General features: G+C 35.3%; 5 protein-coding genes and 2 pseudogenes across 22 annotated transcripts; 4 read left to right on the forward strand and 3 right to left on the reverse strand.

Annotated features, from left to right (window-relative positions):
* Nucleotides 1–12,122: 12,122 nt before the first annotated feature.
* LOC112764314 (heme oxygenase 1, chloroplastic-like) lies at nt 12,123–14,364 on the forward strand (annotated as a pseudogene).
* A 240-nt stretch (nt 14,365–14,604) lies between these two features.
* Nucleotides 14,605–17,219, reverse strand: LOC112764317 (protein BUNDLE SHEATH DEFECTIVE 2, chloroplastic-like; annotated as a pseudogene).
* A 120-nt stretch (nt 17,220–17,339) lies between these two features.
* LOC112764316 (uncharacterized) lies at nt 17,340–19,832 on the forward strand. The gene is made up of 9 exons (XM_025809881.3): nt 17,340–17,565; nt 17,640–17,773; nt 17,887–17,965; nt 18,195–18,277; nt 18,479–18,517; nt 18,711–18,781; nt 18,866–18,980; nt 19,099–19,201; nt 19,516–19,832. Exons 1-8 carry the CDS (start codon nt 17,520–17,522, stop codon nt 19,171–19,173), a joined length of 642 nt encoding a protein of 213 aa, XP_025665666.1. The 5' UTR covers nt 17,340–17,519; the 3' UTR covers nt 19,174–19,201; nt 19,516–19,832.
* Nucleotides 19,833–19,898: 66 nt separating this feature from the next.
* On the reverse strand, nt 19,899–25,677 carry LOC112764313 (uncharacterized). 18 transcript variants are annotated; one of them, XM_072223301.1, is made up of 9 exons: nt 25,384–25,605; nt 25,203–25,260; nt 25,017–25,119; nt 24,764–24,937; nt 23,697–23,734; nt 23,240–23,347; nt 22,768–22,848; nt 21,152–21,849; nt 19,899–20,642 (listed from the first exon to the last, which is right to left on the reverse strand). In XM_072223301.1, the coding sequence occupies exons 8-9, from the start codon at nt 21,758–21,760 to the stop codon at nt 20,274–20,276; spliced, it is 978 nt and encodes a 325-aa protein (XP_072079402.1). In that variant the 5' UTR covers nt 21,761–21,849; nt 22,768–22,848; nt 23,240–23,347; nt 23,697–23,734; nt 24,764–24,937; nt 25,017–25,119; nt 25,203–25,260; nt 25,384–25,605; the 3' UTR covers nt 19,899–20,273. The 18 variants fall into 18 exon arrangements, with proteins under 18 accessions (XP_072079402.1, XP_029150321.1, XP_072079394.1 ...); XM_029294488.2 differs by having other exon boundaries at nt 25,203–25,266; nt 25,384–25,592; XM_072223293.1 differs by having other exon boundaries at nt 23,697–23,790; nt 25,203–25,266; nt 25,384–25,592.
* A 26,649-nt stretch (nt 25,678–52,326) lies between these two features.
* Nucleotides 52,327–54,047, forward strand: LOC114925653 (uncharacterized). The gene is made up of 3 exons (XM_029294294.1): nt 52,327–52,755; nt 52,834–53,254; nt 54,007–54,047. The coding sequence occupies exons 1-3, from the start codon at nt 52,327–52,329 to the stop codon at nt 54,045–54,047; spliced, it is 891 nt and encodes a 296-aa protein (XP_029150127.1).
* Nucleotides 54,048–58,504: 4,457 nt separating this feature from the next.
* On the forward strand, nt 58,505–62,478 carry LOC112764801 (cytokinin dehydrogenase 5). Its single transcript, XM_025810591.3, has 5 exons — nt 58,505–59,084; nt 59,167–59,294; nt 59,684–59,959; nt 60,545–60,807; nt 61,909–62,478. Exons 1-5 carry the CDS (start codon nt 58,505–58,507, stop codon nt 62,231–62,233), a joined length of 1,572 nt encoding a protein of 523 aa, XP_025666376.1. The 3' UTR covers nt 62,234–62,478.
* Nucleotides 62,479–62,511: 33 nt separating this feature from the next.
* Nucleotides 62,512–66,622, reverse strand: LOC112763671 (uncharacterized). Its single transcript, XM_072221961.1, has 8 exons — nt 66,222–66,622; nt 66,032–66,128; nt 65,811–65,939; nt 65,623–65,731; nt 65,376–65,520; nt 65,127–65,169; nt 63,445–63,618; nt 62,512–63,023 (listed from the first exon to the last, which is right to left on the reverse strand). Exons 1-8 carry the CDS (start codon nt 66,620–66,622, stop codon nt 62,916–62,918), a joined length of 1,206 nt encoding a protein of 401 aa, XP_072078062.1. The 3' UTR covers nt 62,512–62,915.
* Between the last annotated feature and the right edge of the window lie 5,467 nt (nt 66,623–72,089).

Below are 72,089 nucleotides of genomic sequence, written 5' to 3' on the forward strand. Positions count from 1 at the left end.
ATGCTTAGGGTCATGGCCAAGACTCATAAAGAAGCTGTGTTCAAGAATCAACATACTGAACTAGGAGAATCAATAATACTATCTGAATTCTGAGTTCCTATGGATGCCAATCATTCTGAACTTCAAAGGATAAAGTGAGATGCCAAAACTGTTCAGAATTGCAGTTGTAAACCACACTATAAGAGAAGACATGGGCTTAATCGAACTCTCATCCTCATGGAAATTCACATCCTAAGCTTATATTAGTTTTGGTTGCTTGAGGACAAGCAACAGTTTAAGTTTGGTGTTGTGATGCGTGAGCATCTTTCCTATCTTTTCCTAGTGAATTTGCATCTAATTTGTTGAGTTTAATTAAGAATTAATTATATTTTAGCCACTATGGATGCTATTTTGAGTTTTGTGCAATTTTATTTATTTTAGGTAGCATTCGGATGGATTTGATGAAGTTTCTGCAGAGAAAGAGAATAAACCAAGGAGATGACCAGCAAATACCGACGCGGACGCATGGCTCACGCGACCGCGCGGAATGGAGGAGATCGCAATGACGCAATCGCGTGCCTGACGCGAACGCGTGGACTGGAATCTGCACAAATGACGCGAACGCATGGATGACGCGGACGCGTCACATGCGCCACGTGCAGAAAAACGCTGGGGGCGATTTCTGGGCTATTTTGACCCAGTTTCCAGCCCAGAAAATACAGATTAGAAGCTGCAGCATGGACAATTCAAGTGGTCCCCATCCATCCATTGAAGATTTGATTATTCAAATTAATTCAAATTTAAATTCAAATTTTAATTCTAGGAAAAGATATTATTTTAATTTTTAGTTTTAGATATTAGATTTTAAATTTATTATGATTAGTTATAAAAGGAGGAAGCTTTCCTTCTTTTGGGGAGGTCCTGGGGAGATTCCACCTCATCCCATCAGGGGAACATAATTGACAATCCTAATTTTCTCTCTTTTCTATGAGCAACTAAACCTCCACTGTTAAGGTTAGGAGCTCTGTCTATTTCTATGGATTAATTTTATTGCTTTTTCTATTTTAATTTATGTATGGATTTATAATTTAAGAATTATTTTTGCTCTTTATTTTATGAATTTGGGTGGAACAAAAGTATGACCCTCTTTCTAATTGAATTCTTGTAAAACTTAGAAAAGCTCTTTACTTGAACAACAGCTTGAAAACATATTCTCCTAAATTTTAATTATTTGGACTTAACGGGATATGTGACATATAATCCTTTTATTTTTGGATAATTAGAATTTCTGTGGCATATAACTAGAATTTGATTATCACCCTCTAATTGGAATTAATTGACCAAGGAATTGGCTGTTGATGAATTTTAGAGGAGACTAGGAAGGTCTAAGGAATTAGGGTCTAGTCACATATAGTTTGCCATAAATTAAATCCTACATGTTTAAAATAGTTAGTAAGAAAAGTTAATCCGGAAAAATAGATAACTCTGAAGCCTTAACTATTTTCTCCATATTTTATTCTTCACCTATTCACCTGTCTGTCTTCAAACTCTTCTTTATTGTTTAATGCTTTTGAACTCTCAATTACTCTTTTCTGTTTGTCTAACTAAGCCTATCAAACACTATTGTTGCTTAATCCATCAATCCTCGTGGGATCGACCCTTACTCACGTAAGGTATTACTTGGTACGACCCGGTGCACTTGCCGGTTAGTTTGTGGGTTATAAATTCCGCACCAAGGTGCTTGCTGAGCCTCTTCCTCGGCTTGTCCTCTTGGAACCCTTGCATATTCTCGTGCATACTCCATGGTCTTCCTTGAGATCAGCCGCTAAACATGAGAAAGAAGTATAACGAGGTGCAAAAGTTACAAGATAGGTTTCTGTTAAAACGATGCGATTGGCATTCACCTACTCTCGCTCCCTTAACAACTTAGATATACATAGCACTTTTCAGTTAGTTTATCAATCTCCTCAAAATACACTTTTACTTCATAATCTCTTGGTTCTATTGTACATCTCCTTGGTAGTAACCAGACCCACGTCAAGCCTTAGAATCATAACTTTCTGAACTTCAACATCGATAAGTTGTTTTTTAATGAACTAACGTATCGTTTGCTATCTGAAAGTTGCACGTGACACCGAAACAAGCACGAGTTTACTCAAAAGGATTCAAAATCTAGGAAGAGAAGAGCAAACATCACAGATGGTATTCACACGAACGTAGAAGGATGCATTAACATTTCAATTAAACAATGATGTACAGAATGAATGAAGTATGCCAGAAAGAGTCAATTGAATGTTAACGAGAAAATCTGAATCAAGAAATTTTGATAGAAATAATAAATGAAAAGATAGTGCATTAGGTCAAAACAAGTTTAAGTTGAATCAAAGAAGTACAAAGTTCACCAAAAGAAGGTAACCAAAGTCAATGGCAGTTTTTTTTTTCAGAAAGATTTAAGTGGATGATTAGGGACACAATAAGGCAAGAAAAGAATCAAATCAAAAACCTTTTCAAAGAAGATCTGGAATAAGAATTCGAGGAGAATACTAGAAGATATGATGTAACATAATAAAGCAAGTTCAGATTACATCAAGGAGTTATATAATTCACGTAAAGGAATGCAACGTCAGCACCTAGTTGTCGAGAATCTATGGGATAGCCAAAAGCACGATAACATCTAGATATGCGCAAGATGTAGGACATGAAACAAAATAATCAAATTTCATTTCAACAAGAATTAAAACAAGGAACTCCCGATATGAAATATAGCGGAATGAACGATACATCAAATTACGCAGCACGATTATAGCGCATACTTCAACACAAACCATCCCAAGAAGAACATTTAACGTTCCCAAACCTAACGATTACCATTACTTAAATAAAAGAAATGAAAGAGTTTAGAAGAACTATTTCTCGCAGGTTATAATTTCTATCTCTCCGTATGCACCATGCTCAACAATCATACCATAAGATGTGACAGTGCTAGATAGAATATAGATTTATTTTTCAACAAAACTAGAAAGTGAACAAAACAAAATAAAGACCATCAAAACAATATCATCATAGCATAAGAGGCTTTAGGGCATAAGTAAATGTTGAAATCACCGAAAAAGCTTCACCATATTCCTTATTCCATAACCATTCCTCATCAACATCATCATCATGACTCTAAAAAGGCCAAAAATAATGAGAATATTGCAAATAATTGAGAGTAAATTAGGAGAAGGACATAGATGTTGCATCCAAAATTAAAAGCTAGCATATATAAAAAAAATAGTATCACTTGAAAATTTCTACTTCTAAACATCAACAACCATAATAAAACGAAATATTCAAACACAATCAATCAAATCATACTGATAAAGGAAAGATTCAAAACAAGCAAATGCAACATATGATAAAATCCGAAATAAATGAACTAATTAAAAATAGAAAACTCATAAAAAGAAAAAAAATAATGATAAATTTTACATCTTCAAGATCAAACTATAATCAATCCATACCCATTATTTCCTAGGTTAACAAGTAATGGTGGAACAACTCAAGATCAAACCCAAAGACTAAAAAAGAACTCAGTACAAAAATTCATTCATCAATTTATTTAGAGTTTAGACATCCCCAATTTTCATACATTACAAACAAGAAATTTTTCAATCTCCATCGCCCACAATTTCAGTGCAAGGTGTCAAATACAGATGGGCTGACAATTTAAAATATTTCTGACTAATTCTATAATTATAAAAGAAAACATATGTAACATATAGGAGTTTATGCCTCAATATAGTATTTGTTGTACAAGCACATGGTTCTCAAGTGAGCATTACCATACTAATCATATGAATTTAAAAGGAAAAATTCTTCCTTGATATCTTAAAAGCGAAATATCTAAAGGAAATAGCATCAACTAATCGAGAGTCATCACTATATCATAAAGCCAATGACGTATAAGTTGAGCAATTAGAACTTAGTTCTTTCACTCTTTGTTCATGGAAGAATAACAACAAAAATAAATAAATAAATAATTGCATAAGTATGAAAGTCAAGTTTAAACCATAAACACTTTATGAACAAGATAAGATATGAAAATCTCCTAGCTCACTATTAACTAATTTTAGCAATTTTTAACCAAGATTCATCAAGTTACAACCATATCAATCATCAATTCAGTAATAATTACATATTATTGAACAACTTTATAGCAGCAACCAATAACCTCATGCATCCCTCAAAAGCAATTAACTCAGATTACTTATTTGTTATGTTAGTTACTATAATAATCATTAATCAAGCAACATATATCAGCAAGCAACTATCTAAATTAGTGGCTAACACTCACATGCAAGCTACAATTTAACACATATTCAAGATAATCATCATATGTTTTATAATCATTAGTTGAATATAACAAGGGAAAAAAACTTGTATATAAAATTTGTTCTGCTCTGAGGATTTAGATATTTAGTCTTTTCCGTCGAAAATCAGTAGAAATTCTTTTTAATATGTAAGATCTATAATTCCAATCTCACAAAGCACTACAAACTAAGAAAACTAATCTCTCTAAACCTCTGAGAATAAAAACTAGTTGAGAGCAAGGAAATTTTCAAAAAAACTAAGGTCGAAAAAATTCTCAAATTTTATATCTTAGCCAAGAGCAAAATTCATCATCTAATCACCAACAAAAAGCAAGCGTTCATAATCTAGATATCACCTGAACAATCAGAAAAATAGTTCCATAACAGAAAATCCATATTTGACAACATAGTACCATAATAGAACTAGATCAGTAAATTAGAAAAGCTCAACCGAACTTCTAGATTGAAAAACATTTTCAATCCAGCCAATTAATCACCTAAATAATTCACTACACCTAAGCAAAGAAAATCATCAATTTAACAAACAACAATAACACTTCATTCATATATTTATCGTATAATTCTTCTCCTTGAGCAATTGAATAACAATTTTCAAAATTATTGATTCGAAAGAAAGACAGAATTACAAACAAATCAAACCTCATAACTTCAAAGATTATTAATATAAGAAGAACAAACTCTAATATCCAGAACAAAGCATCTCGATCAACAACTGAGCAAATTTATGCAATTCGTAAATTCAAATAAAGTTCTATAAAGGAATTAGATAATGAAGCACATCAAACACCAATCGAATCTTCTAAATAATGCATAAAACCTTGTCATCAGGAATCGTAAAGAACACGAAGATGAAGAAGATTAAAGCATGCATTTACAAAAGCGAGAAAAATTAGAACTGGCTACAAGAGAAATTGTGAACCGGAGCCGAAACCGAAGCCATTGAAAAAAATGTTAAAGAAACCTACCAAAGGATAACTGAAGATTGGGTAGATGAAAAGGATAGGAGTAGCAAAAGCGGCAGATGACACATGATCACAATAATCAGAAGACAATAATGACACAGAGGACAACGATGACATTTCTATAGGCCTCTGATAGTACCACAATTTGTACAAATAGGCGTGCTTCTATTTATACAATTGCGATCCTACCATAGGACACTTGCTCCATATTACACAGATTAAACCTAAGCTCTGATACCACTTTGTCACGACCCAAAATGAGTCATAACCGGCGCTCAGGAAAATAATCCTATAGTAAGCCTAACATACTCAAATATAAATTGACTAAGCAAGTTACAAATATTTTACAAGTTCTAAAATAAATAGTTATATATTTTTAACAAAAAAAAATTAAAATAACTAAGAATGGTTGGATCCTGCCTGTGACATATGGAGCATATACTTCTAGAAATTCGGCAAAGAATAGGTACTCTAGGGCTGGCAATTCATACCCTACCCGCGGGTACCCAATCCGGTCCAACCCGTTCGGGTAGGGTAGGGTATGGTCCGGGTATTCCTGCGGGTAGGGTAGGGTACAGGTTTAGGGTGTATCCTACCTTACCCTACCCGCACCTTATATATAACACGTATTTTTTAAAAATTAAGTATATAGTGAAGGAAGTAAAAGTTGAACCCACAATCTCCCTTATATAATGACTTACAATAAGTGAACAACCACTAAACTAGTTAGTTAATTTAGTAATTTAAGGCATTAGTTTTTTATATTTTATGTTATTAATATGTATAAAATTCGAAATGATTGAATTTTATATTTACTTTGAAAAATTTTGATATTTCTGCGGGTAGGGTTAGGGTTGAGAGATTCACAACCCGCGGGTAGGGTAGGGTAGAGTTTTAATAAAATTTTCAACCCGCAGGTAGGGTCCAAACCCTACCCTACCCTACCCATTGCCAGCCCTAAGGTACTCATTGCAGACCATTACTCTTAAATAGAAAGTCTCACAAAGTCAAATATTTGTTCCTGAAAATAAAAAAAAAAGGGTGAATTTTGCAACTCAGTGACTACACAATACGTCTATAATTAACATAAGACTATACAAACATAATCATCAAAGTAATTTTAATTAGAAAATAATAGTTGATAATAATAAGTGAATCAATAAGGGAGTTCTCATACAGAAATCAAATAAAAAATCCACACTTGGGCGGCTCCACCTCTATGGGTAGCCCTTTCCTCTAGTGTGTCCGTACGGAATAACAGATCCAACGTGTGGCTTACACGTTAGGCTAGCAATGCCCCTGCTAGATGAGGTCTGAGCCAGATGCATCTAGATTAACGTCATAACTGCCGTTAAGTACGGTTTTCTAATACGAGCCTCCCAAACCAATTCAAAACATATAATTTCAAATACAACAAATCTTTGATCTTTCAAATATATAAGGTATCGAATCAAATCAAATCAGATAATACTTTCTTATCCAAATCATATTCAATCATATTTTCTCAATCTTAAGGCATTTCAAACATTTTTCACAATTCCAAAATAAGTGAGTACCAACCAAATTTCAATACTTCAAAAATACATATTTGAGTAAAATCAATGCTTTAAAATAATATAAAACTTAACAAATATACATATAGTCTCATAAAAATATATAGTCTCATGTGCATATTAAAATGAGCTTAACAAGGATAAATATTTAGTTCTAATAAATCAATTAGTAAAACCAATTTAAAATCCTTTGATAATAATCTTTGTGAGTATAACTAAGTTCAAAGCACCGTATATCAAAATAATTATAGACGTATAGCCAAACAATTATAAATGTAAAGTTTACTCACAATGTGGTCCCAAGGGACCGAAGATACCAAACCCGGAGTGCCAAATTCAAGATGAGGAGGATTGAAGTCGAACAAAATGAATGAGTGTAGAATTTGGACCGGAGTAGCGACAAGATGGAGCTGGCGATAGTCCTGGAAATCGGGATAATGACAGGAACGGTTTAGCTCCAGCAGCACCAACAACTCCGGCGGCAACGACGATGGCTTGGTTCAGGTACATCCGAACGGCGACAAGAACAGCGCAGCAGCGGATGGTCCCTCCTCCTTGGCGTTTCTCTCTCTCTGGGAACTCCTCTCTCTTCGAAGCTCCAAATCTGCAACTACGACAACGACGGCGAGGCTGGCTTCGACGGCGGCGGCTAGGCGTTTCTTGGTGGCAGAGGCGCGGCGGCCATGGCAGCAGCAACAGAGTTCCAACGGCCACGGAACCTCCCTGCGACCCCTTCTTTCTCCACGCACGTTTTATTTCTCTCTCGGTGACAGATCTGGCAGCGCAAAACGGAGGCACAAATGGCGGCGATGGTGGCTGGGCTTGACAACGACGACCCTTCCTGCGACAGCTCTGGGTAGAACAGTGCATCTTCCCTCTGTTTGCGAACCTCCATGGATGGCGACGATGAAGGCCTCGACAGTGACGACGGCAACGCGGGCTCCACGAGATGCTGACGCCTCCTTCTCCTCGCACAGCTCTCTTTCTCTGTCGTTTCTAGCCTTCCTCGCGACGACATGACGGTGGCGACGGTGGCAGTGACGCCCACCGGCGCCACCTCCCTTCCTTCCTCTTCTCTTCCCTCTCCGGTTCTCCCCCTCTTCTCTTTTCCCTTTCTGTTCTTTTGTTCTGCTATTGGGTAAGGGGTAAGAGTGGCTAGGGTTTTGGTGAGTGTGTGTGAGGGAGTGTGTTGTGTCAAAATTAGGGTTAGGATTTTGGTTTGGAAAAAAGAGAAGTAAGAGTATTTTAGGGATCTTACAAAAGGCTTCTACTTATTATAGTTATATATAGAAGTGGTCGTAATATCCTCACTATCAGAGTGGCGCAGTCAGAAGCGTGACATTCTGGTAATAAAGGTGTTACAGGGGTATGTTGCTAATTGCAATGGCACAAGACGGTAACATTAACATCCTTCTTATGGCCTTTGCAATTGTTGAGTCTGAGAATATGGAGTCCTAGTCGTTCTTTCTTACCAACTTGAGATGACATGTGAAGGGCTTTTGATTATTTCTGATAGATCGCAAGCGATCAAGGCCGCACTTAGAGCCGATCAATGAGAGCGGGTGGCTGTCTCCTAGTGCATTCCATGCGTATTGCATGAGGCACATGGCGGCGAACTTCATGTCTCGTTTCAAATCTATCGAGGGAAAGTGATATCTAATGAATGCTGCTTATGGTCCAAGTAAGGCTAGGTACGAGTGGTACATGGGTGCTTTGAGGACACTGTCGTGAGAGATGGAAGACTGGGCTGGTAGAGTCAACAAGAAAATATGGTTACAACATTGCGATAGTGGTCGACGATTTAGGCACATCACCACCAACTTGTCTGAGTGCATTAATGCAATTCTGAAAGGTACACAATATTTACCAATTTTAGCCATCATCAGATGCACTTACGAGAGACTGCAGCAGTTGTTTGTCAGAAATGGTTGGGAGGCACAGGCCCAAATGGCGGCTAATAATCGATTTTCATAGTAGCTACTGGCAGCTATTAAGAAGAATAGGGAGGGAATCTCGAAGATGCGTGCTACACACTGCAACAGGAGGGCCTTAGTCTTTGCGGTGGATGAGTTAGAGCCTTTTGAGGGTTGGAGCAAGGGTTATTCCATGTGGAGTTGAGTGAGGGGACATGTGACTGTGGTCTTTTCCAGTCACTTCATTTCCCCTGTCATCATGCACTTGCTGCTTGTGCCGCCACAAATGTCGAGTGGGGGACATATGTGGATCTAGTGTACACACAGGAGGCCGTGTTCAAGTTGTACGAGGTTGAGTTCCCCGATCCTGGACAAGAAACTATGGCCGGAGTGTTACGGGACACATTTACGTCCTAATCCCGTCATGCGCAGGAAAGCAATTGGCCAACCAGTCTCCACGGAGTTTCCTAATGATATGGATGAGGTTAAGCACCAAGAGAAACGGTGTGGGCTCTGCAGGTAAACCAAACATACCCGTAGAGGTTGTCCCAACCAACCAACAGAGGATAATTAGAAGTGTGTTTTTTGTTGGCTTATAATGTTTGTTCTAGTTGTGTCTTGTAGTCATATAGTTTAGTTATACCATTTGTGTTGTTGATTTCGTTTATTATAAATCGAATGCAATGTTTATTTCGTTCTTTATATTATACTTGAAATGAGGTACTGTACTAAGTAAACAACATCACACAATCTAAATAAAGTTCGGTACACAAACTACATAAAGTTCATGAAGCTAGTAAGTAACATACAAAAAACATCCTAAATAAACAAAATTCATTACTCAATTTAAATAAAGTACAAGTAACTGGTAAATAAAATATAAAATACAAACTGAATAATATGAAAAGCATCTGAAATACATCATCGGTGCTGGTCGTGCAAGTAATGCAACCGATGCCTAATGCCACAACCTGGAGGTTGTGCCCGACGAGGTAGTCTGACAGGTCATGGAGTCGGTGGAGCCCGTGTGTGCGATGGTACTGGTAGCAGTGGTACTGGCGGCGATGGTGGTGGAGGATGTGAGTACACCTGAGAAGGATCGTATGGGCCAAGAGCATATGGTTGTGTTTGGTACCGAAGCTCTACGGGTGGATACTATGGTGGTACAGGTCCAAGGGCATGCAGTCATCAATCGCTCGTAATTGATTGATGGGGGTGTCACACAATGAGAACCTGGGGGGAGATTGGTACCATACGAGGTGCTGGACCCCGGTGACTAGGAAGGAACCCACAATGAGGTAGATGTAGGAGCTAATGAAAAATGAGACTCCTGGGCGATACTCCGCTCTTTGCCTGTGCAGAACTGCTTCGCAAGACAATGCATGGTCTGCTGGTCTGTCGTGTGAATCTGGAATACCTTGTCAAACTGGATCTCCTCTATCATGGATCTATCATGACCACTCGTCGATGCACCTAGATCCACCCAACCAGGTGGGGAGGTAAAATGATCATTTCGAACCTGATGCGTCTGTGAGACTGTAGGTGGTGGTGGTAGTGGTGGTGAGTCCTCCCTTCGACTGGCATGTCACCATGGTCCTCCTATCTCGCATACTTTGCCTCCTCCTCAAACTCGACATCTAGTCACTCTCTATAAGGCTTGACCCGCTCCCTCCGAGGATCCACCGCTGCTCCACGGTCCCTCACACCATTCTCCCTCCTAGTTGGCCTCCGAGTGTCTGCTCGAACCTCTCTGGCACGTCTACGACGATTAGGAACATCCTGGGGAAGGTCAAGCATGTCCTTGGGCTAACTAGCGGTAGACTGAACACCATCCGGTAGTGTCGAAAGCTTGGGATCATCAAGTACGTCCTCGCCAGAGAGATGTCTAACGTGGCAATCATGCTGATACCAGGCCCAGTACTCCTACATAGGCTGATAATCTGTGAAGCGCTGAATAGAGATCCTGTGACCCTCTCGCAATGTGCCAAGTCACATTCAAGTGGTTGATGCCTCCGTTTTGTGTGTCCGTGCGTGCCATAAAATCCGAGTATCTTATAAATATCAAGAAAAGCGTTCGAGAAAGGGAGAAATGAAGGTAATGGACAAAGAAAGTGACAAAAAGGGCGTTGTGAACGAGTTACTTATATAGGCGCGTTTAAGTTTTATCTCATTTACAGTATAACCGAAATAAGGTTGTGCATATTTCGTTTATATTGGCACGTTTATTGTTGCATGTATCACGTTTGCAAACATGTAAAAGAGATATGCACAACCTTATTTTATTTATACTATAAACGAGATAAGGCAATATAAATCGATAAAAACACTACAAATTATTTATTTTATAATTAAAATATTTAATTTATTTATTTAAAAAATTTACTTATTTAGTGACTAATTTTTGTATACCAATAATATTTTTAAATGATTAATGAATACTTAAAAGTCAAGAAGAATGTTTTAAGAGTAGAGACTAACGAGAGAAAAAAAACTCATTTTAATTTATATTAATAAACATACTAAAGGGATGTAAATTATGGTAAATGAAGAAAAGTAAAAAAAAGCATTAAAGATGAAAATATTAAACTAAAAGTAAAAAATCATTAAATTTGTTGGGATGAAAAGTTTGCCTACTAATTTTATAAGAAAGAATAAGTAGTTTAAAAAAATCAAAATGTGTATTTAAAAGGAGTAGGAATTACAATTAGTAAGTTTGATATTTTTTTTCTTAAATATCTCTTAATTCAGTAGATTAAAAATTAATTTATTATAAATTAAAATTTTATTTAAAATTTTTTATTAATTAATATATTATTACATATACAAAATAATATTTAAACCTTTAGCACTTAGTTAAATAAGCGAATGAGTAAACTATTCCACAAGTTTGATAATTATACTTTTGCGCAAAAGTATAAAACAATTTTCAGCACAAAAAGATCTAACAAAGTTGTAAACGTCATTAAGGCCTCAGCCCTCAAGGGAGGGGGAAAATAAAATAAAAAAGAAAAGGACTTTTGTCCCAATTCCCAAATAAATATTCTTACCTAAACATGCAACAAGCCAACAAGTACCTAAACCTTTTAATCCCCCAGATTTTCATGAAGTTAATTAAGGAAAAGAAATTCTAGGAAATAAATTTAAAATAAAACAAATAAGCGGATAAATTTAAAGCTCAAGGATGATAGAGAGCAGAAAAACCCGATAACTTGATAAGGATGAAGTTAAAGATATAAAATATAGAATATAAAATATGATCCTCCAATCATAGATACCAATATAGATTGCACAAAATTAAAAGAAATTATATCCAACATAGTCGCAAAAATATCAAATAAAAAACTTCTATTCATATTTGATTAAAAAAATTCTTTGCTAATATACATACCCATTAGTCAGAACAATTTCAACGTCACGCAGTTTTATATTACATGGTTTACAATACATTTATATTATTAGTAATGTTATTATTATTATATAATTAGTTGAAGATTAAAACTGTTACTTGTGCAACATTCCATTCCTTGGCTTATTTAAAGGTTCCGTGCACTCATTCTTTCATTTCATTGCAACTTCAACAAGAGTTGAAAATCAAATATCCTTTAAGTTTTGTGATTGTTAAGGATGTCTATGGAGTTTGTTTGTGTGTCTGAAGCTCCACCCAGGAAGATGTTTGTGGAGGAACTGAAGTCTGTGTCTATGAAGATGCATACAAGGGAGCAGGCTAGGGATGGTGAGAAGCAACCTAAGCAACCTGAGGAGCGATCAGTTTCCAAATGGGACCCTACCATTGATGGATACCTCAAGTTTCTTGTGGATAGCATGGTTGTTTTTGACACTCTTGAGAAGATCATCAACATGCTTTTTACCCTTCATGTTAGTTACAATCGTTATGATTCAAATTAAAAAATCATTCTTATTGTTTCCTTAGCAGGACCGATTATGATTATTACATGATTGAATCTCTTGATGTCCTTGTGCAGATGATGAATTCAGGAACACAGGGTTGGAAAGGTGTGCAAATTTGGCAAAAGATTTGAAGTGGTTCAAGGAAGAAGGTCATGCCATCCCAGAACCTTCTTCACCAGGTCTTAACTATGCCAAGTATCTCAAGGAGTTGTCGGAGAGCGACGAGCAAGCCTTTATCTGCCACTTTTACAACATCTACTTCGCACATTCAGCCGGTGGAAGAATGATTGGGAAAAAGGTAACAGATCAGATACATGTAAAACTCCATTTATGTCAAAGTTGCAGATATCTCTGCATAGTTCTGTTATATTCTATGCTATATTCTTGGTAATTAATCAATAGTACTGATGTAATGTTGTTTCACTTAGCCTTTGAAATTCAACCCAACCATGCTAGGTATACACAAAAAATAGCCACTAAATCAGTCACTCGTAATCATATGAAATACATATTGGAATACAAAATACAAATTAAAAATGAGTGAAACTATACATGTAATTATACACATATATACTGATTGATTTGGTGGATGATTTTTTATGTATATATAACATTTTTTATTTCACCTGTTGGCAAAGGTTCAAATGATGTCACTTCCAATTAATGACCAAACTAAAAGAAAAATGCTATTTATACACCAAATATTCTTGATATTCGTATAAAAATATGATTGCTACTAATTTATTTTGTATTTAAATTATTTTTTAATTAACAAAACAAAGAGAATATATGTTTGATTGTTAAGAAAATATTAGTGTCAAAAGAGTGTATATTATAAAGGATGTAGACGTAGCAGACTAAAACTAAAATAAGGAAGAATAGACTAAACAAAATTCTGCATGTGTGTGGTATCCCACCACTGCAGGGTTGATCCTTTTCATAACAGCAGCATATAAAGCTTTAGCGGGTGTAATATTTCTATACATTTTAAATCTATCTCAAACTATAAACATCTGGCAGAAAAACTGAAAAAATATATGATAGTTTACCTGTTCTGTACTCAAGATTTTCTTGCATCTTAATCTTCACTAATGCAGGTAGCTGAAAAGTTGCTTAACAAGAAAGAGTTAAGAGTTTTATAAATGGGATGGCAACCTTTCCCAGTTGTTACAGAACGTGAGGGACAAGCTGAACAAAGTTACTGAAGTAAGTTTCTTTAACTCTCATAATCCTTTTACTACATTGCCGTGCAGTTTTTCTGATAGATTCCTTTGTGATTTTCTCAGGGATGGACTGAAGAAGAGAAGAATCGTTGTCTTGCTGAAACGGAGAAAACATTCAAGATGTCAGGCAAGGTTCTCCGTTTGATACTGTCACGATCATAGGCGCTGCTGCCATGATACCTCTGTAAATAATGTGTTCATTTATAACCTTTATGCACTCTCAGAATAACAATGAAGGACACATCAGTGCACGCGGCTTCCATCTGGTGCGATTTGCAGAAAGTAAATACATGCAATGACTATCTTAAGGATTTAAATTCATAATATTGGCTGAGATCCATCTTCACCTGTAATAATATACCAATGAAATCAAAAAGCAACATGTAACTCAGATATTGGAGTTGTACTGTCATTATAATTATATAATTAAATATTGTCTGTCTGGTGCATTACTTTGAGAATGAGCATTCATTGCCCTGCAAGCTAAGAACATTTTATGAAATGTATCTAACAACAATATCCTTTATATTATGATGATTGTGAAGTATATGCTATTAAATTTTCAATTCAAGCAGAGATAGGTTTGCTAACTATGCACATGAGGTTCTTTTTTATGATTAACTGAGTATCCCTTTGGTTGGAACCAACCAAACTGAAACTTGCTTAAAAATTCATTTAAAAGAAAAATAAACTTCTTCAAACTATTAGTCTGACATTGAAAAGTGATTATCAAATATCAATTGAACATCTTCCAAATTGCATATACTAATTATACAGAACCTGAAGATTATTTAATCGACCAAGGAACAATCATGAACTCAAACAAAATCTTATTGTCACAGCTGCAGAGTACTATAACATTGATCACACATACAACAAAAAAGAAAATGAACAAACGGATTCCAACTTGCTTTTCTCTTCCTTTAGCCATGGGGAATCTTCAAAAATTCAATGTAGGCAATCTTCTAATCATCAAATGTGCTCATGAATCCACCAATGAAGCCAGCCCCATTACAATTTCCACACAAAATGTCCTTTTTACCCCTGCAAGAAACATGTATGTTTGATAGGATTCCATTGTAGCTAATCACAAACAAAGAAGAGATTTGCCATTATGTTTAATAGACTTGAACAAAGTATTATATTCTGAGTGCTTTTCGTACCCAAATTTTCAACAATGTTATGAAGAGGGGAAGAGAAGTCATACAAATACGAGAAGTATATTAGTCATGTCGGACAGGCAATCCATACCAACACAATTAGGTAGCATTTGGAAGAGAGACTGAGACTAAAGTAGCGTTTGTTTTGAGGTACTGGGACGGAGACTGGAAGACTGAGACTCAGTATCATGTTTGTTGGCCCAGAAACTGATACTAAAATTTCAGTCTCTGTCTCCAAAATTTCAGTGGGGACACAGGAGACTAAAATTTTTTGGGACGGAGACTGAAACTTTAATAACATTTTATATCTAAAATACCTCCATTTCAATTAATTAATTCAAACTTTACCCTTTGTACAAATTAAATTAGAGTTTCATTCTTATTTCAGTCTCTGTCTCCCACTTTACACCAAACACAATACTGAAACTTATTTCAGTCTGTCTCTCAGTCTCCGACTCTTATTACAGTATTGCTGAAATCGCATGATGCAAGCAAGATGTGGCAGCGACAATGATGTTTATACATACACTCAATATTTCTATTGGAAATTGATACATACAAGTACATAATGGCATAGCAAAAAAACAAATACCACAGAAAAAATAGCTCAGAACACATGCTCATACTTGAACATTTTGATCTAATTACCTGCATAGCCAACATAATCCACCAGCTTTGAATTGTCCATTGAAGTGGTCTACCGAGTTAACTCCAGTGCCTTTGCATTGAGTGCATAAGATTGCACCTGATAGTAGAACAAAAGCATAATAAACCAGTGCAAAAGATTTATACATGAATGAAGATATTTCTAATGGAACGCTATCAAGAACAAACTTAAACATCTGCCAGCTCATCCTATCAAGAAATTAGAACTATCTGTTCTAATTGTGACCAACATATATATATATAAAATTAAAAATAAAAAGTAAAAGAAAGAGAAGCTGGCATCAAGTAAGCATTGTGAGAAACCATGATTTATCATCAAGAATGATAAATATTCTGCACTAATACAAAAAGGAGAGGACTATCATTGGCAATGGATTACCAATACTATGTGAAGGTATGTCCAGGCTAATTAATTGCTTTGTCACATGGAGAATGAAATGATAAAGGCTGAGCCACTACCACATTTCCAAATGTACAAGATCCCTAATAGAACTAGCATACCATTGTCATTGTAAGGTAATATCATTATTTGGTGCAGATTTCCATCACTATTGCCAAACACTTGTCGAGGAAAAGGGATGATAAATGAAACTAGCAATTGCTATATGAAACCAGATAAAGGTACTCATTAAGAAAAGTATAAAAAAGTGGAAAACCAACATAGAAAGGCAATTAATCCAACATTTCCACTTACCATTTCCGTCACAGTCAGGACAAACAATGGTCTTTGTTTTTGTGGTGGTTTGACTGTTGTCTTCCGCAGCCTGTATTCAATCAAGCTCAGAAAGGAATTCAAGGTGCTTGCATTGCAATACACAATAAATAGAAAACTAGCGACGTTTGATACATGCTCTACCACATCAAATTTTTCAAGAAAAACTAAATATATACTCATGTCCTGAAGAATCAATTTATGAAATTCAAATGACCAAAATCCTTTCATAGAAATTCAACCCTTCACAATTAACGAATTTCCACTATTTTGACAAAGAATGGAAATTGATCGCCCAATGTCATGAAGGTCCCTAACAACAAAGTTCAATGCTGAATAAGTTTTCTTTCTCCCAGCCAGTTAAATTTAATTATCACAAGATTGAATACTGAACACAAATAACTGATAAGCTCAGCTCCAATGGTCTCTCTCTGCTGCGAACAAATTATCATTTATGATATAAAACAAATGAAAAGACAAAGCATCATACTTTATAAATGGGACACTGAATTCAATCTCACCTTAACCTCCAAAGACTGAAATTTTCGAGCTTTAGCATTCTGGCATGCTTCTGTTATCGGAAAAGCTTTTCGACCGAATTTCCAGTAACTACTCCTATTTCAAGTAAAACGAAGTCGCATTCAATTACATAAACACTGCAACAACCAGCAAAACACGAGAAAGCACACTCACAGAGAAAGTTAAAGGTACCTGGTCGGTTCGAGGACTTTAAGGAACAAATAGGAGCAAAACAAAGAGAGTGCGCCATTCAAAATCTCAAGGTCGAAGAAGGAGAGTGAGTTCTTCTCAGTTCTCAACTTCTTGGTGGCAACGAAAGAACAGAGTTGAAGCAGATAACTGAGATAAGGCCCTCAAGTTCGTGGGGTAAGGTAAAAGTTTATTCCTTTATTCCTTCAATGCCCTTGGGCATGTTCCAATTACCTGATTTACCTCCAAAGACGACAACTTTGATGACACAAAATGGTTGGCATAACGGTAATCACACTTCACCCCCACTTTATACACACTCCTCTTGTTGCTACACTTCGGTTTTGAGAAACATAAACAAATGGCGAGCACTCTGTTGTCTCTACACAGCTTTTTTCCGATCCATAGTAAGCATAATCCCTGGTTTGTTTTCAAGATTTCATTTCCCTTTTCAGTTAAATGTCTTATGTGTTTGTTTCAGGGAGGAGGGAAGAGATTGGAAAGTTGAGTGCTTTCAGGACTTCATTTGGCGGACAAGTTTTGTGTAATCCAAGTTTCTGTGGGACACAAATAGCTATTAACAACCATGGAAACCGTTTAGTTGTTAACTCACTGGTTACTGCTTCACCCTTCTATGGCTCTTATGTTAATTTTCTTGCATGTAATTGAGATAACATGAACTATTGAATTCTAGCTGTGGTCTGTGGTGAATTTTCTTTCGTTGACAGCTTGGAAGGAGGGTGAAGAGTAGGACCAGAGAAACAGTGGTTCCAGAACCAGATTATAGGATTCCAATTGTGCTACTTGGTAGATACTTGTTACTTCTTCTCATTCTTTATTTGTATGTGTTTTAAGCACATAATTTTATGGTGGATGGCATAACGAGTTGAATGTGCATATGTTCTTGGAAGCAAGGTGGATTAAAATCTAGAGGAATGAAAGGGAAGCATATCTTGCAAACTACTTTTACCATTACTTAAATGAGCCAATTCAATTTCTCCCTAGATTACTGTTTGACTCAAAATTGTACTATCAGGAGTTGCTGGTGGGTTGGCCTATACAGAGAATTTGGTACCTGCAGTTCCTGTTGGCCTTCTTGGATTGCTTCTCTTGGTTCAGGTAACTATTATTTATCAGTAAATGGTGGTGTAATAAAGAGGGTCTCACAAACTTGCATAACGATATAAGTACTTTGTTTCAAAGAAGCTGTATCATTTTCTTAGCTGCTTTTTTACCACTCTGATTACTACAATATGTATCATCTTTTCCATTCCATTTTTGGCAGCTGACTTTTTCTTTTATTATTTGTCTTTCCCTCAGGCCACTAGAGTGAGATTCGTCTTTGGTGATGAGGCTCTGGTTTGTTGCCTTCTCGCCTCTCGCTTCTGTCAAAATCAAATAGCCATTCATTTTTAGTCAATATAATCATAATGTATAACTTAATCTGCATATTATTTCTGTGATCTTGTCTTCATCTAAATGTATTGTTGATGCTTTTTGATTTTGTAGTTTTAATTATGTATATATGAGTGAGAGAAAATTTATGGTTTAGGAAGTAAGGATAGGTGACCAGCTTGAGGAATCAGGAGAAAATGCATTTGTGGGAGGAAAAAACCGCTGGAAGTAAGAATCAAATTTATTGTATATACCAATTGGAGTTTCAGAGCAGTAGCATGAATGAAAACCCTGCTTTTATTTGCTGTTCAGGTACTCAACATTTGTTAATTGGGAATTCTGGTGGCCTAACTTCCCTATTTTAGTCTACTTCAAGGAGACACAAACAAAGCCTGAGCGACAAATTCATTTCTTCCCAATAATCTTTGTAAGTATAATAAATATAGGAAATCATTTCCAGCTACTTAAATTTTATATTTATTTTCAGATTCAACATTTTCTTCATGTTTACTGTTTCTTGATGATTTATTGTGTATGACAAGCAGAATGGGAAGCAGCTTTATGATGTTATGGTGGAAAGAGCAGGACCTTCAAAAAGTAGTGGTCCAAAAGAATCCTAAAGAGCTAGCTGTGTGATTAGATCCTCAGGTATCAATCCCATATTCTGTATTTATTACCACAAAGCTGTAGTTACCAAATTGGTTTGCCACAACCCACAAGTTACATGGCACTTGTGAAAATGTAAAACATGTTATTTATCAACAGAATTTTTGTATATGTAGCATCTATGCCTGCACAAAATGGTATTTGATCATGACACCATAGAACAAAAGGGTTCTAAAATTTCCTAAGTGTAAATGTTTTTAAAATTAGGATGCCTCGGAAACCATAGAAATCTTATGGTGAGTATGGTCCTTGTAAAAAGGCTTCTGAAGATAAGAATATTGGTGTTTGTATTGCAGATATTAAGAGTTCCTGTTACTCCTGCACATTGCTCTCTGTTGATTCAAATTGCACACAAATTGAAGCTAAAGAATTCATTCAATGTTGACCAAGAAGATAAAATTCGTTCAATAATATTCTGGAGTCTTGTTGGAACATATGTGGATACTTTCGGTTTCCATTGATATTGATCAATTGTATTTGGCTATTTGCCATCATAGAAGGTGTATCGAATAACGTACACAATACCTATGTATAGATTCTGTTCTGTTGGCTGCTACAGATGATAGGTTCACTCTATAATTTATACGTCCATATTGTTTTATGACACCAAAAATGATATCATGAATTTTAATTTTTAAATCCTTTTCATAGACTGATGTATGAACCTGTTATAAATAGATTTCAATGAAAATTTGAATTTCTATTTAAAAAAAATTGTAGCTGGAAATCACTGCTCAGTGCTCACATTTAAAATCTAGGATACAAGCCTCAAAGACACCCACAGATATATTAATGTACACAAGAATCACGAGAATTTCATGTCTAGAACATATTCCCTCCCAATTTCTACAGAGAGATATACTTTCGTGTGATATCAAGTAACTACCGAGTTTGCCGTTGGCGGCGTAGTTTTGCCTCCCATCTTAACTTCTTTCCATCAGCATCTCTAATCAAATTCACCATTCAAGAAGTAGCTTTTCCAGAAAAAGAGCAATGACTTGGTTTTCCATCAAGGTGCTGCTGCAAATCTGAAAACTAAAAATTACACAATCAATCATCTTACATCCTTCTTGGTGCAGTGTGCATCCGTGCCATGCTTGGTGCAATCATTATAACCCACACTACTTAGGAAGTCTCGGATCTCTTTGGAAGTGCTATTGCTGGCCTCTAACAAACGCTCGTCTTCCTCATATATGAGATATGGTGCTTGGCTTCCCTTTCTTGAGAGCAACTTTGTTGCTCCTTTGAGGACATGATATTCCCAGCCTTGGACATCTATTTTAAGCAGAAGCACTCGCTCCGATTCCGGAATCACTTCATCAAGAGGAACAGTCCTTACTTGAATTGCAACCTCTTCATTAGACTTGAATGCCAACTTTGCACCTGTGGCAGAGATAGCACTGTTGTCCAGCCTACCAACCAACTGATGAATCAAGTAAAAGAAAATTTGATCTCATCAGAACTCGCAATCTATTTCAACATAAACTAATGACTATAACTGAAATATCACTCATTGCTTCCTATGACTAAACTAGAAGCAACCCTGAGACATCACCATTAATTATGATTACATAAGACATAGGATTAACATGTAAAACTTCACAGTTGCATTTTCAATTTCCATTAGTAATTAGTGTAGTTACTAAGCTCAAACTAACTCCTGATATACATTAACCACTCTAATTACTTTACACTTTTAGAGAGTAAATGCGACACAATTGAGCTCTTCAATTATCCTCATTAGCTGCAATTTCCTACTCTACTCTCCAAAATTCACCCTACACCTAAAGGATTATTTTCTGAGCTATTATATTAGTATCAGCCTTCAACAATTATAGCTCAAGTAAACAACTAAACAAATAAATCAACGCCAAATACAGGAACCAAAATTGAATTCAAGCAACAAAATTACATTTAAAAATAAAATAGCACCTTGTGAACCGTAACGTTACCAAGCCGATCAGAAGCGGCAGCCTCAAACAACGTAACCAAATTGGTCACCCTGTTGAAGAAAATCCCTTCACAGATCTTCTGCAAGTTCTCAAAGATGGGCTCAAAGGCCAAGACCGGGAAGCCCATAGCCGAAGCGGCGAAGGTGGCCATGCCGACATTGGCACCCACGTCGACGAAAAAGCCATCTCTCCCTTCGGTATTGGCCTTCTCCAGAATGTCCTGAACCGTCACGGATATGTCGGGCTTCCGAAAGGGCTTACCTTTGAGGATCCTGACGATGTTCTTGTGGGGCTTATCGGGAAGGGTTCCAAAATCGGAGAGTGAGAAGAGGAATGGGTAGCGAACCCCTTCGACGGTGCTAGCGATAACAGGGTGGGCCTGTGGGGAATTGAAGCAGTCAAAGGGGGAGATTGCATGAAACGAGAGGCGATTGTTGAGGGCGAAGTAGTTAGGGTTAGGGTTAGGGCTGGAGGGGCGAGAAGAGGAGAGGAAGATGAAGATGAGGATGAGTGTGGAGGAGAAGAGTAAAAAGAGGAACTTTGGGGAGAGTAGCCTCGTGGGTTTGTCTCTTTTCCAGGCATTTGGCATTGGAAACGAGAATGGATATAATTCAGGTTCGTGAAAGATGGGATCTTTTAGATTTCGATCTGCGAACGGGAGAATGTGATAGTTTCAACCTGATCAATGATGACTCGGTGAGTAGTGAAGAAGAACAAGAGTGTCAGCAAAATACAGGATCCAAATCTTTTTTTTTTTTTTGGGTATTAAGTAAGTAAATGACAATTAGGCTCTGTTTATTTCAGGAGATAGAGATAGGGATACGGAAACATAAAATTGTGTTTGACAGATGAAATATAGATAGATATATTATATCTAAATATATTTAACTTAATTTAGATAATTAGTATATTGATGCACATATATTTGTGGTTTGAAATAAGGATTTACACTTTTACCAATGCTAAAATGGGGTAGGTAGACATAAATAAGTGAACAAAGGACTTATAGCGAAACGGCATACCTATAAGGACTTCTCATAAAGTACAATTTAAACAAGACATAAACTAAATCCACAATCTTTTATTTTTTGGTGTTGTATTTGGCTAAATATCTCTATTTCTCTTAGCCCAATTTGAATGAAATTTAGTAATGCTTTGAAGAGAGTCCACGATTGAATTTTCAGATTGTTTGGATTGGGCCCAACATGTTATGTGATTCATTTTTTGGGTTAAAAAGGAAACTGGCAAAAGAAATCTCCACTCCAATAACAAAAAAAAAAGTTTTTAATGTTAGGTACTACATACTAAAATGGCAGATGCACGCTTGTTTCTACACCCACTAGGTGAGATACCAATAATTATCTGAAAATCTTAACTACTATTACTCTTAATTAGACAGATGCTTTAAGATCACATCATCAAAATTGCTTATAGGCCACATAAAAAGAACGGGATAGCCCTTTTTTTATGGGATGAAAAAAATAACATCCTAACATATAATCCCTCAAAAGGTTTCTGAAAACCATTCTTATGTTTTCATATCAACAACATTGACTCCTGCATCCTTCCATATAAATATAAACATGAAATACATACAGATGTTTGTGAGGCAGATGCTGATGCTGATTGTGATGCTGAAACAGCCAAAGTATTCTTCAAGCTGAGACTAGGAGTAGCCTACCAGAAAACAAAACAAATCAGGAGTTCCAAAAGGAATTGTTCTTACAAGTTAAAGAGAATGTTATAGGAACCTAGGGTCAAAATAACCAATAAAAACAGGATAACTCAGTGCATTAGACTCCCACAATTAAGAGGTTCATGGAGGGTATCTTGTAAAGAGTTAACCACTTCCGAAATTAAAATCCGCATCACCCATCAATTAAATGTTAGACTTCTATAATACATTACCATCATAAACTGCATAGCCCAGCAAGGAATCCAGCAAAATTTGCCGTGAAAAATTAATCAATGACCCAATGTGGTAAATTGAATCTACATATGCTTCAATATGTATTACTAAATGATCCCTTGTATACTTGCAACAAAACAATCGTGAGCAAACAAATACCTTAGATAGGCCAGGGGGGATTGTAACAAGATCTTCAAGAGTCTCCACCTTATCTAAAGGCAATGAGCTGTATAGTTCATCAACATCGCTGAATTCATCAAAGTCCTCCTGCAGAAAAATGAAAAATAGAACAAACAGAAAAGTTGCAATAAGTCGTTCACTATTGCAAATTGTCAAGCATTATGGTATGATATGTTCAGGTGGTTAAGTTTGAAGGGAAACAGAAGGTTAGGTTTTCATTGATACAGCAACAAACACAACAAACAACTACTAGAAATGATAACCATCTGTGTGTGTATGTATGTATATGAGTGTCTTTCCTCAAACAAGTTCAAAATTAAACACCAGGAAGTAAAACACAGCACAAAAAGAAAAGATATTTGATTACCCTTTAAGGTCAAGAGTCAAGACAGAGAAGCATACTCAGAATAATTTAGCAGAGGAAAAAGAAAGTTACCTAATAATGAAGAAGATATGAACCTTGAGTGCAGAATTCTACAAAATTGAGTTAAATATAGTTGGATATCACAAACTGCAACATACTACACAAACTGCAACATAATCACTCATATTTCAACAACGCATGACAAAATTGAGTAGCAAAACATATCAACTTCAGAAGAAAAAACACACACAATTTGAATAACACCTTTACACTACTTGAGTTGCTTCCTTTTGCTTGAGAAATAAAGAGAACTAAATAGAAGTAAGCAAAACAAAGCAAACATAGTTCAGTTATTGCCTCATAAACTAGTTCCCAAACTGCAAAACAAAATGGTTCTAAGTGCCTAAGAAGCAAGTCCAAAATCAAAGAAACAGCTCAACCAGTGTCCAATACACACATCAAAATAACAAAAAAGTGGTGAATTTTTTCTCAAAGAAAAAATCTTCTTTTACATATAAACCACGACCATCCATAATCAATTTTGTTCTAACTCTTACCAAGTTTTCATTTTCCAGAACCACAGTCCACGTATTAATAGAAGCAATAGCAAAAGGAAAAAAGAGTAAGTCACATAAAAAAATTTTGGATGACTAGACTAATACTTTTTCTTTGTTTTTACTTTACATTTGAATTAATATTAGCCAATTATCTTCTATTTTACACTAAAACTATTATCTCCTAACATTTTTTGAAATGATTAATCAATTTGAGCCATTGAACATGCAGGCAACTTGGTTGTAATTGTAGTTCTACTACTATAGATAATTATTATATGCTAAATAAAGTAACTATTTAACTAGGCAAAAGAGGCGGATAAACTAATAGTTTGAATAATGAGATGCCAGCCTTACAAGGCACACAAACATCAATCAATAATAATGAATAAAAGTTCAGTGAGCTCTCTGTCTGTATTAGCACACAAATAATTCAAATCACTTCCACACTAAAAACACCCTCTTTCCTTATCCATTATAGGTCTGTATTATAACTTAGAAGAACTTTTTTTCCCTTTTTTAAGGGAATATGAAGATAGGTTAGCCAATAATTTTGATATTTGTGAAAAGGAAATACGGGCATACACTGAACTTTCAAACACAGTATCGAAATGAAGCTAAATTTCATGTGTTGCATGAGCGTGATCCACACAAGTTGCTTGCTTGCCCTGTAACTGAAGGCAAGGCCGCAACCGGTAAGCAAGAGTCTAATCCCAGTCAACAACACATCGATGGCAAGGTTTTTCTGAGATCTGAGATCTGAGATCAGAGATCAAAGAAACACCTTAATAGAAGTAAGCAATAGAAGATCTGAGTTCAGAGAGAGAGAGAGAAACACCTTAATAGAAGTAAGCGAAAGAAGACCTGAGATCGTCGTCAATCACCCCCGCACCAACGTCAATCCAATGCTTCATCGGAAGAGCCAAAAATCCCTAACAGAGCTGCAGAGAAACAAAAACCCCAAAAATCAGCACCAAAAGCAATTTTGAAATCCTAACCCAAACAAAAACAAAGAAATCGGTGCCTTCTGGAATCGAAATGCTGAGGTCAGTAGCCACCAGAGCCTTGCCTCTCGCCGGAATCTTCGTCTCCACAGCACAAAAGAAAAAACAAAATAAAACAGCATCAGTTTCGATTTCGGCTTCTCTATGTACGAAAACAGCATTTCGGTTTCGGTTTCGGTTTAACTTGAGAAGGAGAGGTACCTGGAGAGATCGCAACCGGCGAAGAGAGGAGAAGCCCTAGAAGGAAGAAGGCGTTGTCAGAGAGCTTCTTTACATTGAGGAAATGAGAGTGTTGTATGTTCAGAGAGGATAGAAGCCCTAGCTAAAAGGAAGAACGGCGTTGAATGAGCCAGGGATTGCAATTTTTCTCTTTTTATATGTGCGTGAAAACGGCGGTTCAAAATCGCCATAATCATCAGAACCGCCAAAATATATAAAACCATCTAAGGCAGTAGGAAAAATTGCCATAATGACTCGATAATATGGCGGTTCTTTAAAACCGCCTTAATCTCCATGCCATTTTAACTTTTTTATTTTGTAGTGATTTTTTTTTTTTTGTGACTTAAAAGAAAAATAAACAAAAACTAAGAAAGAAAAAAAAAAAAAAAAAAAAAATAAGAAACTGCTTAAGAAAAGTAGTCCCGCTGAATACTACTCTTAAACTCCTTCCAAGGCAATGGAAGCTCCACTTGGGGAGAAATAGTCCTCATTGCAGTCTTTGCCATGATGTCTGCTACTGTATTTACATCTCTCAAGATCAACCGAAGATCAGCACGCCATTTCCAAGACATGATATCTCGGATTTTTAACACCAAAGGATCAGTAAACCCAGAGCAATCTTGTAAATTATTGACAATAGTGAAAGCCTCCACACAGTCTGTCTCACATATAATGTCTCTTTGTCCCGAGTCCCATGCTAAAAGAAAGCCTCTCCAAATAGCAAACAACTCTCCTTGCAAAATGCTACGACTCTCAATTGTTCCCAGACAGCCTCGTTGCCACCTTCCCTTCCAATCTCTGCTAACACAAGCAAAACCAACTTGAGCACCACTGCCAGGATAGCTAGCATCACAATTAATCTTAAAGGTACCCACTGAGGGGGGAATCCAAGAGCCACTAATGGTTGAGGGGATAGATAGTCGTTGCAACTCAAAAATATTTCGGAGCTCCTTTTCTAAGGACAAAGCCATACCAATCACCTTATCTGTGGTCCAATGCTCGTGAGGATGAAAGATCTCGTTGTTTCTCGAACACCAAATCCACCAGAGACCAGAAAAGAATCTAAAGGGGCGCTGTTTGCTATTATGTAAGAACCAACTCATCAAATCCACTGGTTGAGCGGAGATCCCTAAAGCTTGCCAAACAAGTTGGGCTTTTGGACAATCCCGAATACAATGTAAAACCGACTCCTGACTTGAGAAACATCGTGGACAGCTATCCGTGTGCGAAATGCCCCTTCTAAAACGAAATGCAGCAGTAGGAAGAACCTCCCGAAGACATAGCCAGGCCAAAAAATTTGTGCTTTTCTGGAACATGTTGACGCCAAAGCCAAAGCCAATTACCCCTATCCTCCCAACTAAACATCTTCTTACTGAGCCATAAATAACCACTATGAGCATCATAAACCTTTGAGGCCGCACCAGTCCAACACCAACCGACCTCTGAACCAGCTTGAACATCTGGGTTGTAAGAATTAATGTTGCTCTGCAGAGACTGATTCAGAGGAGAATAGATATTCTCAAGGTTCCACTGTCCAGATGACCAAAGGTCCAAGATCCTGAGATCCGAATCAGAAATGTGAATATAATCCATCTCCTGACACAGTCGCCCCTCTCTTCTCCATTTAGAAAACCAAAAGTTCTGTTCCAAATCCCCAATGCACCAACTAAAACCTTCCTTTAGGATATCCCAAGCTCGACATATACTCTTCCAAACATAAGATCCACTTCCTCGAGACCGACTAAAATAATCATCCTTAGAAGAATGGTATTTCTCCGTCAACAGTTGAACCCATAGCTTGTTGGGATGGTGAAAAAGTTGCCAAACTAGTTTTCCAAGGAGAGCAATATTGGCACGGCACAAAAGGGATCTCTAATTCCCAGACCTCCAAACTTCTTAGGAGTGACCAACACTTTCCAGTTAACTAGATTCAGGCCTCTACCATCAGCTTGACCCTTCCATAGAAAGTTTCGCATCATGGATTCTATCTTATTAGTTACCCCTTTAGGGAAGAGAGATACTTGCATGCGATAAGTAGGAATCGCAGTCACTATCGAGTTGAGCAAACAGAGTCTGCCTGCCTTATTAAGCAATCTTCCTTTCCAGCTGGCTAGCCTTCCCCGAATCTTGTCCAAAACATCGTTGAAAGTTGCGCGTGTCACCCGAGAGTGATTAAGGTTCACCCCTAAATACTTGCCCAAGTTCTGAACGAATCTGATGGAGGAGACTCCAGTGAAAATCTCTTTTCTTGGAGCATAGCGCTTTAGATTTTTCCACATTAACCTTCATCCCAGAGGCTCTGCAGAAATTTTCCAAAGCTACCATTACAGTTTGAACTTGCTGTTTTTCAGCTTTACAGAAAAGAAGCAAATCATCGGCAAACATCAAATGAGAAATTCTTGGACCCCCTCTAGAAACCGCAACTGGCTTCCACACGCCCTTATCAACTTGCTGATTAATAGAACAGGACAATCTCTCCATACACAACACAAACAGATACGGTGATATAGGATCTCCTTGCCTAAGACCCCTGCTCGGAGTAAAGCTATTTAATCTATCCCCATTCCAGAGGATAGACAGTGAGGAAGCAGTGACACAACGCATAATCAGATTGACTGTCGGAGGAGAAAAGCCAAAACTCACCAGGGTTTGTTTCAGAAATCCCCAATCCACTCTATCGTACGCTTTCTCCAAATCAATCTTAAAGGCCAGGGTGCCTTTCTTTGACTTTGTCTTCTTCATGAAATGGAGAACCTCTTGTGCTACAATGATGTTGTCAGGGGTTCCTCTCCCCGGGATAAACCCTCCTTGAAGGGGCCCAATAATTTCTTTGAGATGGGGACGAAGTCTATTGACCAGGACCTTCGTTATAACTTTGTAAACCACATTACAGAGACTAATTGGTCGGAAATCCTTCATGGAAACCGGGTTTTCTACCTTCGGAATAAGAACCACAAGAGTTTCCATCATCCTTGGATCCATATCCAAACCAGAGAACGCATGACGAACCATAGTCCAAATATCAAAACCAACAATCTTCCAGTATTCTTTAAAGAAGAAAGCCTGAAACCCATCAGGGCCCGGCGCCTTAAAAGAATGCATACTGAAAACAGCCGACTTAACTTCTTCCAGAGTAACTGGCGCTGTGAGGCTACAACAGGCTTCATCATTCAGGGAAGGCAGTGGCACATCACCAAGACAACCTAAGTCTACATCCTCCGACTGGCAGAATAGGCGTTTATAGAAGGATTCAGCTTCTCTTCTAAGGACATCCGGGTCCGTTTCCCACACCCCATCTTGAAGAAAGAGACCATGAATCTTATTATGCTTTCTCCGCACAAGAGTCTGGACATGAAAGAACTTGGTATTTCTATCCCCAAATTTTACCCACTGCTCTCTGGATTTTTGAAACCATAGAAGTTCCTCCTGCACAAGCGTGTTATTAAATTCCTCAATCAGCTATTTTTCTTTTTGCCGCATAGACAAATCTTCCATTACTTCAAGTCGCTTCTGAAGGAAATTAATCTGTCTCTCCAATTTGCATTTCCTAACGAAAATATTGCCGAACACTTTAGAATTAAACTCCAAAGAGTTCTTCTGCACTTCTGAAAGCTTGCCGTGCATCTCTCTGTAGCCAGCCTGCCATGACTGGTTCACAATATTTCTGTACCCCGGATGAGTTGCCCAAGCTGCAATAAACCGAAAAGGTCTATTCTTTTTCGGTTGGGGATGACCTGTACAGCGTACTAGGATAGGACAATGATCAGATTGAAGCCTATTTAAAATTTCTGCGTAAGCCTCTGGAAATAGAGATAGCCAGCCACTATTGATACAAACCCGGTCAAGTTTTTTCGCCACCTCAACACCATTTTTAACCCTTCTGTACCAAGAAAATTGTCTTCCAATAGTCTTCAAGTCAAACAGATTACTATCCCCTAGAGAGGCAGCAAGCCGATCTGCATGATGACTCGAGAAGAGGCAACCCTTAGATTCATGAGAGAATAGTACTTCATTAAAATCACCAAGAACAATCCATGGCCCGCAGAAAGACGAAGACTGAGTAACAAGATAATCCCATAGCAAAACTCTGGTATTAAATTGAGGACTACCATAGATACCACTGCACCTCCAAATCACATTATTTACCTGAACCTCAACTGTAACACACTGATCGAAAGCATCAACCCATTTGCAGTGAACACCCTGTATTGTAGTGATTGATCTTACTGTTTTCGATCTTTTTATTTTTGTTTTCTTGAATTGTTCTTTATCTTTTTATGACTTGATAATTTAAAAAAAAAATAAAGAAAAGAAAAAAAGATAGCCAAAAACAAAGGTTAGAAGTCTAAAACAACAACATCATTTCTCAGCATTATTATTATTAATATGAATTTTATTATTTTTTTTCTAATATTCTTTAATACAAGCTTGTTTCTTTTTTTTAATTATTATTAATACTTTTATTCTTTTATTCTTTTCTTCTCTAATTATAAATCTCTTTATAATAATTTTTTGATAGGATATTTTTTTGGTCTAATAATTTTTTTTCTCTATTTTTTGTCAAAAATAATTTATATTAGAAAAAAAAGATACAAATTAAATTTTAAAATTCAAATTTAAATAAGATGTGCAAATGATAACTATTGAATTCATTTGGTCGATTTAAACACTTTGCATTATCGTCGTTGAAAATTTTAAATACTATTATAAAATTCTAGAAATTTTTATTTTATTGTTCTTAAATTATATATTATACCGTGTATTTGAAGAGTTTCATCTTTTTTTAAAATAAGTGTGACATTATATACTTTTTTAGATACAATAAATGAATAATAAAGTTAAAGTGAGTAACAAAATTGATTATATAATAAGATACAAATTTTTAGAATTTCTAGCACAATTAACAAATTTTTAGTTTCAAAATAAATGTTTACTCTATTTTTTATCTTTTATTTGATTTTTTTTAATAATTTTTTATTGTTTTAATTAATTATAATTGTAATGATTCATCATAAATTTATATTTTGTAGAAAAAATTTATCAATCATAAATTACAGAAGACTTAACCAAAAAATTTAAAAAATATTAATTAATCACAAAATAAAAAATTATGAATTGTGTTTTAATTATGTTGTAAAATACAATTTGGGACTATCTAAAATTATTTTTTTACCATTAATGTTAACTTCAATCATAATAAGGTAAAAGGTAAAAATTGTATATAATAATTTAATTTTATTATTTATACTACCAAAATTATTCTTTAATGTATTATATCCTATTTATTTTTATTCATTGGTGATCTTTAATTATCTATTTTCAATAAAAATTTGAATTGATTAAATTAATTTTTTTCAATTAGTAATATAATTATTGTGACATTTACTTTATTTAGTAATATTTTTTTAATTTATTTAATCTGATTAATCATCTCTTTCTTATTTTATGCTAATTTAACTAATTAAAGTTAATAAGTTTTAGTTATTTTAATTCTTGCAACTTTTTATTATAATAATGTATTTCTATTAATGTATTAATATAATTTTAATATTTATATGTCATTAATAATAATAATTTTATTTTAAAGTGATATTTTATTCCCAAAATATATATATATATATATATATATATATATATATATATATATGTCTAATTATAGAAAATTCACTTTTTTTTATACGATTAGATTAGACATATTTATATTCAATTTATTTGATTATTTAATTAAAACTAATTATATTAAAAGATTAGATTAAGATTATGGTAGACAAATTATATTGTTATTAATTAATTATATTAAAAGATTAAGATTATGATAGATTATCATTATTTTATTTTATTTTATTTTTTTATATTAATTCAGATGTTTAGCTTCTTTTTGTTATTATTTTTTATTCTCTTATTCTATGTATTTATTTTCATAAATCTTGCTAAATTAAATAAGTTATTGTATATCTTCTTTTTATTCTTCTTTTATATACACATAAAATTTATTAAATTATTTCTCTTCTGTCTAATAATTTTGTTTCTCTTCTATTTATATTTTTTTCCTTCAATATTTTATTGGTTCTTATTTTTCTAAATTTTATTTTAATTTATGTATTTGTTCTGACTATACCTAATTTTTTTTATTTATGCGTAATATACATTCTTATATATGTTATAGAAATATGATTTGATTCCATTGACTTGCCAAATTTTTTTAAAAAATGTAAAGCTAAAGCACAAAAATATATTTATAAATATTTTACTTTAATTTTTTAACTAAAAAATATAATATTTTTTGTCATATTTGTTGGAATTCTAAGTTAAATATGAATATTAATTTTTGAAATAGAATAAATATATTTTAAATTTTTGCATTTAAAAATAATATTCTATCAATGTTAAAATTATTTAGATGGATAAGTAATAGTGAATATAGAATTATTTAGGATGGATAGCACTAAGTACATCTTTTTATTGAAAATACAAATTTAAAAATATTATATTCAATTCTCAATAGTCAACCTCTCATTGAACGAGTTAATAGTCAAAATCGTCCCTGAAAGATACCCCGATCTCCATTTTAGTTCTCGAAAGATAAAATTAATCAAAGTCGTCCCCGAAAGTTAATCACGTTGGTCGAGTTTGTCCTTCCGTCATGTGAGGTAGTGACGTGGCTAACGTTTGGTGAGGTGGAACGTTAAGTGCCAGCGTGGAGAGGTGCAAAACGACGTAGTTTCATATCCTCAGCCCCAAATCAGTGGAACGACGTCGTTTATGAGCCACATGTGGATATTCAAACGTTCTGCCCTTCTCTTCTCTCGTAACAAACCTCTTCCACTTTCGCTCCAAAATCCCTCGTCTTCTCTCTACCCTGGTACTCTGCACAAAGATCCTTTGATCAGAACTTGGTGGCGTTATCGAGCATTCGTGTGTGCGAGGCTTGTAGAAGAGTAGGCCCTGCTACGTTGGAGGAGGTCGCTGAGGAGTTTCGTAGTTGGAGGAAGGAACAGTAATTGCCATAGGTAAGGCTTAATTTTTTTCACAGTTTCTGTTGATTTTGCAATGTTGGTGTCCGTTGGTTTTGGGTGTCTTAGTTCTAAGAACCATCTAGTGAGGCTAGGGTTTGGACTAGCTACACAATATTCTGTATGCGTTTGTTAGGGGTTTCCTGGTCCTTATGTGGTGGGTTTTTCTGGGAGTTGAGGGTTTGCGATGGTTATGATTTTGTAGTTTGCTGTGTGTTTACATGCAGTTGTAAGAGAGGAGTTATTTTAGATTTTGATGTTGACTACATTTATTTGCACTTGTAGATGGAGGGTCCTCCGATGACTTTTGTATTTCACCATGGGGGAAGTTTAAAAAGGATGAGGGTGGATATCTGTACTATGAACCGGATCACACAGAGGTGTTAATGGGAGTTGAAGCTGACACACTTGACGTGTTCTTTGTGAGGGGGTACTATGTCGAACTGGGATATGCTGAGGCTAGGGAGTGCTGGTGGAAATCTCCAGGAGTTCCCCTTGAATATGGGCTGAGGAGGCTGGCCACAGATGATGATTTGGTTGCAATGGTGAAGGATTGCAGGAGGAACTTCAACTTGATCAACCTGTATTTCGAGCATGGTGTTTCAGAGCCATGTGTGGTTGATGAGCAGGAAGGAGATGTGCCTAAAATTAACCCAACCCAGACCAAGAGACATCAGTCTCAACCCACCAAGTTACCATCCCACCAAAAAGCAAGCTCTGAGTCCACGAAGGCATCAGCTGAAGGAAGCAGATTATCTCAGCCTTCAAAGTTGCCTTCTCAGTCCAAAAAATTTTCTACCAAATCCACAAAGGAACCAAGTCAGCCCAGTAAACTGCCTACCCAGCCCACTAAGCAACCAATGCAGCCCACTAAGGAGCCCACTAAGCCCACTGGACCATCATTGAAGCCCACAGGTCCATCAACTAAGCCCACTAGACCAACCACTAAGCCCAGCAGACCATCATCTCAGCCCACCAAGAAGTCACATGAACCCATGCAAACTTCATCACAGCAGAGAAAGGCCTATAGTCAGCCTACCAAACCTACCCCTGCTACAACTCAGCCTAAAGGTAAGGCCAAGGTCACTACCACCACAAGGGCAGGCAGGCATGTGAAGGCAATAGAGGTTGAGGAAGACAGTGACTCTCATGACTCCTATGAGAGTGCTGAAGACAGCCTTTACAAACCTCCAAGGGTGCTAGGAGATGATGAATCTAGCAGTGACAGTGATGATGGTGTCAACTCTACAAGGCTGAACAAAAAAAGGGAAGTTAAGGAGAAGCACAAGCCTGCTAAGACCAGATTGGCAGAGAAAGAAATAGAGACTGACGATTCAAGCTATGAAGCTTCTGAGAGTGAGGATGAAAGTGACTCAGGTATTTGGTTAAATCAATTGGTTTGTAGATGTTGATTTAATTTTGGTCACATGATTGATTACTTAATTTGTGGTTTCCATTTGGCAGACCTAGAGGATAATCCCCTTGAGGACAATGATTCGGATCTCAACTCATGGCACTCGGAGGACTCGGGCCAGGAACTAGACTCTGATGAGGAATCACCAACTGTCTATCCCCAGTATAATGACAAGGCAAAGTTCGGGGACCTCAAGTTTGAGGTTAGTATGATATTCAAATCAAAGGAACATTTTATGCATGCAACTAGGGACTACACAATCCAATTAGGTAGAAACATATTGTTTACAAAGAATGACAATGTTAGGGTTAGGGCTGTGTGTAAGGCTGAGGGTTGTCCTTGGGTAGTTTACTGTGCACGAAGTAAGCAAGACGGGTCGTGGCAGATTAAAACCCTGGTTGACAACCATATCTGTCCTAGAAGGCGAAAAAACAGGGCAGCCACCCAACAGTGGACACTAAGCAAACTTGTTCCAAAACTTAGGAAGCATCCTACAATGAGACATCGTGAAGTGTATGAGTGGTTTGTGAGGAAGTGTAACGTAAACCTGAACAGCACCTGCATCACTAGAGCATTGAAAGCTGCTAGGAAAGTGGTAGAGGGTGATGAAGTTGCTCAGTATGGACTTATCTGGGACTATGCAAATGAGTTGCTTACAAGTAACCCTGGGTCTACAGTTCAAGTTGGTGTAATCCCAATGCCACAGGGTCCTCCTCAGTTTGAGAGGTTCTATGTGTGTCTTGATGCCTGTAAAAAAGGATTTAAGGCTGGGTGTAGACCGATGATAGGATTGGATGGGGCTTTTCTTAAGACTCTGCATGGTGGACAAATATTGACGGCGTGTGCTCAGGATGCCAATAACCACATATTTGTTGTTGCCTATGCAATTGTGGATGTGGAAAACAAGGACAACTGGAAATGGTTTCTGGAGCTCCTGCAATCAGACCTTAGCAACTTCCTTGGCAAAAACTTGTGCCTCATTTCAGACATGCAGAAGGTCAGGACTAAATTGATTTAATTAGTTATACTTCTGGGACTAAATTGATTTAATGATCATGATTGAGGGATTCTTTTGACTAACAATCTTTTTGGGTTTCTTTGTATCTGGCAGGGACTCATCCCAACAGTAAAGGAAGTCATGCCCATGGCCCAGCATAGGTTCTGTGTGTGGCATCTGTGGCGGAATTTTTCAAAACAATGGGGTAGCACGGAGTTGAAAGACCTGGTTTGGGAGTGTGCTCGATCAAGGACACGTAATGAGTTTGAGAGGAACATGAAGAGAGTAAAAGTGATTAACGAACAGGCTTGGCAGTATCTTGAAAAGTGGCCGAAGGAGGCTTGGACTAAGGCTTACTTCAGTGAGGACCCTAAGAATGACAATATTTGCAACAATGCTTGCGAATCATTCAATGCTAAGATAAAGCATGAGAGGACCAAGCCGATTTTAACTTTGGCTGAAGAGGTGAGGAGAATAATCATGAAGAGCATGGTCGATAACAAACTGAAGTTGAGCACTTATCAAGGAATTTTACCCCCGGTTCAGCAAAGCAGACTAGAAGCCATGACAAAGTTATCTAGTCATTGGGCTCCCCAATGGTGCGGGGATGAAAAAGAGGAGCTGTTTGAAGTACATGGCTGGCCCACAAACATGGTGGTCGACCTGGGAAAGCACACTTGCACCTGTCGATTCTGGCAACTCACAGGTAATTCATTCGGACCCTATAGATGCTTCCCTTAGCATGAATTAGTCAGAGTTGCTTTTGGTTTTCTCATTAACTTTGTCTGTCTACACTTGGCACAGGGATGCCATGTATGCATGCAATTTCAGCAATTCAAGACAAAAATGGTAAGAGAATTGAGGAGTATTGCCATGAGTTGTTGACAATGGAGGCGTATAAAAGGACATACTGTTTCAATGTTAACCCGGTTAAAGGACAAGATTTGTGGGAGAAAACATCTTCACCTGCCCCTGTCCCACCCCCAATCAAGCCTAAACCTGGGAGGCCTACCAAGAAGAGGAGAAAGGACAAAGGAGAGCAGCCAGTTGGGTCAAGCACCAAGATGAAGAGGAAGTACAACCCAATTAGGTGCATGTTTTGTGGTGAAGTTGGACACAACAAGAGAAGCTGTGCAAAGAAGAAAAAGGAGGATGCTGAGGATCAAGCTAGGCAAATGCAACTTCAGGTTGCCCTTCCTAATGGGCCTGCTCCCCTTACAGATGACCCAAACACCAACAATGAAGTTCAATCACATTCTTTTCCTCCTCCCCCAGTCCAGCCAGAACCTGCTGTGGAAGTCAACCAACCAGTGCAAGATACCCAACTGCCTGTTCAAGACATTCAGGTTATTTATTTGCTGCTTTTTATTCTGCCCAATTGCATTTGTTTTATTTACTTGAAATTAATTGGTCTGCAACTGGCCTATGCAGGGTGAAAAGAGAGGCAGGCCACCCAAACTGCATGTAATAAAAAAAAAGGCAAGATCAAATGCCTCCACCCAGTCACCTGTGGCCATATCTGCTGAGACATTGAAAGGAACAACTTCTGCCACTGCAAAGAAGATGCAAACCTTCATGACATTCGTGCCTACTCCAGGGTTCAAGCGTCCAAGAAAGAAAGATTAATATGTTTAACTAGGAAATATATTTTGTATGTAGTTGAAAAGTTTGCTTTTTGGGAACATGGCTCTGTAAACAGCCTCTGTGTTCAGGATCATTTAAATTAGGCCTAGTATGTTTTTTTGTTTACATGAACAATGTTGTCTCAACAGTGTTGTCTGGATCCTTTCTCACCTTTGTGGTGTGTCTACTAAGACATTATGATATCAATATAATTATGATGTTTGTTATGGATTACAATTACTTTGTCTACTGTTATATATGATTATATTTGGTGAAAAGATACTTATAATAGTTCACACATCACCATCATGTATTCTCAGTGAAACCCATCAAGCTTAAACAACAAGTTTATGTTAAATTAAAGACAATTAAACCATACTTTCATTCATAATTAACATCATCATTACATATCAACTAATTCAATTTCTCTGATATAACAACACCTCTAACACACAAGAACATAACACTCCAATTGTGGCTTTACTTGGAGATTAATGTGACCAACAGTGATACACACAATACAGTAGCCACCACCACTGCAACTGACAGCAACATTATCAGCATCTTCATTGCTCTAACCTCACCCTCCAAGCTACCCAATCTCCATGACACATTCAGTCTCCATTCATCATAGTCCCCACCAACCTCTGCATCAGTTTCCGCCCCTGCTACATACCCATCTTCCTCAACCCACCTAAAGAAGTTGCAGTGACTTTCCTTCTGAATTTTTCCAAAAAAAATAAAATCAATTTCAACAACCCAGCATACTAGACAAAGGAATATTGAAAACAAGCTTAATATATCATAACCTAACTCACCGGGTATCTGGCACAAGTGTGGAACAACCTATCCGGATTCTCTCTTGTGCCGGATTTCTTGATTGTCGTCTTCAACCCACAAAAGCAAGTCTGGTCCTTCATCTTCCTCCTCCGTCGCATGGCAGAGTTCGACTCATGGCTACCGATAGACTGCGACGGCAGGTCACCACTCCGGCTTCCACTCATCATAGCAGCGACTCCTCAAAGATACATCGCCACCTGAGAATCGCGCACATATATGCTTCAGATTGGGGGTTAGGGTTGTAACATTAGGACTAATTTGATCTAACTAATCAAACATATCTTATCAGCATTAACGGTTGCCATGCTGGACCTCTCCACGCTGGCACTTAACGTTCCACCTCACCAAACGTTAGCCACGTCACTACCTCACATGACGGAAGGACAAACTCGACCAACGTGATTAACTTTCGGGGACGACTTTGATTAATTTTATCTTTCGAGGACTAAAATGGAGATCGGGGTATCTTTCAGGGACGATTTTGACTATTAACTCCTCATTGAACCATTGTATTTTCAAAAGATTTTTGAAAAAATGAAATAGTTTTAGGTGTATAATTTTGTAAAAATTTAATTAATTTAAGATATTTATTATCGTTGATTAAAAAAGTAAATTGAAATGACAATTTAATATTTCTACTCTTAAAATATTATTTATTTATTTTTCTAGCATTCTTTATCATCCAATAATCACATTAATATAAGTTAATTCAATAAAATTATTTATTATCATTTGATTGAATAAAATTTCTATTTTAGCAGAAAATTTTAGGATTTCTCAATCTCAAGATCATCCATGTTAAAGCATAAAAAAATATAACTAAGAACGTAGAAGCGTCTCTTCATTCGAGAGTATGATTGAAATCAGAGAGCTTGCCTCTTGTGGTTCTTTGATCTTCGTCAACCAAAATCTTATGTATTTCTGATAGGTCTGAATCACAATTTTACTGTGGGAAAAGAGCTACCAAGGCGAGTTTGATGTCTTGGAGACCAAAATCCTGAAGTCATTATTTATATTTGAGTGTGACACTCATTAAACCCTAAAACTCAAATAAAATAGTACCTATGATTTTAATCTCATTTATCCAAATCAAAAGTAATAATGACTTATTTAATTCAACATTTATGACAATAAATGAGATCACTGTTATATAAGTCATTTAATGTGAAATTACTTAATTTGCGATTATAATTAATATATGTATTATCCATATATATATTAAGAAATAATAATTTCCTAACAATCTTCTACTTCGGTTATAAATATATATTTTCCTGAGATAATCACCTCTTATAAATTTTACGCGCAAATCTGAATGTTATTTCTCTATTACTTTAATAATATGGTCTATCTCATATATTAGTTATGAAATTATTGAAACTTTTATTACATTAGTGTCGCAACAAAACTACGATAATCCCATACTAAAATACTCAATCACATAGATCAAATTTGGATGAGAAAATTTAGAAATTACATGCAAAAATGATCTCATGCATGTCTATTTTTAACTTGAATAAAATTTCTATTTTATTCGGTGACAGACTCAGATGAAACTGCAACGGCAACGTCCGAGCTCATAGCGACGGGGACTAAGTGATGAGTTTGTGGAAGAAGAGAAGAACTTAATAGACTCACAATGAGAGAAAGAGAGAGAGAAAGAGAGAGAGAGAGAGAGAGAGAGAGAGAGAGAGAGAGAGAGAGAGAGAGAGAGTGAAATTTACCTAGAGAAAAAGGACTCGGCAGGAGAAAGGTGGCGACGGGCTCAACAGCGATGGTAACGAGATGAGCAGCAATGATGACATGAGCTGTGAACAGTGACGGACCCAGAAAAATTTAGTAATGGGGGCAAAAATATAATAAAATTTAGGTATAGATATTTTTTTTTTTGCTTCCCACGACACTCAACAAGTTAAGGACTAATCCGTCATGAATTTGAATTTCATTTAAGAATCTATAATTGGCCGGCAACGAGTTGCTATCACTACAAGAAAATGGAGCATTTGTAACAAAAAATTTGTATCAAATTTAAAATTATTATAAATTATGATTTTTTCGTAACAATAATTAGTTATTGTTACAAAATTTGTTTAGATATATTCAAAATTTAAAATTAGAACTATCTAATACATAATGATAAAAACTAGAAATATACACACAATCATTATTATAATATTTAAAATAATAAAAATATAATTTCATACACATAGTATACTATTTAAAATAACAAAAAAAATATTTATAAGGATTTTTTTTTGTTTTTAACATGACTAAATATTATTTTTTTTTATATATTTTTAAACAATTATTTTACTTTTTATTATCTCATATTTAATTGTCAAATCTACTTATTATAATTTTTATAGTATAAATAAATTTTTTACCAAAATAATTACAATATATTAATATATAGAAATTTTTAAAAAATCACTAATAATTTAAGTTGTATTTAATTAGAAAACTAAGTTTTAATTTAATTATTAATTAATTAACTAATATAATAAAATTAATTATCACTATTTTTTGAGTTTATTTATTTATTTTTCATACTAAATCAAATTTAACAATATAATTATTATTATGTGTTAAGTTTAACAAAATATTTTTTAACATCAAATACAAAAGAACTATTTATATTTTATTTTGAGACAAATAAAGTGGTATATATGTATATAAGTATTTATTTTTTTTAAAAAAAAATTTGTGGGGGCAAATGCCCCCTCTATATTAAACGTGGGTCCGTCCCTGGTTGTGAAGGAAGATGGGAGTTGTGAAGGGGTAGGCGGCGATGGACTCAGCAACAACGATGACGGGAGCTATGCGGTTTTTTGTGAAGAAGAAGATTTTGGATGAGGATGACTAAGTTTATCTTGCATAGCTATAGAGTATAGACTGAAGCTATGAATCACTACATCTGTGATGTGAGGCAAATCCTAATTTCTAAAAAGTGTTTATATGTATATATTCAGGGCGGGTATACCCTCCTGTCATGAGCAAAATCTACCCCAACTGGAGTGAAGTTATTACCCTCTTCATCCGGGTATGGATGGGTCGGGTACCCACGTATTTGGAAACTCCTGCTAAGTCTAACCACGCATTGATACTCCATTTATTAAGGGTTTATCGCTAGCCAATGAATTGCTATATACACAAGACGAGATTCTAACTCCTAATAATTATTTAAGTGGACGAGTAAAATGATCACTTAACAAACTCAAATTGATTAAGACAAATATTAATTATTTTTAATATTTTAATATTAAAAATTCTCAGAGTTTGATTTTAATTATAACTTTATAAAATATTTATAATAATTACTATATATATTATTTAATTTTTTAATAAATTTTTTATATAATTTTATGTATTATTCCGTACAGGGTACGGAAACATACACTAGTAATAATAATAATAATATATGATAATGATAATTACCCGTTATATCATTTATTGAAAAAAATATAACATAAAAAAATCATTTATTTAAAATATCATTTATTGTATATAATTCATAAAAAAATATATTTCACTTTTATTATTGATTAGAAGATAACCTATTTATATTTTGATTAATTTCATTTATTATTATTATTATTATATTTAATTTACAGAAAGATAAATTAATAACCATATTATTATTTATCAATATATTAATATTGATAATGATTACATACAAATTATTTAATATTTAATATTTTTATATTATTTTTTATATATTTTTATATATTTATAAATATTTTTTATTATTTTTATATGCTATATGTTTACCCCCGCTATTTAAAATTTATGGATTCGTTACTACTTTTGAGCGTGTTTCTTAATTTATTTTTTATAATTCATTGAATATAATTTATTACAGTAAATTAATTATATCAACTAATTGATTTGATTAGATATTTAAATATCACACGATTTATTATAATTCATATCAATCAAATAATTATAATTTATTATATCAATTATTTTAATTCATTAATTTATAAGGTACATATATAATAGCATAAATGATTTGTTATTTATAATGATTAAATACAATAAATACAGATTAATTTAGTTAAAAAAATTATTGTCTCATATGTTTTCTTATTATTTTTTTAATTTATTAAATCCAATCAATTATAATAAATTAATTATATCAATTAATTAATTCAATCAATTATTTTTTAATTTATTTTTTTGAATTCAATAAATCAAATAAAATCAATTATACTAATTATTTGTATCAACTAACTGATTTGATTAATTCTTAAAAATATTTTTATTTAATTTATTTTATTTATTTAAATACATGAATTATAATTAATTAGTTATTTAATTTTATTACGATAAATATCAAATTCTATTCTGAATATAAAAATATAAAATTTTATTCCTTCCATTTTTATTTGACTACTATAAAAGACCATATTAGCTTTTACAACAATTCTTTTTCTTCCTATAAGGCGTCGTCGCAAGAAGTCAACTATCGTGGACACAAACCACCACACACTCTTCAACTCCCGTGCTCATCATTCAGAGCAATATATGATATATTATCCATATGAAGCATTTATAGACCATGGTGTTATCATGTATGCATAAATAAAAAAAATTTTGTAATTAAGTTTAAGTCATTTACCTGTTTGTGTGGTATATTATAGTGTGAAATTACTTTTAATTTGTGTTGTGCAATGATATTATGGTTTAATTTAAGCTTTTGTTTTAGAACTGTGTTATGATTTTATCTCATCATTTTCTCTTAGATATCAAGTTGATGTATTTTTATTTATTATTATTAAAACGGATGTGATATAAAATTTGTAAAAAAAAAAATAAAACTCTCACACTCAATTTATTTTATTGTAGTCTTTTATCTCTTCTATTTCTTTTTATTTTCTTCTTATTCATTTTATTTTTTTTAAATATCATATAATTTATTATAATTTATACCAATTAATTAATTATAATTCATTATATCAGTTAGTTTAATTCATTAATTTATAATATGCATGATAAAATAGATTATTTGTTACTTATACGTTTATTCTTCTACAATCTAAATCTGAATAATTATATTTTTAGTTTTAGTTATGAACAAAATATTTACTTCTACGGTCCCGTTTGAATAGGTTCATAAGTGACTTTTTTTTTATTTTAACTTATGAAAAGTGTAGTATTAATGTTTTAATTTATTATCTTAATATTTTAATTCTATTTATTTAGAAATTAGGTTTTTATCAAAGAGAAGCTTATTTTTTTATAGCCCAGGAAAATAACAAGCCCAACAAAAAATATACCACTAATTAACATGAAATTACAACAACTAATTATCATTGAAAAAGACAAAATCTGTCACCTATCTTTATTATCACGGAGCCTGCTGTTTCAACTGAAAAATTTCAGACACGACAGAAAATATATGTCGCTTAGACAAGATAGACACATAGAATTCACACATGTAGATATTTTTCTTCATCCACACCATAGAACTTCCCTTTAAGAATTTGTTATCATATATTATTGTGATGTAGTTGTAGTAATATTGATATTTGAATGTAAACAAATATATACCGACTAACTTATGATATCATAATATGTACAGGAATATATGATATATTTACGAAGTTTACTAGGTAAATATTAAAAATAAATAAAACTCATAATAGTATCATATATCTTTTAAAATTTATATTTGTTAGTTGGAGTTAAACTTTAAAATGATTCTTGAGATTGACGTCGTGCATTAAAATCGTTCTTGAAATTTCAATTGCACTAATTACGTTTCTGTGATTGACAAAAGTGCACCATATTAATCCCTAACCCATTTTCCATTAACGACGTAATGACATGTCTTAATGACGTGAACTTTAAGTGACACGTGTCACTCCATGATTTAGCCACATGTAATGATACGATGATGTGGTGACCATGACACGTGGCATGCTGATGTGAATGGTTGTGCCACGTGTCACAATGTTATTTGGCCACATGTCTGTTTGTACCACGTGTTGCAACGGTATTAAGTGACTCACTTTGCATTAAGTGACTCATCTATCTACTTAATATACTAAAACTGAGTTTTTCCCCAGCTAATAAGGGTGACATAACGATCTCTCGTGAGTCCGTTTTCCCTCCAAAATGCATGAAATTTTCCATCTATTCTAAATTATTTTATAAAAAATATCTTTATTATAATTATATTATAATTAATATTTAATGAATAATATATAATTATACCAATTTAGGAACATATTTTCATTATTATTATATCAAGTCAATATTTAATGCACTATTAAACTACTTTTCAATTATCAATTAAAAATATTTTTAATTATTTTAACAACAACAACAACAACAATAATAATAATAATAATAATAATATATGATAATGATATGATAATGGCACCGGTCCGGTCGTGGTAATCATGATAAGAATATTTGATTCTAATTATAAAATGATCAAATCTTATAATATTAATAACGCACGTTAATTTAAATATTTTTATTTATTTTAATTATATTAATTATAAAAATATTGATATAATTTTAATTCTTATTTATTATTCAATAATAATAATAATAATAATAATAATAATAATAATAATAATAATAATAATAATAATAATAATAACATTGAAATTATCACGTGAGTAAAGTAACATCTTAAAATTATAATAATTTATCACTGGTAATCGAAAAAATTATAATAGGGTTACGTAAAATTATTTTTAGCATTAGCATATAATAATTCTACAAGTTATTTTTTTATTACTTTAACCCATTATAATTCTATCTTCTTATGATATTTATTTCAAACATTTTTAGTTATTATACTCGTCCATGATAATATATCTCTACCCCTTTCTATTTCAATATGTGTATATTAGGTATAATATTCTTATTTATTATCCGAGATTTCTCTAATTATGATTGAAGATAATGATTCTAATTATGATATGATAAAATTATATAATTTTAACAAAATTAATATATAATGCAAAATTACTGTATATAATAAAAAATTACCTTAATAATAAATAATTGACATATTTATTTTTATTTTACTAAAGTCTATATATAGTGTTTTTCTGTGGTACATGAATCTAAATTTGAGAGTCAACTCATAATTTTATATTTTTTTTTTACTTCATAGAATAAAAATGCATTCTTCGTTTTTTATTGAAGTTGATCCTTTTAAGGTACAATTATATAAAAGTAAATTTTAATTTTATATAAAATAATATAACAGATATAGAGTATAAATAAATTTACTTGACAAATATAATTATTCATAGTGTGATATTTTATTACGATAACATATCTTTGTGCATTGACTCCTTATATAGCAATATATATATAGTTTGTTATTTTTTCATTATATGACATATTTATTATTATATTTCAAATTTAGAGTTTCTTTAATCTAACATTGCAGTGAAAAAATAGCAAGCAAAAAAAAAAACAAAAAAAAAACATGGGAACATTCTAAACATGATTACCGCTAATCTTTTTTTCTTTAGTTTTTAAATATATTATTTATTTTATTTATTTAGAGTAATAACTAAATTTATTATAACTATAGTAAAATTATCTTTAAACTATTAGTATTATTAGTAAATTTTTAAAATTATTGACATATTATTAGTATATATAATAAGCAGTAAATTTTCTTTCATATTTATTATTTAAAAAATTTATAATTTTCACACAGGCTTTATTCTATTTTTTTTCATACCTAATGATTATTGACTACGATCTCATTAAGTATTAATAGTATCACTTATAGTAGATTATACGAAGAGAAAGTATGAAAAATAAAGATAAGAATTATAAGGCTATAAAAAGTTCCATTCAAGTTTGACAAGAGTAAGACGGTTTACATAGAAATAGTTCTAATAGATGATAAGATTCATTGATTCATTTACTAAATTTTTTCAAGTAATTCTAAGTTCAATTTATAAATAGAGTTTAATTTTGATGCACTGACAGTGTAAAGCGTTTTACATAGTCGTGCAATCACATCCGTTCTTTTGGATGACCATTTACGCGGTCAATGTGAAATGTATTTATTTTTATTGATGTGTCATTACGTAATTGGATACACGTGTAAAACTACTTTACACTGTCAGTGCATCAAAATTAAATTCTTATAAATATTTGTAGTTCATATTTTAAGTTAATTTTATAAGTACACCATTTCACAAGTCAAAGACAATTCTTTTTAATAGCTTTGTAAATGCTAATAGCTTTTATATTTAATTTATTTTGCAATACAATAAAATTCATTGTTCAATCAAGTCAAAGACAATTCTTTTTAATAGCTTTGTAAATGCTAATAGCTTTTATATTTAATTTATTTTGCAATACGATAAAATTCATTGTTCAATCAAGAATTATTTGACAAAAATATTTGAGAATGAATTGGTAGAAAGGAAAGTCTATGTCTTCTCAAATTTTGTGATCGAGAAATCAAGCGGAATATATCTTCTGACTGTACACACGTGCAAAATATCTTTTAAGATAGAGTCAGGTATAGTACATTTGGTCGATGATCGTAAAATTTTGGATAATCATTTTAATTTGCTTCCTCATGCTGATATATTGAAACAAACAAATAAACGATTCTACTTATTTGGTGCGTAATTAATTTATATTAACCCACACAAAATTATTTTTCTTTTGATTTTAAGTTTTACCAAAAAATTGTATAATAGCATCATTTTATCGATAACAAAAATTTTAACAATTTATTTATGAAAATATTTAAAATTGTATTGTAACTTTTTTTTAAAGGTATATCTTTTTATTAATATACTATTGTTAGTTTTATCGTTTAATATAAAATAAATCAGTAAATTCTTTTTATTTTATACACGTTCGAAGTTATAATTTCTTATATTATTCACTCATTTGTCCTTAATTTGGTAATTTTAATTCATTTTTTTGTTCAATTAGATGTTGTTAGATTCTTGACTAGAAAAGAAAAACTCATATCATGGTCAAAAATAGAGAGAGGTGACCAGTACATTGCATTGTGATTGATCTTCATGATTTGTAGTATGTAAAATTTTAATATGAATATTTCTTTAGGTTATAATTATGTGTTGTGGTGCAAATTTTTTTTTCTTTATATATTACTACTTCCTCCCTTAATTCTCGCTTTCATTCAAAAATGAGAAAAAAATAAGATGTACACTATGAGATCAATTTACAATCCAATTACTTGATCATTTATGTGATCACCAAGCAACCAAATACATAATTTATTCTCTAATTTATAAAATTTAACAAAGACATTGGTAAACATATTGGTTTCGCATTTATTTATATATTTTATTTATTTATGTTATATTTGTAATTATATTATATCTATTTTTATCAATATATTTTTTTAAAAAATATCGTTAATGTTAGCACATTGTGTATTAAATAAATTAAATGATAGAAACACGTAACTATTTTTTTTTCAGTCAAGATTAAGTAAAATACTGTAATTTAGACTTACAATATCAACATATTAATAGTAAAATGAAAAAAAATGTAATATTATATAAAAAAAATTTTTTAAATCATAATTGTAATTTATGATTGAAATCATAATTTAAATATTTTAAACGGGATAATTTCATTTAGAGAATTCATAATTCAAACATAATTTTTATACACTTAATAGCTACATTCGAGTTAATACATGTAATACTATATTTAAAAAAATACGAACAATACACATCATATTATTTATTTATTAATTAAATTATTACAATTCAAATTAATTTTAATAGAATAATTTAAAATTATAATTTCAGTTTTATCACGTGCATGGCACAAGTTATTACACTTGTTTTAGTCTCTAAAATTGAATGTCGTGCACTAAATTAGTCCCTTCACTAATTTTTTTATTTTTTTTAAATTAAAATTTTTTAATATCTTGGATACACTAATTTCATTTCTATTTTTTCATATATCGTTTAAATACAAGTGCTTTCATAAAAAATTTTAAGATTTTAGTTTTAATTATATAATTTTTTAATAATTTAACATTGGTAAATTTTGTAATATATAAGTATGTTGTTATAAAAAAAATTATATGAATGATTAGACACATTTTTTTCATAAAAAAACATGTGTTTTTAACAAAAAAATCAATAATTAAAATAAACATATTTTTTGGTCATATGAAAAACACGTTTTTGTTATGTGTAACTGAGCTAGATTGAAGGCACTTCAAGCATCCTCACTACCATCGCCGACCTCTGCAGTCTAGACAAAAGAGGTCGAAGATGATAATGAGGGAAGCTTAAAATGTCTTCACGTCAACTCCAAAACGGCGGTTAGAGGTATCTGCAAGAGAAAAAATATTTTATAAAAGCACTAAAAGAGGTCGGAGATGGTAGTGAAGGTGCTTGAAATGCCTTCACGGCTTTACGTCAACTCCAAGTCGGCGGTTAGAGTATTCGCAAGAGAAAAAATATTTTATAAAGGTACTCTTATTTGATTAACATGTGAAAAAATAGAATTGAAATTAATGCATTAAAAAATATTGAGAATTTTGAATTTATAGAAGAAAATGAGAAAAAACGGGTGAAAGGACTAGTTTGGTGCACGACATTCAATTTCAGGGACTAAAATAAGTCACTTAACGCAAAGTGAGGGACTAATTTGGTACATCTACAATGATGACATAATGGACGACACGTGGACGAATATTGTTGCAACACATGGCACAAACGAATACGTGGCCAAATAACATTGTGACATGTGGCACAACCATCCACATCAGCATGCCACGTGTCACTGGTCACCACATCATCATATCATTATACGTGGCCAAATCATGGAGTGACACGTGTCACTTACAGTTGATAAACCCCGTTTTTAGGGTTTATCTTGTAGTGATTTTAGGGGATTTTATGACCTTTTATCCACATTTATTCAATGAAATAGCATGGTTTCATAATTGTCTCCTAATTTGTGCTTAAGTGTGAAAACATGCTTTTTAGGCCATTAATTGGTTAATTTTAATTCACCTTTGATTTCACTAGATGCCTTTATGTATGTGTTAGTGATTTCAGGTTGAAAAGGCTAGGAATTGATCAAAGGAATGGAGAGAAAAGCATGCAAAGTGGAGAAATCATGAAAAATCAAGGATTGGAAGAAATTCACTCCACGCGCACGCGTGAAACGATGAGGTCGCATGGCGACGCGTACGCGTACATGACGCGTACGCGTGGAACGCAAATTATCAAGCGACGCGTACGCGTGCTGTGCGTGTACGCGTCGGTGTTCGCACATGACCCACTTAAAGTGAATACGCTGGGGGCGATTTCTGGGCTTCCTAGGTCCAAATCCAACTCATCTCTGATGCTATTTAATCCATGGACTGAAGGGGAATCACAACTGGGGATCACATTAGTTTAGTTTAGATTAGTTTTGGAGGAAAAGTTAGTTTTAGAGAGAGAAGCTCTCTCTTCTATCTAGAAATAGGATTAGGATAGATCTAGAGTAGAATTCTTATATCTAGGTTAATTTCATGCTTTGATTTACTTTTTCTTTTGTAATTCTTCTTCTTCTACTTCTCCTCTCTCTAGTTTAGCATTTAATTCTTGTAATTCTTTACTTTTATGTTGATGTACTTTTGTTCTTCCATTTTCATTTTAATGCAATTCATGTTTTGATTTCCTTTATTGATTGATTTGCTTTATTGTTGTTGATTCCTTGCAATTGAGTAGTGTAGATACCTTCCAAGTGTTTGATGAAATATTTAGTTAGATTTTAGTATAGATTTTTCTCCTCTTGGCCTAGGTAGAGTAATTAGTGACTCTTGAGTTATCTAATTTCTTTGTTGATTAATAATTAGAAGTTGCTAGTTGATTTGAATGCCTCTAAAGCTAGTCTTTCCTTAGGAGTTGACTATCCAAAACTCATAGATCAATCTAATACCATATAAATATCACTAAATCAACATATGATTTGCTACACCAATAATTTCACAAGAGTTAGAGGATTTTCACCTTTTCAACGGAAGTTTGGGACAAGACCCTGCAAGATCACAAGGCTAATTCAATCCTAGAACACCAAAATCACATAATCTCTCAAAATTAACACCCAAGTCACGAAACTGAAAGAGAAAGAACTGGACACGAAATCAGAAATTTCTTACCAAACTATTCGGTAGATTTTGTAGAGAATTTTGAGACAAACGCGTAGCCGCTGATGGCTCATCAATCAAAACTCCAGATTGAAAGTTGTGTGAAATTAAAGTTGGAAGTGAAATGAAAGTTAGGGTTTTGTGTTTCTTTGCTCCCCTCGTTACTTCCTAGCATGTTTCATCTATGAAACAAGGGAAGTGGCTGAAGCTCATTAATGAAAGAGAGAAATAGGTTGGGATTTGGGCCAATGTGGGTCCGGTTCAATCGGTTCAGTTTGTTGGCCCGTTTTTGGACTAAAATCTTTAAAATTAATGTTAAAATTCGTATTTTAATTATTTTTACCTCTTCAAATTATAAAATTAAATTTTATAATTTTTTAAATAATAATTAATTTATTAGTCAAGTATTTATTAATTTCAGGGTTTTACAGAGTGGCTAGAGCGTTTACTATAGTAGATGGAGATGTACAACGAGTAGATGCGCACTGTTGGTACCAGCGGCAATATTACTAGTGGGGCACCAACATCATCATCTACTCCACTGCCTTAGCAGGGGAAAGACGACAACAACGATTACCAAGATCCGTAAAATTAAGGAATTTAATTTATTTTATGCCTATTTCACTATATTCAACTTCTTTGACTTTTTATTATATTCAGATCATTGATATTTAATAAAATTATTAGTTAATTTTTGGTAATTTTGAATTTATCCTCTAATTTTATAAACAAAAATTTTAATTTAACTACTAATTGTGGGCTAATTGGGCAAAAAAAACTATTGTGAAATTTAACGACGGAAAAATATGATAATAATTGGACGCCACAAAATATAACCGTTGATTTTTACTAATGTTCTAATTATTTTAACCGTTGATTTTAATTAATATATATTATATATATTTTTTATAATTTAAATCAATGGTTAAAACGGGTGGAGTGAAAATCGAAGATGAGCGGTGGAGTGAGCGGGGAAGAGACTTTGAGGGTGAAACACGGTGAGGCAGCCGGTAATGTCGGCGGAAGAGATAAGGGGGAGAGCGGGGGAGGGATTGCATCAGGGGAAAAGGAGGATTATATTTCGGGAGGGGTTTCTAAGCCTTTGAAGGTTTCTTTCAGGGACAAAGTTGTGGGTTCCAAGATTGCTAAAGCTTTTTCACTTGTTAAAACTTTATCAGGAGATAACATTGCGGTAGTTTCTGGGAAGCAAGGAGATCTCTTGCCACCGAGTGTCACGTTTACCCAAGAAGCTAAGAATTGCTTGGCAGAACCTTATAAGGATGCTATAGTGATTAAGGTGCTAGGTAAACATTATAGCTACACTGCATTGTCTCATAAACTCCGAACGGTATGGAGGATTAAGGGAAGTTTAGATTTATTGGACGTGGGATTTGACTACTTTCTTGTGAAGTTTGATGTAGCTGAGGAGCGAGAAAATGTTCTCTTAGGAGGTCCGTGGATGATCGAGGGAAATTATGTGGCTGTGAAGCCTTGGGATCAAGAGTTTAGATCAAGTGAAAACTGTTTTGGAGCAACTTTAGTGTGGATTAGAATTTCTGGATTACCAATTTGGTGCTACCAAGAAGATGCAATGCTCCGTGTTGCGGCTACAGTTGGCATTCCCGTTAAGGTTGATTTGGCAACAAAATTAGCTGAAAGAGGACGATATGCTCGAGCCTGTGTTCAGATAGATTTAGGATTGCCAGTGACTAAGAAGATTCTTGTTGAAGGTGTTGAATATGAGGTTGAATATGAAAGTCTTCCCCTTATTTGTGGCTCCTGTCTCAAGTTTGGTCATGATATGAAGGTATGCAAGACTGACAGCAATGCAGGAGGAGGAACTAATGCCAAGGTGATCAGCGATGTAGCAAAGCAGCCAGAAAGCTCAAATTCAAAAAATCCAGTACATGTGGAAAAGGCAAGTTTTCATTTTGGCAAGAATCTTGGAGATGAGACTGTAAATGTTACTGTCCCGAATTTGGTGGAGAGTGATTTGCATGCTGTTCATGTAGACCATGCACAACATGAGGATTTGGAAGGTTGGACTCAAGTGATTAGGAAAGGAAAGTATAAAATGGGTCAAAAGCCTTCTCTTAGCACCCATCAGGTCCAACCAAAAGTAAAGAAGACTCCTAACAAGGCTACCAATACTTGGACAAGGCCTAATCACCAACGTACAACACATGCAACTGGATCCAAAGTAAAATTAAGCAGGGGCATCAATATTGGAAAACCGGTTAGTGTGGCTTCTTCGGGGACCCGGCACAATGTTCATCATCAGCAGCAAGGTGAGACAACAAATGGCACTGTGCGAAAGCGTCCTCGCCCAAACTCTTTGCAGAATTCACCAGTAGATAAGGATGGAGCATCGACGGCGGGTATGGTGCAAGTTTCGACGGAGAAAATTGGGCTGCAACTTGAGAGTCCATTAAAGGCAGGATCGTCGAAGACAGAGACATCATGTTGAGTCTCGGGTTTGTTATTGGAGCTCTCTTTTTGCTGTTTTTATGGATAGTTTCAATATCATAGCCTGGAATGTGAGGGGTGCGTCTAACAAGATGGCCCGTGTGCATTGCAAAAATTTGGTGAGAATATATAAACCATCTTTCTTCTTTCTCTTTGAGACTCATACCATGTTTAATAATTTGAAGAATTTTTGGGATAAGTTGGGTTTTCATTGTGTTGGTATTGAGGAAGCAGTAGGACACAGGGGTGGCATTTGGTTTCTATCTTCTATTGCTAATGCTTCTTGTGTGGTTATTGATCAAATTGACCAATGTATCACAGTAAAAGTGAGTGTGGATAACTTAGTTTGGCTTTGTAGTGCGTATATGGGAGTCCTCAATTCGAAAAAAGATGTATGCTTTGGGATCATTTGCGTTCTATTAATTCAGGCCATAATAGACCATGAATGGCCGTTGGTGATTTTAATGAGATTGTGGCACCAGATGAGAGTACAGGTGCTTATTTTTCTTCTCACAGAGCTAGTCTATTAGCTACTACTCTAGATGACTGTGAGCTCTTTGATCTTAAAGTGACTGGTAGGAGATATACTTGGTATAGAGCAGTTCAGGCTGGCAGGGACTTGGCTAAAAGGTTGGATAGAGCTATAGTTAATGAGGCGTGGATGACAATGTTTCCTGAGGGTTATTCTGAAATTCTTAGCAGGCTTCATTCTGATCATTGTCCTATTTTAGTTCGTTGTCATGGTAGCCCCAGAGTGAAAGGTTCACGTCCTTTTAGGTTTCAAGCTGCGTGGGCAACACATCCTTCTTATAAACATGTTATTAGTAAGGCTTGGAATCAAGAGTTTGGAGGCGTTACCGAAAGGCTTAAGATGGTTCAACAGGCTTCTTTGGACTTCAACTCAAAGATTTTTGGAAATATTTTTGTGTGAAAAAATAAGCTGGAATATCAGATTGATCAGATTCAACGGCGTTTGGAGGTTACCGATGTGTTATCTCTGAGAATTAAAGAAGCTGAACTGAGGGAAGATTACAATAGGCTTTTGTTGCAAGAGGAACTTTTTTGGTACCAGAAATCTAGAGAGCAGTGGGTCAAGTATGGGGATAGAAACACTAAATTCTTTCATCTTCAGACTTTGGTACGTAGAAACCATAATAGAGTACATGGATTATATGTTAGAGATGGGTCTTGGTCTACTAATCCAGATATTCTCCAGGAAGAAGCTCTCTCTTTTTACAAGAATCTCTTTGGTACAACAGAAGAGGTTGATGTTGATTGTTTAGGGGATGTTCCGATGCCCACTCTAAGTACTGAGGCTTGTGCTAGGTTAATTGACCCTGTCTCTTTTACGGAAGTCAAGTCAGCAGTATTCAGTATGAGCCCTTTTAAGGCTCCTGGTCCAGATGGCTTTCAAGCTTATTTTTTTAAAGAATATTGGGAGATAGTAGGCACTGAGATTTGGAATATTGTCCGGAGCACTTTTTTGGGAGAGTTCTTAAATCCTAACATCATGGAAACTCTGATTGTGCTTATTCCTAAAATTGATAACCCTACCTTTATGAAAGATTTCAGGCCTATTAGCTTGTGTAATGTTGTTTATAAAATTATCACAAAAGTATTGACTAACCGACTTCGGCCTTTTCTTCCAGATATTGTTAGTCCTTTACAAGGAGGTTTTATTCCGGGTCGTGGTGCTCCTGATAATATTATTGTGGCCCAAGAAATTCTGAATTTCATGAAGCACACAAAATCCAAGAAAGGTACTCTTGCTTTTAAAATTGATCTTGAAAAAGCTTATGATAGGGTGGATTGGAGGTTTTTGGAGAGTACTCTCATTGCTTTTGGTTTTCCTATCATCACTGTTAATTTGATTATGACTTGTGTCCGTGCATCATCTCTTTCTATTATGTGGAATGGGAATAGATTGGATAGTTTTGCCCCTAGAAGGGGGCTTAGACAGGGCGATCCAATGTCTCCTTACTTATTTGTGCTTTGTATGGAAAGACTTGCTTGCTATATATCTCATAAGGTGGTCGAGGGTGTGTGGAAACCAGTTTCTGTCACTAGGGGTGGCCCAAAATTTTCTCATTTGATGTTTGCAGATGATCTCTTACTCTTCTGCCAGGCTACAAAGAGTCAGGTCCAAATGGTCATGCATTCTCTTAACATTTTTTGCAAGGCATCTGGCATAAAAGTGAATCTTGAAAAGTCTAAAGCTTTTTGTTCTAAAAATGTGACTGCTCGTAGAAGAGATATTTTTACTAGTGTTTCTTCAATACGTTTTGCTTTGGACTTAGGAAGATATCTTGGAGTTAACCTTAATCATTCCCGTACCAGTAGGGCTTCTTTTCATTCGGTAATTGAAAAGGTGAGGGGAAGATTAGCTAATTGGAAAGGAAGGCTTCTAAATAAAGCAGGGAGACTTTGCCTGATCAATTCTGTTGCAGCATCCATTCATGTCTATCATATGCAGGTATCTTTTTTTCCAAATTGGGTTTGTGATAAATTATCTTCTATGATGAGACAGTTCCTTTGGAAGGGTCAAGTTGATGGTAAAGGTCTTTCTCTTGTTAATTGGAGGACCGTGATCACTCCAAAAAAATTTGGTGGCCTGGGTGTTAGAGATCCTGCGTGTGTTAATATATCTTTACTTGGTAAATTGGTGTGGCAACTTTTTCATTGTCAGGACAAGCCTTGGGTTGCTCTATTGAGGGCGAAGTATATGAGGAATGAGGGAGTTTTAGATGGCCCTGTCCCTTGTAATGCTTCTCATGTTTGGAAGAGTATCTCAAAGGTTTTTGGTGCTCTTAAGGATGCCTTCTCTTGGTGCGTTGGGTCACTTGATCAATCTTTTTGGTTTGACAATTGGAGTATTGAGGGTCCAATTGCTCAAGATGTCCCTTTTGTACATATATCTGACTCTGATTTAACTATTAGAGACGTTTGGAAAGATGGTCAATGGAATCTCCATGATATTTTCTCTATCATTCCAGAAGATGTCAAACAGCGTTTGAATGCTTATAATCCGGATTTGAATGCTGGAGAGAGTTCAGGTTGGTCGTGGGGTGTGGCATCTTCTAGACTTTACTCAGCTAGGAGTGGGTACAGTTGGCTAGCCAAAAGAAAGTTTGACTGGAATGAGCATGACAATTGGTTGTGGGTATGGCGACTGCATATTCCTGAGAAGTACAAGTTCTTGATTTGGCTCAGTCTTCATAATGCTATTCCTACGGCAGAGTTTCGTTTGGGTCGTGGTTTAGCTTTATCTAGCACCTGTCATCAATGTCAGAATGGTTCTGAATCAATTCTTCATTGTCTTCGGGAGTGCCCTAGTGCCAAGGAGGTCTGGAACCTTTTAGGCCTGTATTCAGATAACTTGAATTTACATGATTGGCTCTATAGAGGTGCAAGGAGTGAAAATATTTTTCTTTTCTTTTCGACCATCTGGTGGATTTGGAGAAGCAAGAATCATGACTTATTTAATATAGATGATTCATGGAGTGCTAGTAAAGTGGTGAGTTTGATTCGTAGTTCAGTAAGGAAGTTTCACACTATTTTTGCTATGCATCAATCTCTGTCTCCTCCTTCACTTTGTTTGCATTGGGTTCCACCTCCAGTTTATTCTGTTAAATTGAATTGTGATGCTAGTTGGTTTCCTCCTTCTGGCTATGCTGGTTTTGGTTGTATCATTCGTAATCCTGATGGATGTTGGTTGAAAGGTTGCACTGGGAAAGTCGAAGTGTGCAGTGTTCTTTTTGCTGAATTGTATGCAATTTGGAGAGGCTTACTTCTTGCTTGGGAGAGTGGATTTCGTGAGGTTATTTGTGAAACAAACTGTTTAGAAGCTTTTTTCTTGGTAAACCAAAGAATGTTTGGTAAGGATATTACGGAATGGGATTTGGCAAAGCATATACAGGAGGTTATGAATTGGAATTGGAGAGTCTCTATTCTTTTAATTCAGAGGACTGCAAATAGTGTTGCAGATTGTATGGCTAAAGCAGGTGCTTCTGTCGCGGACATTCACTCGAATTGGAGCCAACCATGGAGTGAGCTTCAACATCTAATAGATTTAGATATGGCCCTAGCCAATTAATTTGGTTTCGTCTCTTTTTTTTCTTTCTTTTCTATTTAGTCACCAAAAAAAAAAATCAATGGTTAAAACAATTGGAATACCGATATTCCTGGAAACCTTCCTAAGAGTAATGTATATTTTGGGCTATTTTTTTTTATATTGTTTAAATATATGTGTAATACATTGTTATTGGAAGATTAGGTGTTTTTTTTTATATGGTGTTTTATTCAAATCGGACGGTCCGATTTGTTTGAAGAAAAAAGTAATCCTCCGATTTGTTTGGAAAAAAAAAGAAAACTACAAATCGCATGGTCCGTTTTGTATTTTTTTTATTTTTTAAAATAAAAATCGGACGATCCGATTTTAACATTAAAAAATTTTTTATTTTCGAAATCACAAATCGGACCGTCGGATTTGTGATTGTTTAGGAAAAAAATAAAACAAATCAGAGGCATCGATTTGTAGCTCTCATAACAAAGTTAAACACTTCTCTTCTCACATCATTGAGAAATACACTCTTCTCTCTCACACGAAAAACAAAAAGTTCTATATTTTGCAACGGTTAAAAAGAAAATCAGTGCTAAATATCACTTTTTGCAGTAATTTGTGCCAAACTGTTACTAAACCCTGACAGCATAGCAAGCAGTGCTGTCATAATCCGGCGCATTAACCACCACTTTCTTTCTTTTTGCAGTGATTTTTTTAGCTATCGCAAAATATTCGTTACTATCTGCTGGAATTCTTGTAGTGATTTCAGAGAGGTAGCAGCATTGCAACAGAAAGTAACAAATTAATGAGTGCAGAATAACACATATATGTTTCTCTATCTTTCTCAAAATTGATTTGGATGAGTGTGGGTCCATAGGAGTGGCTATCTCGGTCGTTGAACAATTAAATTAGGCGTATATATAGCATGCATAATGCAGCATGCACTAGGCCGGTTAATTAAAGTAATCTCTCAACATCGATCTATCCAGTGGCATCGCATTGCACTTTGTGATTGGCTTTATAATTAATTTGATTAAAAAATAGATATTAAATAATGAAGGGTACATAAGTATAATAAGTTAATAACTACGTAGCGCCATGCAATCTAAGCCTTAGATCCTGTGATTTTTGTATGTTATTTTGGGACCCTACCCTTGAGAGAGTCGGGGATAGCTAATATACAAGCGGTTCACTTGAAATGGGAACATATACATAATAATTTCAGTGATGATTTTGACGTTATGATTTATATATATACAGCTAGCGCGGCAGACATGTACATCTGCGTCTGTTTGAGTGTTCAATATTGCTGATGACTGCTATAATAATAATAATAATAATAATAATAAATTAAACTATGGTATATAAATAGAGGGGATTGAAATTCAGAGAGAGGAGAGAAAAAAATATTAATATTAATGTGACTCGGGTTTGGTTTCTAGTTTCTACTTTGCATCTGCATATGAACTTGACAAGGATCGTGGCAGTGGCAGTGGCTGCACCCACGTGAATAATGTAGAATTCATGCCCCACACAGATCCTCCGTATCCATACTTGGACCCACTCAAATCACATTATTATTATTATTATTATTATTATTATTATTATTATTATTATTATTATTATTATTAAATAACAATAAAATTTATATCCTAAAATCTAGAAAATATTCTATAAAACCTCTTAATTTGATCCATCAAGAGTAATTACTTATTAAATTAAAAAAATATTAAAATCAATATTTTTAAAGAGCAATAACATTCTTGTAACTTATTAATTTATTTATTCTGTTTGATTCAATTTAGTTTTTTAAACAATGTTAAAAGGCTAATATTTTATTATTTTTTACCAAAAATTAGCCAATAACATTTAAAAATATTAACAAAAAATATAATACTATATTATTAGACTAAAAATATTTGAAGTATTAACTAAATATACTAATCAATATAAATGGTTGACCCTAAATTTTCTCCAATTGTTTTGCTTTTAAGTTTTAACCATTCCGAATGGTAGAACAAGTAGTCAAAACAGTGTTACATCATGTCGTAAGAATATACACAATAAAATTGGAGAATGGGGCACGTGTGTGGTGGCACAGGTCACGTGATGATCCACGTGGTTTTAGTGTGAAGCATGGTGAGCTTCTCGTGGTTGCCTGTCCTATAAATTGAGAGCCTGTATCTTAAATCCTAGACACACAGTAATCACTTCTTACTTTCAGTCTTTCACAATTTCTGTTTCAACTAACACCCCATCTTTCTTTCTTAGACACTGCTCATCATTTCTCTCTCTCTCCTTCAATTCCATTATTGCTGACGTTAGAGATAGATTAGGAATCCAAAAAAATAGAAAAAAGGGATCGGAGAATCTTGATGTGTGTTTGTGTGCATGGTTGTGTACAAAATCTTTAAAGCCAAATAAATCCTGCACTGCTTACGATGACTCCTCAGTACTCATCAATCCAGGCATGCATAGATATTATATACATAATGTTATGATGGTTACTTGTTATTAGTTCTTAGAGAAACAACATACACATACACGGGAAGCAAATTAATTAATGAAAATGGCCGTGAGGCTTGTCCTCTTAACATTCGCCATATGCCGGTTGATAGTCACGGTTGGGTTCACCGTGGTCCCAACCGAACTCCAGAGCCAACTCAGCGTGGACAACTCAGAAGTAGAAGCGGCTTCGGTGGATTTTGGGATGCTTGATAAAGGGGAGCCTCTGGCAGTTATGCACCCTGGTTCGGCAGATGATATAGCTCAGTTGGTTAGAGCGGCGTACGAGGGAGGGTTTTCAGTGTCTGCAAGAGGGCACGGGCACTCCATAAATGGGCAGGGATTGATAAAGAGAGGGACGAAGGGAGTGGTGATAGATATGGGGAGTAAGAAGGGTGTTGGAGGTGGTCCTCCAGCGCCAAGTGTGTGTGAGAAGGGAATGTATGTGGACGTGTGGGGTGGAGAGTTGTGGATAAATGTGTTGAAGGCCACTCTCCAGTATGGGTTGGCACCCATGTCTTGGACTGATTATTTGTACTTATCTGTGGGTGGTACCCTCTCCAACGCTGGCATCAGTGGTCAAGCCTTCCATCACGGCCCCCAAATCTCCAATGTCCATCAGCTCGATGTTGTTACAGGTACCTGAAGCAGCATATATGGTTCATTATTAGAGCTACTTTAATAATTTAACTTTGAATATAATGTGTACAACTGTAACAGGTAAAGGTGAGGTGTTGACGTGTTCGGAAGAGAGTAACTCAGAGTTGTTCCATGCTGTTCTTGGTGGTCTTGGTCAGTTTGGAATCATCACAAGAGCTAGAATTGCTCTCGAGCCAGCTCCACAAAGAGTATGTCTATATACTTCAAACTTCTTAATTAATTAAAAATAACTAGTTAGAAAAGCAAATTGGTTGAAATAGTACAGTAGTAGTGCGTAACTGTGTCATCATATTTTGCCATGAACCAAAAAGCAGCATTGGTTGCAACGTGGGGCACATGATACGTCTTTTCTTGCAAATCTTTCTTCACATCATCAATCAGAGACAAAACCTGAAAAGGGTCGTTTTCGATGGGATGCTTTTGCCTAACCATAGCATAAAATCACCCATCTTGTTTACGTGTCCCTTCTCTATCTGGGCCACACTCAATTCTATCTGCTACCTTATTATTATATATTTTACCATTAAATTAAATTATCCAAAAGGTAAACTGAATGGTTAATGATGATTATCATCAGGTTCGTTGGATACGAGTGCTGTATTCGAATTTTGCCAAGTTTACTAAGGATCAGGAGTACCTGATATCTGTGGAAGGTAACAAAGAGAGGTTGGATTATATAGAGGGGTTTGTGATAGTAGATGAAGGGTTGATCAATAATTGGAGGTCCTCTTTTTTCTCACCAAGTAACCCTGTCAAGATCAGTTCCCTCAATAAAAATGCCGATGGTGGTGTTTTATACTGCCTGGAGTTTACCAAGAATTACCACCAACATCAAGCTGATTCTATTGATCAGGTATTTGCTGTTTAATTTTTAATTAAAATATGTTATCTTTTCTACCTTAAATCCTATGACCAGACAAGTCTTTTTTCTTTGTCTGTTTACGTGGTCACTATTTATTGAAGTTGAAGGAATAGCTGCTTCTTGCATCGTTGTCCTCGTATATATGTTTATTCTCTGTACACAAACAAAGACCAATTTGCACAACAGAAAGCAATAATACATACACAAGAAAACACAGAAGATCTTGGGCAATCTATCATCTCGATTCAATCACAACACTGAAGGCAACCTTTCCAATACTTTATTCCACGTTTTAGTTTAACTTTAAAGTACGCCGCCCGCCCACCAGATTATTCTCTAGCTTCTTTTTAACCTTTCTTTTCATGCTTTCCAACCTTAATTAACTCATTAAAATAATACCCCCTTTCTCATCATCCCGACAAAAGCAGCAGCTACCTTAGTTAGCTAACAGCTTTCTTTTTCGATTAATATTATTTAATTTCTATGTGACTCTGTGCTCATATATTATATCATTATATTTAAATTAGATGTGATATACATGATTATTTTTTTAATTTGGATGTGTTAATGCTGCAGGAAATAGAAGCTCTATTGATAAAGTTGGATTTTATACCAGCATCGGTGTTCACAACGGACCTGCCTTATGTAGATTTTTTGGACAGAGTACATAAGGCAGAGCTCAAGCTTAGGTCCAAGGGTTTATGGGAGGTTCCCCATCCATGGCTCAACCTTTTTGTTCCAAAATCTAGAATAGTGGACTTTGACAAGGGGGTGTTCAAGGGCATTCTTGGAAATAAGACTAGTGGGCCAATTCTCATCTACCCTATGAACAAAGACAAGTAAGAATTAATTAATTCCGCCCACGGATATATAAATATTAATTGCTAAACTTATATATTTCAATATATGAATGATCATATTCATGCATGCCATTTTTATATCTAGAACGAACTAACCAACTAGAATAAAACCACAATGCATGCTTTCATGCATGCATAGAGGCATAGAGCTATGGTCTGTTCTATTTCTATCACACAATATAACACATATTAATGCATCCCTTCACATACGACATATCATTTGCCGACAGCATTTCTCCGAGTGTCGTAGTGTTCAGGTCATATCCTTTTCCCACTTCATATATAATGCGTATAATTGATAAAACAAGAAATAAGAAATGAGAAATTATTATATGCATACTTTATACTCCAACATTATTGGCAATAATCGTGGCACGCATCATAATCTTTAAAAATTTCACTATTGAAACATCAGATATTAGTATAATACATTTGATTATATATATCGAGGTCCCGTCCTGCACTGCAACGATTCCTGAATTAGGTGACATGGCTGTTTCTTGGAATAATTGAAGATAAAAGATGAGACCTTAGATGGGTCAAGAATTATTAGTTGAAACATGAATTAATAAAATAAATAGGCATAGCTTAATTAGAGTAAAGAAATAATAGAAGAATGGTTGAAGGAGCAAAAAGATAGAGCGGTGCTGTGATAAGGAGAGGATGAAGACACGAGGGTTGTAGGCAAGCATGTGCATCAAAGCCAGCTAGATGGATCATATTCAAACAAAATGGATGGCTGTGATTATTCATCCAACTGGCCCGGGAAGATTCTAGTGTCAGATGATCTTCCATTGGGACACTCTCCTTCAACAGTTAGTAGGACTAGTATACAACCCCTAACTAATTAATTAATTCATACATTCATTCATTCTAATGATTGCTTGATAAGGGGTAACCAATTCATAAATAATAAAGGGCTATGACAAGTCAAAGAGCAGAGGCATTCTTAACAATTAACGTAGTAAGTAGCAACAACTAACCACCAGTGAGTGTGTGTGTGTGTGTGTGTGTATTGCATTTGCATGCATCACCTGGTAAACGTGTGTTTAATTTGGTGAGGGTTATTTGTATGTACAGGTGGGACCAGAGGAACTCGGTGGTGACGCCAGAGGAGGATGTGTTTTACCTGGTGGCATTTCTGAGATCAGCGCTGGACGATGAGGCGCTGGAGTACCTGAATGATCAGAACCGTCGGATCCTGGAATTCTGCAATGATGCGGAGATCAACGCCAAACAGTACCTGCCTCATTACACAACCCAACAGGAATGGATGGACCACTTTGGAGATAGGTGGGACCAATTCTACTCCAGGAAGATGCAATTCGACCCCCGGCGCATCTTAGCAACGGGCCAGAGGATCTTTGAGTTTCATCCTCATGCAAATGCAAATGCAATGCAATAGGGAGTTGAGGGCGGGTGGGGTTTCTTCTTTCTTTTTTGAAAGGGTTCTTTTACACACATGATCCCGACCTCCTTGTCTTTTTACCCCATCCCCTTCCATGTACATACATCATTTTTCCCACATAATTTTAGGGTTATCTATCTTTTACTTCTCTCATCTACAACAAAGGGGTTTTACCACTATGTAAATTTCACTATTTAGAATTATATCAACATTATTAGGTTAAGCCATTTGAAGTATTGGCATATTTTCTAGTTCTTCGTTCAAGACGCAGCTCATCAGTCGTCCAATATGTACATTCGAATTTAGCATTCTGCATAATACAGAGGTTCAATTCAGGGCAGATAAATACAACACCGTTTCGCCAATCACCACAATCAGATGAAGCAAATTGGTTACAAAAATAAATAAGAAATTACGCCTTGACATTTTCGGATTTTCCTCGCCTACGTTACAACCAATTTTTTGCTACTGGACCCTGGAGAGCCAAGGCAACAACTTGCACTCTAGGAGACCAATCAAATCATTGTAGATATGATCACTACTAATGCTTCAACAAGGGTGGAAAATCGTTCCTTTTGGTAGAACACCATCGATCCCAATTGATGGATTGAGCCACCAGAAAAGGCATGAATAAAACAGTAGCACAGTAACATCAACCTTACCATATAAAAAGTTGCCACTAGTTTGAATCGTCTTCCCCTTGAAGCTGCTTTCCAAATGTTTTTAATGCAAGTGAATATATAGTCTTTTTACTCGCTGATGTTCTGCCAGCAACCAATTTCACAGCCTACATTCACATCAGCAGTTTTCATTTAACAATCAAACGCTCAAAATGATACAGTAATTAAGTGTTTTAATGGTGAAAATGAACTACTGCAGATTAACCAAAAAAAAGATGAAGACCAACTTCCGCTAAAAATGATTAACAGCCTATTATATGGAATACAAAATATGGATTGTTACTTTTGTCTCTGTTGCTTTTACTTTTATTCTGCAAGTAACCCTTTGAGAAAATTACTTTTACAAGGCCACACCAAACCATGAAAGCTAGGATTTACAACCTTTGTTAGCATGATCTGGACGATCATATGGATAATTTGATGTTTAAATTATATCAAGCTCCCATGAAACATATGAATGTATCCGACTTCAGCAGCTTAATGAGTATATTTAAATAATCCAGCATCCTAATGGAAGGAAGCTATTACCGTGGATAGAGTCTCGCCACTTGCAATCAATTCTCTTAGTTCATCTTCAAGCTCACTGTCTGATGGAGGTTCCACTTTAGAACTTGTTTGCCCTTCAATCAATATGGTTAGTTCTCCCTTCGGCTGCCGCATCAAAAAGACTTCCTTGGCCTCTCTTACCGTACCACGCCAAAACTGCAGAAGAAATGTCTTCCATGTAAAAACGAGGGAAAAAGAAAGTATAGCCCTGGTTGACCTTGTTAACCAGCGGTTTGGTGATAAAGTAGTTGTAAAATCAATTGCTTCAGAAGAACCATAATTGAAATAAGATGATTACTTTAACAAAATTGTTCCAGTATCCTTCCGGAAACTAGAGGGTAATTTGTCTTCTATCATGCATTATCACATAACATGATCTCAATATACATTTTTAACATACGAAATAAGGCTGCGTCTCTGGTGGCCACGGTAGTCGTGGCTAGCGGTGGCTATAAGATGAGCGTCCAATGGGATGCTGACGCGTGGCTTCGTAGTTAGTTTCCTTAAGGCATGTTTAGCAAATTAAGCACGGATAATTTTGCATCTTTTACCGTGGGGTAGGATTGCTTCTTTCATAACACATATCAGTCTCCCTTTCCTCTGATGCCATACATCGAGCCCATCCATCTCCTGCTCCTCATCCCCGGAGTCCGAGCTCCACTCATTCGTCCAATGGCCTAAAAAATCGAAGTCCCCTTCCAGATCACTTTCCATTTACAAAACAAATTCCTGACCCCTGCAAATCGAGAGTCCAACATATTACTAACCCCATGACTATGGCTTCTTACAGAAATTGAAACCGCTCATGTGGAAAGTGAAGATCAGCTACCTTGACAAAACCAGCTCCTACTGTTGCCAGAAGGTCCTCCCTTCGCCACAGCCAGAAAATTCCGATCGGAACAAGCCAGTCACCTACACCTGTGACAGTCGGAACCTTACGTTTTCTTCCATGGAAGCCAGCGTTCAGGGCTCTCTCTGCCGCTTAAGTTTCATTCATGATATTTTTTATTTTCATTTTCTTCAAAATTTACTTCTTTCATCAAGTTTTTTTTTTTCTTTCATCACTACTTCTTTGCTTAATTTAATTTCCACAAGTAGTTTCCTTTATTTTTGTACAAGTTTAACTAAATGGCAAGGCTAAGCACAGACATTCATAATTACCGTCCTCCTTAGGAGAGTTACCGTCCTTCAAACCTGGAGTCCTGTGGTCCAACTCGCCAGTCAACCCATCATGTGTCGTATCATCACAGGTCAGGCTCCCATAGCCACGCTAGCCACAGATCGCAGCTAGCCAACACAGAAGGCACCATAACTCACCCTTAAGTCTTAACCAATTCAACTTACAGTTAAGGTTTGGATAAAAATAAGCTTTTGGAACACGCATTAAATGTACTCTAGGATTACGCATGTATTTCTTAAGCTTTATATTCCTATAAGAATAAAAATGATGCTGTAAGTTAATTATTTAAAGTTTAATTCAAACACAATATTCTAGAATTAAATAAAATATGCATAGGAATTCACTTTATGGTTAAATACATACACAATCAGATTTATCATGTAATAATGTATATCCTCCAGTTTCTGGAAGCTACCGGAACAATTGCCTTACTATAAAGTTTTAAATTAAATGCTGGCTTCAGAGGCATAAATGCGAAACTTACCTCTTCATGTAACTTGGTCATTTCCCGAGCAATGACACATTGCCTGAAATATCATCAAAATGAAGAGTTAGCCAATTCATGCCTCAATATTACTTCACAACATCACGTGCCTCTGTTCCTCCTTTATTACCCAAACAAGTATTTAGAAGAAAAATAAACTGTGTAAAAAGACGTGGTCCACAAGCTCAAAGATTAATATATTATAAAACTAGAGAAACAAGTTTTCAAGTTCATAGAAGTCAAGGGTACCTTGCATCACCAAATATAGAAGAAGCCTCTTCAAGAAATTGGGAAAGCTTGTGAGGAGGAACATAAAATATCTGTGTAGCTGTTTGATCTGCCAAAGACATAAGCCTCTTCCTTCTTGATCCTGAATGCTTTGGAAGAAAACCAACTACAAACAAAAAGATGTCATGATGTTCACATGTTAGGTCCCATAATGGCAAAGCTACTCAAAGAGTGCATGGAGCAAGGGTTTATGCAGTTAGTAAATTACCAAATGTGAACTCGTGAGTAGGCAAACCCGAAGCAGAAAGAGCTGATACCAAAGCACAGGGACCAGGGATTGGAACAACAAGGATATTTTCACTAATACATAATTTGGCCTGCACTAATCCATTCTGAGAGATTGAAAATCATTGTACAAAGAAATAAAGAAAGAAAGAGAGCAAAGTAGTTAGTTACCAATTCCATGCCAGGATCACTGATGCCTGGAGTTCCAGCATCAGATATGAGGGCCACAATCTCGCCTTCTTTGAGCCTCTTCAACACAAGTTGCTCCCTTTGCGACTCGTTGAACTTGTGATAACTCATCTGAACCTCTAAAGAACACAATCAGAATGAATACAATTGCAAAGAGGGATCGGAGAAAGCAAAGAAGAAGAGAGAACGGAGGTTTAGCATACGAGGGGAGTTTTGATGTTGTAGTGATGAAGCAACTTGCCAGAGTGCCTCGTATCTTCCGAGAGAATCACATTTGCAGAGTTCAGCACGCGAAGAGCCCTGGGAAAAAAAAAAAAAAAGAAAGAAAGAAACTAAAAATTTGAAAAGAGAAGATTGAAGAAAAGAAAAATTGAATTTGAGAAGGGTACGTACCTAAAGGTGATATCTTCGAGATTTCCAATTGGTGTTCCAACGAGATAAAGGCCTGGTTTGAGGTTAGTCTGCTGCGTCCGAAACAGTGAGTAGTCAACATGCTCCGTTTCCGATTGTTGACTTAAGCTGGAGTTGGATCTGGAGCATAAAACGGCAACGTTTTCGGGATGGAAGGATATAAGAGGAAGGTGGTGCTTTGGCATGGGAACTTGGTTCGCGGCAGGAGCGGCGAACCGGAACGGCAGTGCTGCGGCCACCCGCCGACTCAACATCATTTTCCTTCCGCTTGCAACAAGGCCCAGTGCAGCTGCTTTCCTCTTTTCTGCTAGACTGCTACTACAATGCTCTTTTTGGGCCTTGGGGAACTGAAACTGGCCTAAGCCCAAACAAAAGATTTTCATCTTAATAAATTTTTATCCGAAAGTGGATGTAATTTTTTTCTGAATTGTTTGTTAAAAATTTAAAATATAATTTTTTTATTATTTAATTTTTTTATATATTTTTTTGAGAGATTATACTTTACTAATTGAAAAAAAATTTAGAAGGATTAAGCTCAAGTCTCACATAGAGTGGAGTTAAGTCTCAGAGTGGTCCCAAAAGTTACACTTGTACTTTATAGTAGTCCTTGAATTTAATAGTTACCTATATTTGTCTCTGAAATTGTACTCCGAGATTCAGTCTCGTCCTGCCGACACATTTCCTCCAGCTGGCATTATCGAAAAGCTGATTTGGACTATAGGGTGACACGCTGGCGAGGCTAACGGCTAGCTGATGTGGATGAGTAAACTTTGTTGAGTCAATTTGGTCCCTATTTTGAAGTTAAAAACCCTAATTCCCAAATTTGAAGATCAATCTCCAGTGCCCCTTCTCTTCTCTTCCCTTAGATTCTCTTCAGCATCTTCATAGCCAGATGGCAATGGCTAGCGCGAGCAACGCAGTTGGGAGCTCGAACAACCCACGATCGTTTGGAAGCATTATGAGGAGAATGAACAAAAACAGGAATTTGTGTTTGCCATAATGGTGTGGGTGTAGGTCGAGACTAGTGCTGCGATGGTCAGCAACGGATTCTAATCCAGGAAGACCATTTGTGGGTTGCCCAAACTACAATGTAAGTGGTTGTTGTTGTTTGTTGTAATTCTGGATATAAACTTGGTTGATTCACTTTCTTAGGTGCAGACTGTTGGTAAGAGGTGGTGTGGGTTGTTTCTGTGGCTAGATAAAATTTTTGAAGAAGATGTGATAACATGTGATGGTAGAACAAGCCCTTCAATTGACAATGAAGAATGGAAGATGAAGATTGCTTGAAAATTTGGAAGATTAGAGTTTGAAGTTAGGGTTCTAAAAGTGGGTGGAGTTTTGGTGCTTGTATTTATGCTGCTGATTACAGTAGCTGTTCTTCTCTTAAAGTTAGATAGGCAATTTAGCTAATTATATCTAACAAAAAACAAATGACATACATATGTTATTCCTATAGTTGTACCTATCAGTTTGTTTGAAAGAAATGCAAATTAAAGTGTTTAACACTGTTGTGCTTACATATTTTGAAAATTGGAGAAACAATATGGACTACTAATATATTCATCCAAAATATAATTCTTGTAAATAAAATAGAAATGAACAGTGTTTGGAATGCATCTTAATAGCATATAAGAGGACAAAATAAAATTAAAAATTTGACACAGATCAATTCAAGAAAGTTATAATTCATGTTTCATAATGTAAAAAATACATTCAAAATAAGGCATTATAAAGCCAGAACAATAGTCACCATGTATACCAGAGTTGTCAAAATATAAGTCTGATAAGTTTCCAATACTAAAATCTCTAACACTGGAATCCTAATTAAGAAAGCATACAAAGTAAATTCCTTCACTAAAACAGACAAACAAAGACACCATCTGTCCCTAAAGATAATAATTTAAGTCATTCATTCTTGGTTCTGGATGGCTTGAATCCAGGATTAGGCACAAATCTCATTATGCTTGCTGGTTGAGTGCTTGCAGATGGAGTGCTTGTAGATAGAGTACTTGCAGGTGGGGTGCTGGTTGGTTGGGTGGTAGTAGCTGGTGTGTTTGAGTTGTAGACCTTGCACACTCCCAAATTAAACCTCTAAACTGATTATTCTTCCACTGTTTGTTGAAGTTCCTCCATAAATGCCAAACACAGAATCTGTGATGGATATTTGGGAACACATCCTAAACTGCATGGATAAGTCCCTGCATAACCAAAAATGCCAGTACAAAAAGTTTATAATCGAGCCTCAAAAAGGTCCCTCATGTTGTATTAATAAACTCAGAATGGTCCCTAAAGTTGTGTAAGTGACATCACATTGGTCCCTCAACAGAGTAAACAGACACTATCCATATATAGCAACCATCAACTATGCAGCATCTAATTTATACAATAACTACTCAACTGTTCTAAATAGCAGTAAACAGATTTACTACTCAGTACACATATATAACAATAAACAACAATAATTAAGATATCTAATAATAAACAACAATAAAGGGATTTACTACTCAGCAGTTATATTTCATAATCTTCTATTACTACCATTAATTTTGGTGGTGGGTTGGGCTTAGTACTAGGAGCAGCTATGGGTTGTGCCATTATTTTTGGTGGTGGGGTGAGGTTAGTAGTAGGAGCAGCAGTGGTGTGTATTGATTCTGAACTTGGAATTGGTGGTAATGTGGTGGGAATTGTTTTGGAGCTAGTGGTGTGAGTTGGCTCTGATATTGGAGTTGATGGTGATGTGGTGAAAATTGTATTGGTTGTGACATTGATGGTGGGGTATGGATGTGGAATAAGGTCTTGTAGCACTATTAACTCCTTGCCTTTGGATGATGCTGGTTCTGCTTTCTCATTAAACACAGGTTTAGAGACTCCATGTTTATAGTACACATGAATAATTTCATTGTTCTTCTGAGCTAGGTAACACATCTCCATGAACTTTTTGTCATGTGTCACAGCTCTAAGACCAGTTTGCAACGGCCTATTAGACACCAACCACCAACAGTGAGTCACATTGTCATACCCAATATTCTTGTAGTAGTCTCGGACAAAAAATACATCTAGTGTGTCTATGTCAATTCTCGGCAACTCAGAAATCTGTCCACTATTGTAATTCACACTTTCATCACGCTCTGTGATAAATGACCCTCCATGGTGAAATATGATGGTAATCAAAGGATCATGCATCTGTAATTTAAAAACAAAATTTCATGATCAAACTCATCATCTTCAACCACATTAACAAATTGAAAACTTCATAACTAAAACATAAAATCATGTTTACTCCTGTAAATGCAGTAAACCTTAACAGATAAGAAACAGATTTCCACCATGATAAACATCCCTTATCCAATCAACAATTTTATTAGCGTAACCACTCAGAAAGCTAGTTGCGATCAAACCCTAGCAAACATTGTGAAACACAAACATGCATACCCACACATTACACTCCAAAAACTTATTTCTAACTACTGAAGATATTAAACTAACAACAATAACAAAAAACAGAGCACACCTATTATCACATAATTTTTTTCCTTACATCTTTTAGAGAGACCAGCCTTTAGTATAGTCTTTGTCTGATGTAGATAACAAAACCGATCCTTCAGAGTAGTCATGTTCCAACGAAATCTCTGCAGTTACAGCAATCACACCACCGCCATTGACGAGTATAGAGGAGAAGGAAAGACTCTGTTTGTATTGTATTTTGAGACGGGGGAGACAATATGTTATATTAACGTTTGAGGGAGGATTCTTCAAAAGCAATTTTGGAGTGAAACGACGGCGTTTTAGGGCATTTACGCGCCACCAGCAATACTACGTCGTTTTAGCTCGCCAACGTGTCACCCTATTATCCAGATCAGCTTTCTGATAACACCAATTTGAGGAAATGTGCCGGAAGGACGAGATACAATTTCAAGGACTAATATAGGTAACTATTAAATTCAAGGACTATTATAAAGTACGAATGTAACTTCAGGAATTACTCTGAGATTTATCTCCATAAAATGGAGTAAATACCCATAGTCGTCCCTGAGATTCGCGCAAATACTCAATGTAATCCTCAAGATCCCGATTTCCCTATTGTAGCCCTCCAGATAGAGCTCTGAGCACTCAAAGTGGTCCCTATGCATATTTCTGGTGATGAGTCATCACCGGAGCGCTGATGTGGCGACGTTTTGCCACGCTGGAGGGCTCCAACAGCTAGCTGAGCTGGCTAATTTCTAATTTGTACCCACGTTAGTCCCTCCCATTATATTTAACCCTAAATCCCCAAATTTTCATAAAATTTATCTCTTCTTCTTGTTCATCGCTCTCTTCATCGCATGCTCCAGCTTCTTGCTGATATCATAGTCTTGCAAGATGTTAATAATCCCAAAATATAGAACAACATCGCTAGTCTCTCCATGGTGATAAGTGGTCAAATGGCTCATTCTCTGCTCTTGCAGGCATATTGGCACCCAACCTAAAATGTTGGACCAGGCATTGGTGGAAGAGATCGACGATTCTGACCCTGACAATCCATTACCTCCCAATGGCTTCCTTTCCCTTCTTTATCTGCAGTTAACAGGAAAAGCCATTCCTCAACCAAGCCAGCCAATTTTCTTACCATTATAAAACAAGCCAATTTTCTTTATCTGCCTGAATGAAACACCTCCATCTCTTACAAACACTGGCCATAGCCGGGAGGTCCGAATGAGGCACAAGTGCTAAGCAATACTTGGAAACATCATCAGGCAGCCGAGGTAGAATCGAGCTATCATCATCCTCATCCGATAACTCAAGAGCGCACATAATGCTTGCTCTTAGAAAGTGTTTGATTTTTCTTATTGGGTAAATTAGAAAAACACATATTCGGTTCTGTGAACTACTTCTTACCAGCAATGCATCCAGGCATTTTTGAAATGATCATTAACACATTCAGATATAATATTACCATGAATAGAAATTTTGTTTGCAACTGTGACTAATCAACCAAATAGTGTAAAAAATGTATAATTGAGTAGAGCACCAAACTATAGGAACTCAAAATACTCTTCACCCATGGGATTCTACAAGACCAAGGCATACAAGATGTGGAAGAACGAACAACATGAGCGGTATAAGAAGATAATTTTCTGTGCTTTATCCACTCTGACTCAAGTTCCAAAACAGAATTTGTGTTACTACAATAAGCCACCTTACTTGTATTATTCCCTTTATATCTTAAGCTGCCAAAGTGAAATCTTCCCTCACACATTGTCCAGATATCTACAAAAGCAGAAAGAACATACATGAAGAAATAACATCCTTCTCAGCCATCCTATTGAAAATGAGCTTTGCATCTTTCACACTACCACACTTGCAATACATATCTAACAATGCATTGTTAAGGATAAGATCTTGATCATACTTCAGCACATGGACATGGGCCTGCATCCCTAACTTAGCTTGAGAATAAGCAGATATCAAAGTTGTCCATAAAACAACATTTTGTTCGGACATTTCATCGAACAGCTTGTGTGCCTCTTCCAAGAGGTGGAATTTGACGTACATATTGAGTAGTGTGTTGACCAAGAAGGTCTCTGGAAGGTACCCATTTGAGAAGTATCAGCATAGGTGGGTCAAGGAACTGCAAAACCACAAGGCACAAGTAGTGATTATGCACAGGTGAGCATGGTCGAGCTTGAGTGAAGATCTAGGCATTTTTCTCGTCGAAATTGAGCTTGTCCTTATTCTTCGGGTGCTTTCTGAGGTCGATGTAGGTTTGAAGAGCGCAGAAGAAGAGAATTGGGAGCCTGAAAAATGCGATGAAGAGGAAGAGCAAAGCGTGCATGAGTGGGACTTTGTACAATAACACCAACTGCGAGGGAC

This window comes from Arachis hypogaea, chromosome 17 (genome assembly GCF_003086295.3).
Source record: "Arachis hypogaea cultivar Tifrunner chromosome 17, arahy.Tifrunner.gnm2.J5K5, whole genome shotgun sequence".
Lineage (NCBI taxonomy): Eukaryota > Viridiplantae > Streptophyta > Magnoliopsida > Fabales > Fabaceae > Arachis > Arachis hypogaea.

What these genes read in the sequence shown, in the direction of transcription:
- LOC112763671 (XM_072221961.1), bottom strand. Translation starts at nt 66,622, where the DNA reads ATGAAAATCTTTTGTTTGGGCTTAGGCCAGTTTCAGTTCCCCAAGGCC. An exon ending in CTCGAAGATATCACCTTTAG is followed by an intron (nt 66,129 to 66,221) that starts GTACGTACCCTT and finishes TTTTTTTCCCAG; the next exon opens with GGCTCTTCGCGTGCTGAACT. An exon ending in TACTCACGAGTTCACATTTG is followed by an intron (nt 65,521 to 65,622) that starts GTAATTTACTAA and finishes TTTTGTTTGTAG; the next exon opens with TTGGTTTTCTTCCAAAGCAT.
- LOC112764316 (XM_025809881.3), top strand. Translation starts at nt 17,520, where the DNA reads ATGGCGAGCACTCTGTTGTCTCTACACAGCTTTTTTCCGATCCATA. An exon ending in GATTCCAATTGTGCTACTTG is followed by an intron (nt 17,966 to 18,194) that starts GTAGATACTTGT and finishes TTGTACTATCAG; the next exon opens with GAGTTGCTGGTGGGTTGGCC. An exon ending in ATTTCTTCCCAATAATCTTT is followed by an intron (nt 18,981 to 19,098) that starts GTAAGTATAATA and finishes TATGACAAGCAG; the next exon opens with AATGGGAAGCAGCTTTATGA.
- LOC114925653 (XM_029294294.1), top strand. Translation starts at nt 52,327, where the DNA reads ATGGCCGTTGGTGATTTTAATGAGATTGTGGCACCAGATGAGAGTACA. An exon ending in TTACCGAAAGGCTTAAGATG is followed by an intron (nt 52,756 to 52,833) that starts GTTCAACAGGCT and finishes CTGGAATATCAG; the next exon opens with ATTGATCAGATTCAACGGCG. An exon ending in AGTCAAGTCAGCAGTATTCA is followed by an intron (nt 53,255 to 54,006) that starts GTATGAGCCCTT and finishes CTCTTCTGCCAG; the next exon opens with GCTACAAAGAGTCAGGTCCA.
- LOC112764801 (XM_025810591.3), top strand. Translation starts at nt 58,505, where the DNA reads ATGAAAATGGCCGTGAGGCTTGTCCTCTTAACATTCGCCATATGCCGG. An exon ending in TCAGCTCGATGTTGTTACAG is followed by an intron (nt 59,085 to 59,166) that starts GTACCTGAAGCA and finishes CAACTGTAACAG; the next exon opens with GTAAAGGTGAGGTGTTGACG. An exon ending in AAGCTGATTCTATTGATCAG is followed by an intron (nt 59,960 to 60,544) that starts GTATTTGCTGTT and finishes TTAATGCTGCAG; the next exon opens with GAAATAGAAGCTCTATTGAT.
- LOC112764313 (XM_072223292.1), bottom strand. Translation starts at nt 21,760, where the DNA reads ATGCCAAATGCCTGGAAAAGAGACAAACCCACGAGGCTACTCTCCCCA. An exon ending in GTAACGTTACGGTTCACAAG is followed by an intron (nt 20,643 to 21,151) that starts GTGCTATTTTAT and finishes TTGATTCATCAG; the next exon opens with TTGGTTGGTAGGCTGGACAA.